The sequence below is a fragment of the Anas acuta genome, chromosome 2 (genome assembly GCF_963932015.1).
Source record: "Anas acuta chromosome 2, bAnaAcu1.1, whole genome shotgun sequence".
Classification (NCBI taxonomy): domain Eukaryota; kingdom Metazoa; phylum Chordata; class Aves; order Anseriformes; family Anatidae; genus Anas; species Anas acuta.
The window spans coordinates 76303317-76364599 of NC_088980.1; the positions used below are offsets into that span (position 1 = coordinate 76303317).

A 61283-nucleotide genomic window follows, 5' to 3' on the forward strand; every position below is an offset into this window, starting at 1 on the left:
AGAATAAACAGAGAATAGTTCAATTAGAAGGAACCTTCAAAGATCATCTAGTCCAGCTGCCTGACCTCTTCAGGGCCAACCAAAAGTTAAAATATGTTAATGAACCTAGGCAGGCATGGAACATGAACCACCTCACCAGGAAGCCTGTTCCAGTGTTTGACCACCGTCACAGTAAAGACATTTTTCCTAAAGACCAATCTGAACCTCCCCTGGTGCACCTTTGTGACATTTTCTTGCATTGATATTGGAGAAAGCAAAAGTACTGAATTTAATTCCTGAACTGGCTTTTTCCTTGCATGTCATCATAGAGCATTTGTTTTGTCTCCTTTGTCTTAATGTCATATTAAATCTTCAGTTAGACTGTTTTTTATTTTACTTTTCTGTGAATAGAATTAAAATCTCTGCTGGAGAGAATCACATGGTACAATTGTTGTGCTTTCCTCCCTATTTAAGTCTGATCTATAAGTAAATCATCTACCACAAGCACCAAACTGTGTATTATAATTATGAAATTGTTTTTGATGCATATTCCAATAAGAGAATAAATGTTAATTATTTCCTTTTACAGCTTCAAAATTGTCAGTTCCATATTCTTTGCGTCATTACTGTAATTAAATATAAGCCCATTTGTATCTGTCTGTCCACCTGGGTATGTGTCTGTACCAAGGTTCCTTTTTCTAGGCTTTGAATTATTGATTTCAACTTGCTATAAATAACTTTTAAAAAGAGCTCTAATTTCACCTTCTAATAACTTGTTATTAAAAAAAAAAAAAAAGTTACTACACGTTTCTTCACCACTCAGCAGTCTGTCTCTTGACAAGAATAGTGGAATAGTAAATGAAACTCAGACATTTACTAGTGGTAGTCTAGATTTATTCCCTAGTAGGAAGAATTATTCTAAATGACTTTAATAGACTATACAGGTTCCTTTGCACACTGGGGAATAAGCTTTAATTTAAAGTACAAACTCCCCTCTTCCCTGTCTTGTCACTTCTCGTATATCTGCAAGCTGAGTGAAATTTCATCAGAGCAAAAGCTGTTTGGCTGTTGGAGGAGGGGAGGTTCCTTCTCCCAAAGACTACATCAGATTTTCTCTTATTTTTCTCTTTATTTTTCCGGTTGTGGATTGCTCTTTTCTGATAAGTTATTGGTAAAAAATGGTGCTGTCATTTTTTTACCTGGTATGTTCCCCATGCATAATCAGAGTCTTATCAGTTTGCATTTTTTTTCACGTTTGTCTTCTTAGCACAGCAGAGACAGCACTGCAAGAATGCTGGAACGGAAAAAATGGGAACCAGTTACCCTCAGGAGTATTGTTACTGACACTTCAGTGGCAACTGTAAATTCTGCTCTTTTTTAGCAGTGATGGAATCTCATGAATCCAGTGAGGCAGCATATTTCTAAACAAAAGGATTGCTGAGTTTGAAAATCTGACACTGGTAAATAAGAATCATCCAGTACAGGTTTATTCTCAGATTGCATTTTGCTTTTCTGGGATTAAGTGATATTTGCCAGATGTAGAAGGGAAGTTTGGTTTGGTCTCAGTTTCCTTCCCTTCCCTTCCCCGATTTTTTTGTTATTTTATTTTTAATGCTATTTCTGTTTAGAAATGAATATTCTGAGCCAAGAATCATTAAACTCCAATGTGCCATTGTTATAAACCTATTTTTTTACAGTTTAAACTCATGTCAGAAAATCCCTGTACTTGCTATGTAAAATTCTTAAGTGGGTGGAATTTTTTACTCCTGAATCTAAAGAGTGATTCTGTTGAATTGGATCATAGAATCATAGAATCATAGAATATCCTGAGTTGGAAGGGACCCTTAAGGATCATCAAGTCCAACTTTTGACACCGCACAGGTCTACCCAAAAGTTCAGACCATGAACTGTTTGAGGAGTTTAAAAACCTAATCTGTGAATCTCGGGGAGAACAAACATACGGAGATTTCTTTGTTAAGATTGTTGGGGTCAAATTGTTTTTATTTTGAACAAACCTTAGGTATTTGGTGCTTCTTGCAATGAACAGCTTTATTAATACAGTCCCTAATTTTCCCATGTCACTTTGATCCAGGATTTTCAAAAACAGCCACTAGTTGCTTGCTTTTATTTTTCTTGGTTAAAATGGACATTTTTTGGTTCATTCCTGATCCTGCTGAATTAAGGAAGCATGATACCCACCTATCTGCATCCCAGAGCTTCACCTTTGTCCCAGCTTTCCCATCTTTGTTAAAGTGTAGGGATTTTTACCTTTTTTTTTTTTTTTTTTTTTTTTTGCCATTGATCTCCTTACAACCAAAATGTAATCATTAAATCATTAGTCTTGTGGATGTTTCATGACACTGAAATGTGGACCAAGATAAATCTTGTTCTTACCCTTTCTAGTAAATTGAATATCTATATTAATGAGACTGATGCATGGGCATACCTATATAGCTATGCTTATCAACTTGCCAAGCAAAAGAGATTTGCTGTTTTCCCATTATATTCCCTTAAGCATTAAATGTATGAAATAAAATCTAGAGATACTAGCTATTACAAAAGAAATCTAAAACTTGCTTTTGTCTCGGGTAACCTACAGAGAGACTTTATTTTATGTTGGTACAGTTTGGTAAACCATGACCAACATCATCATACGCTTTTCTAAAATTCTTTGTACAGTGGTTTGGGATATCTTTCCTAGATGTGGTTTCTGCAGCAGAGATATAAGCACACTTCTATTTACATTCTTCATGTAGGTGTTATTTAGACTGTGTGGTTAAATTCAGTTGTCTAAAACATTTTGTAAGCCCTAGCTTCACTTTGCACATTTTTTAAAAGATAGTAATAAAGAGGAATGACAGAAACTGTGTTACAATGAGCCTGTTATCCAAAGCATGTTAGAAAATGGTGAGCAGAGATAAATCAGAGAAAAGCAATGGGATAAATGTTTTTTCAATACACTACCTACCAACTAAGATTTGAACAACTAAGCTTCATTGAAACTGCTCCATGCATGTGGCTATTATGTGGGGGCAGTTTCTGTCAATACAGCTGAAAACATATATTAGCAACAGCATTCATGTAGACTGCAGATCAAGCCATGGCCATTCAAATTCAAAAGATTTGTCTCTTTCTTAGAGTTGAAGGGTGGTGAAGAGAGGCAAGAGTGAAATCCATGAAATACAATCATACACAGTATGCTTACTTTATTAGAGAACGTTAAATGCACTCCCATGTGTAACTTCTAAATTACAGTTCTAAAAAGAAGGCCATATTTTTCGGCTATTTTAAAATATGCACAAGTCAACTATGTTTTATGCTGCTTCTGAGCATTTATTGTCAGCAAACCAGGTCTTTGCAGTTAGCATAGTACAACTAAGTCTGCAGAATGAAACTAAGGAGAAACAGCTAGTGACTGCTGTGCTGGTTATTGAAAGAGTATATTCCACATGACATAAAAGTATAGAGTGAGGCTGTTGTAGGATGGTATACCCTCAGCTGTGTTATGTTTTGTGCATTGCTTTTCTTCCCTTTGTTTAGGTTTTATGTCTTAGATTCTACACAAGAATTAATATTATCTTGACTAGATGTCTGAAGAATACCTATTTTATGTGATGCTTTTATTCAATTGACTCCTAATTTGTGAAATGTAATGTCTGACAGTCATTAATTATGAAAAGAAGGCTATGTTCCTTTTTCATTTAGGATGTTTTCTTGATGTCCAATTCACTGGAAGCATTATCAAATGCATATTTTGTTTTCAAGATGTAGCTCTTGCATAAAAAAGGAACTTTAAAATAGAAGCATTAGCATTTTACTTTTCATCTTTTGAATAATTGTTAGTAAATAGCTATCAAACACTGTTGGACAATGCATGCCCAGTTTTGGTTTCCTTGACAAAACACTGTTCATATAAATACCACTTTGTAGACTACAGATTTACTATTGCCTTATCAGAGTGCATGCAGTATGAGAATCAGCTCTGACAGTTCTAGTGTAGAAGTACACTTTTTCCTTCAATTTTTCTTTCCAAATAAAGGACAAGTGATGATTTCATTTCACATGTGAGAACCTTTGAAATAGCCAAACAGCAATGGATAGGCAACAGAGGAAGAATTACATTTTAAATCATAGTAACAGGCTGGAAAAGTGACCCTGTAAAATGTCACCTACATGTTCCACATTATTTATTTCCCATCAAAGATTTTTATTATTATTGTTATTATATATATATATATATATATATATATATATTTTTTTTTTTTTAACTGAAAGGTTTCAGCTAATAAGGCAAGCAAATTTGTGTTAGAACAAGATCAGTCTGCTCTACCTTGAAGTCTCATGGAATACATATTCTTTCTACAGAAAGAACTGCTGAGGAATTTTTTTGTTTGTTTGTTTGTATATCATGAGCTGAATAAATATGGCAGTGACTACTGCCTGTTGTAAATAGTCTTATTTTCATATTTTAATATTTGTAATCTGAGGTGCAAGGAAGATATATAAAAAAGAGAGTTGTGTTGTAAAATGAAACAAGATTCCTACTGAGATATGTTCCACTGCATCTAAGCTAAGCAATACTTTTAGACCAAATTTTAAAATGACAATTGCAAGTGTTTCAGTTAAATTAATGCCTTCAAGGATACGCCATTATTTTTATTTGCCAGGCTCATAGGTTTATTTCCATACAGCATCTATCTTTATATGATTTCATCTGGCACTTGCAAAACCTCTTAAAATTAAGAAAAATGTCATCATGGCATCTCCATGACAGCCCTAGGGCAATTCATTCTTAATTTACCTGCTGACAGATTTTATATGGAGCTCATGGCAAACTAGTGGCATTCCTGGTGAGTTCTCTATTGCAGAAAGTCTCTGACTGAGGATTAGATTGGTGTTTGAGAAAGAGAGATAAGCATCCAAGGATATCCCTGTACTTTCAGCACTATATTCTGTTGCTTCTTTGTGTAACAGTTTTTGAGGTAGATCAGTGTATTTTATAGAACTGATACTGTCAACATTTTAATGTTTTTTGGCTTTGTACTTTGTCTTTCAGACCCAACTTTAAAAGGACAGTTATCAGCATGGAAGGATATTAATGAGGGTTATCTAATGCAGAGTCAAAACAAGCAAAATTGATGTAGGTTTGAGAGAAACAACTAAATTAACCAGTGCTATGTGTGCAATGTTTATGGTTACTTTTTAATGTCAGTTTCTAGGTCACCAGCTATTTTTTTGATACCTAGAAGGCAATTGCTAATATCCAAGGCACATATCAATAATATATATACTTCTGTTTTCCTCCAGATATGGCTGGTTCTGGAACAACTGTGAGATGGCAGCTTTTCCAATAACCAAGAATATCCACTTAGCAAACTAATATATTTACAGGCATAGCTCTGGTAGTTTTGGGGCCCAAGAAGAACTGGTGTTATAACCTTTTTCCTCAGAACAGATAAACATAGTGCAAGTAAAGAGCAACTCTGACACACCTTTTCTAGTGAAGAGATAGTTCAGGCATAACTGGACAGAGCCTCAGGTCTCAATGCAGAAGATAGTCTCTGAAGAAATTGATTTGCAAACTGGATTGCCCTTTGTCACTCTTAACTATGAGGGATGAAAGTCTATTTTATTAGACTGCTTCTTTGCCACAGCCACTTCAGAGAGCTGCATTTTGTGTCCCTGCTTCCTTTGGGCAATGTCCTGGTTTCAGTTAGAACAGAGTTGATTTTCTTCCTAGTAGCTGGTGGAATGCTGTGTTTTGGCTTAGGATGAGAAGAGTGCTGATAACACCCCGATGTTTTAATTGTTGCAGAGCAGTGCTTACACCAAGCCAAGGACATCTCAGCTTCTTGCTCTGTCCTGTCAACAGGCAGGCTGGGGGTGCAGCAAGAGCTGGGAGAGGACAGACCCAGGACAGGTGACCCAAACTAGCCAAAGGGGTATTCCATACCATCTGACGTCATGCTAAACAACATATAGGGGTGGCTAGCTGGGGGAGGGGGCCGGACTGCTCGGGGTTAGGCTGGGCGTTGGTCAGCGGGTGGTGAGCAATTGCATTGTGCATCACTTGTTTGTACACATTATGAGTAGTAGTACTATTATCATCATTGTATTATTATTATTATTATTATTATTATTATTATTATTATTATTATTATTATTATTATTATTATTATTATTATTATTATTATTATTATTTTCCTGTCTTAATAAACTGTCTTTATCTCAACTCACGGGCTTCACTTTCCATTTCTCTCCCCCGTCCCAGAGAGGGAGTGGGGAGGGTGAGCGAACAGCTGCGTGGTGTTTAGCTGCCGGCCGGGTTAAACCACGACAGGCAATTTGCAACAATCTGCTAATCATTACATTAGAAAATTCAAGATTTTTTTTTTTTTTGGCTAGTCATAAGCACGTATATATTAAAGATCTGTGGGTTTTTGTTGTTGTTGTTTGTTTGTTTGTTTGTTTTGTTCTGTTTTGTTTTCTTTTCATACAGGTACTTCTTTAGAATAACTATAGTGATCCTTCAGTTAACCACGGCACTGCCAAATAGTCTCAGACATGCAGAGCACTAAATCATGCTGTATGGGAGCAGCGTTAAGGAATACAAATATCAGCTCTAGGTGGTCCTGTCAGGCTCTTTCCCCCTCCCCCCAAAAAAAACAACAATCCATTTAATTTATACTCTGTACTTTTAGCCGAAACTTTCTTTCATGTCATGATTTTTTTCATTAAAGCAAAAGGTATCCGTATCATCATGAGAGTTCAGTAGGCCAAGAAAAATGGAAGAAGCCCATTTATAATCTACAGCAGATAGCTGCATATTTCACAGAGTACCAGAATGACAAGTACCCAGCAGTCGCTGCTTACAATTGCAGTAGAAACTAAGTTCCCCTTTAAGATATAACACATAAGCAACATGCTGAAAAATTCGTATATACACTAGTAGGGAAAAAGTGTATGTAGTTTCATTTTAGCCTTTGATTTAGTGTGAGCTTTGGGCCAATACAGATGAGTCATGTATCTTAAAACATTCCCATTTATTGCCTTGTTTGACATCTCAAACCTCTTCACAAACAGTTTTTGAATGTAAAATTTTCAAATATATATATATTTTCTATATGTATGGCTTAAATCTGTATCTGTAGGGGAGGATCAAACTGGGAGGTGTAACAAATGCAGCTTTCAGATGACTTCCGAATGCTACACTCCCTGCTCCTTTCCAAAGAAAAAAATGGGGAAAGGTATTTAAATAATTTATTTTCCAGTTGTATAGTTGAGTGTGTATTGATAGTTATAATTAGGGAAACATTTTTCCACATAGCTGCAACTAAAATTCCTTTTGACTGGAAGGATCTGATTTTTTTGAAACACGCATTAGCTAGAAATTTGAAAAGCTCCTGTTACAAATTTGTCCAGCCTCAGAAGAGTGCTGTGTTGGGGTTGCTTTTTGGTTTATTGTGGGTGATATTTGCTCTTCCTTCTGCTGAGGAGAGACACAGCTTAGGCAAGGGTGACACATCCTGGTCTGATGGTGGAACAGTAAGTTTTCTAGCACGGTCTGGTTTGGTTGATCCAGTTTAAGTGGCCATGCACATAGTCTGACAGATGTGAGGAGACGGGACCATCTTTTGTGGTGGTGTGCTTATACTGAAGGAAGGAATATGATGAAGACTTGTTTATGGTAGTACACTTTCTTATTTGGCTCGATTGCAACAAGGACAATATGTGAGACCACAGCATAAATAATACATAAACCAAAGCTTGTCAAGCTTTCCTCCCATATTAGGAAAATAAAAGACCTTTACAACAGTGTCATCATTATACTTATACATCATTAAGACCTAGATAGTATGGAAGACTTAGGTAGTATGGAAGTATGGATGGTCTTTGTGGCTCATCTGTTTACTGACCTCTTCTCTGGCCTCCTCACACACACCCAAATACATGTGTGTAAGAGAGGAAATGGAGAGATGAATGAAATGAAAAATTCATTTCATGTTGTTTGTTTGTTTCATACATTGGTATAATCTGTGAAGTTGATATGTTGACTTAGAGATTTTTTTGGGGGGGAGGAATCTTCTTTTTTTTTGTTGTTGTTTCCCTAGTGAATGTAACAGAGATTTATCAGCTGTTGCAAGATTTGAAAGCCAATCTTTTGGAACAATGGACATGTCTATTTGTTCCCCTCTTGCTGGTTCTTGAAATCTGTTCTTCAGAAGACAGCATAAGCAGGAGCTGCACAGAGCTTGTTCTGGTGTTTTGTATTAGGCTGAATTTCACCACAGGAGATTTTTATCAATGCAAGAAGATTAAAGAAGAAGAGGAAAAAAATGTTACAGAGGAAAGGGGAAGAGCCTTACCTAGTCACTATTAGTCTACAGTCATGCTGTCATATGTTAGATAGAAAAGGTGATTACAAACCTAGCTTTCTGATTTTCAATTAGTTAGGAAAAAAATCACTAATGTTTTTTACAGAAGAGACATCATCTTGACTGAAATCATCTAATAAGAAGTTAGCAATGTTAAATCCTGCAAAACACCAGAACAGTTAGTGACTTTTCTTCCAACAGTCAGAAGAAACAAGGAAAAAGATCTGAAGATGTGACACATAAGCAGCACTTTACCACAGTGGGCATTCAACTTCCATGACTCCAGACTTAAATCCATAGAATTAAATGGTAAGCAGTGCACATACTTGAATGTAAGAGCAATGTCAGATCAACAAAAAATATGTATCTGGGCTATTAATTTTATTTTAAAGTATATTTGCAGTCATAGCATTGTTAAATATCTATTAGAGAGAAGGAAGACTGCTGAGAAGTAAAAAATGCAAAATAAAGTGGAAGATTAACTGCCAAGCATTGGCTTTATACCATTGCAGGAGATAACACTACAGGTTGGGATTTGCAGATTTACCTTATTAAAGAAGGTATATTAAATAAAAATGTTTTATTTAATCCATCATATCCAGTTTTACAAACTGCACCATGTAATTCCAAAAGTCCTGCTTCCTTTTCCCCTCATGCTACATCTGTTATTAAATTCATCGTGGGAAAATGGATGGAACAAGATAAATGTGGAGATGATAAACCCTAGGAATTGTGACTTCTTTCCATATCTTTTGCACGGGACTCCAGACCAAACTGAAAACATAAGATAATAGTCAGCTGTCTCTTCTGTTAGCACTCCAGGAAGCAACCATCTCACCCTGTTTTTATCCAAGTTAATAGCAGGACCTATTAGGTTGTCAGTCTTAGCATGGGAAGAGAGGAATATGGCAAGAGCGAAGGGCTGCTGGTCCCTAAATGGAATTTGCCTTTCAGTTGACCAGTCGTGCTGCTTTCTAGGAGGGAGAAAGCAAGGCTGCTGTCAGTGGAAAAGAAAGGAGACTGCTTCCCTCAGATATAGGGATAATAATGGGCGCAGAAAATGTTGTTTTCCTTCCATGTGGTACAAAAATCATCCCCTTTCTATCGCAGGAGAATATTTTTCTGCTTTTCCTAGGGTGCTCCAGCACTTCGCAGCTGACAATGTGTTATGTTTTGGTAAGAGAAGGAATAAAGGAAAGGAGTGAAGACTGGTGTGAGTTGAGGGGGGCTGTGGTTGCACCCAGCCTCATTCAAAACTCCTCAAACCTCCCTGTAGTACTGATAGGAGGTGACTGTGAATTATGGTTTATTGTTTTTTTCTAAAAGACAGCAAGCAAAGTCAGAGAAGAATAATTTCTCACTGCAGATGTTGACTATGTATATTTTATTGAATTTTTGCATTACAGTAACATCTTTAGGATTTAGCTGAAATGGGAGAGATGAGCATCTTATTGTTCTGAGTACTCAAAAAGCATAGAGCAACAGATAATGATTTCTCCATAGAGCTATGAATTTAAACAGAGAAGATATATAAAAAAAAAAAAAAAAAAGAAATGCAATTTCTATTTTAAAGGCAAGGCTTGAGGCATGGTGAATTAATTAATTTGCTGATGGTCACTCAAAAAGTCAGTGGCAAAGCTTGGAAAGGAAATTAACTCTCCTCTCAGGTTCTAGTTCCCTGTTAAGAAGAGTATTTATTTTTTTATTTACTTAAAGCTGTATTAAAAGATAGCTATCACTAGAAAGGCACAATATAAGGAAGGGTTCAGGAAATGACCTAGGTAAATTAATATTAATGGCTTTCCTGAAGAACTGAAGTGCCAAGAGTGTCAGAATGCTTATGATTATAGAAATATCTGATGCTATTAAGTCTTTCTTTTTAAGCCCTTTGCTGTTATTAAAAATTTGTCTACAGGGAAGTTTGCTAAACATAGAAGATACATGCCAGGCCAAGATCTGCTTCCATTAACTACCAGCCACATGCCAATGTCTCCCTTGTTCATCAGAATGACATCACAAAGATGGGAAGTGAACAAGTTCAATCACTTGCACATCATTAGTTCAGTAACAGTTTCCTTTAAAGGTGCCTTTAAGAAGCACTTAGTTTAATGTCATATCAAGCACGATCCATCAGTGTGTCCTTGATCACATGAAAAATTGGATTTCTTGCATACAGTGCACCAAACAAAGGCAGTCCAGATTTCACATTTAAAAATGAGTAGTGTGACAGCAGTAATCATTATCTCGTACACATTGATCTGTATTCTGGCAAGGGCTTCCTATTAAGTCCTAAAGAGAGGCTGGTAGCTTCTATGGTACGAAGCTCCCTGAGTGGGGCAATGAAGTAAGCTAAAAACTTGTTCTAAAAAATGAAATGGTCCCTTGAAACCCTGTAGGGTTTTGTTGCTTGCTCAGGACAGAGTGTATTATGCTAGCAATCCGTGCACGTCCTCCTTGCACTGCACAGAGAGATGACAGCAGCATTGAAATAGAGGCTATAAAGAATTGAAAACACTACCAATCCAATTATTAATATTTTTATCTTCAGACCAGATTTGAACTATATATCTGCACAGTACATTACTAATGAAATGCAGCCTCCTCTGGGATGGAGCCTCTTAGTTAGCTGATGTTCACAGCATGCTGCCGGAAAGAAAGGGGAGAGAAAATGTAGTTTTAGTACATCATGGAAAGCCCCTGCTGCTGAGGAAAGTGCAATGGCATCTTTAGGAGACAAGCTGCTCTCAAAGTAGGGTAAATTGGGAGTAACTATCAGAAATTCAATGGAATAATGATACTGGTGAGAGAAAATAATCAGGCAACTATGTCCATCAAGAGCAGACAAGGCTTCTTCTCCCTGCTGCCTTTTCCTACTCTCAGTTCTCATTTGCTAACAACAACAAAGGAGTCCTTTCCAGACTACAAGGTTATTATTGTATGCCCACAACAAGCAATGGAGCACAATGCAAAGATGCTTAATCCACATAGAGAACAAAATTGTTAAATCTCATACAATACAATGCAAATGTCCTAGCTTGGGTTGGAAAGAAATATAATTTTGCTGAATCAGTGCTGTGAGCAAGTTAATAAGCACTGAGCCTGCATTGGGCTTATTAGTTTGTACTGTACTGCACCTAGACTCAAGCTGGTTCACATTTACCTGTCTTAGGTGTCTTAGGTGTCATACTCTTTCCTCGTGGATTCAGCATTGCAATAAGGAAAGTTTGTACCAGTGTGTATTTCACTTCTCGTGACTAAACATGTCTTTAAATACTTTCAAAACTAGTGCCAGCTCCTGCTGTGAAATGATGTGTTAACACTAGGAATTTCTAATTTAATTAAGAAACTGGTAGACTCATCTTAGTGTGAATTGGAAATCTTTCTTGATAGACCTACATTTAATTTAAAAAAAATAAAAATCTAATGAAAAAAAAATAAATAGCCTTCTCTTCTCCAGACTGAGCAACCCAACTCCCTCAGCCTGTCTTCATAGAAGAGGTGCTCCAGCTCACAAGGTGCTCCTTGTGACCCTCCTCAGGACTCTCTACAACAGGTCTATGTCCTTGTGCTGGGGGCCCCAGAGCTGAGTGCAGGGCACCAGGTGGGGTCCCACAAGAGCAGAGCAGAGGCGGAGAATCTTCTCCCTCACCCTGCTGGCCCCATGTCTTTTGATGTAGTCAGGATACGGTTGGCTTTCTGGGCTGCAAGCACACATTGCTGGCTCATGTTGAGCTTCTCATCAACCACCACCCCCAGGTCCTTCACCGCAGGGCTGCTCTCAATCCATTCACTAACCAGCCTGTACTTATGCTTGGGATTACCCCAACCCAGGTGCCGGACCTTGCACTTGGCTGTTGCGGACTTCTTGAGGTTCACACAGGCCCACCCCTCAAGCCTGTCCAGGTCCGTCTGGATGGCATCCCTGCCCTCCAGTGTGTTTACCACACCACACGGCTTGGTGTTATCAGCAAACTTGCTGAGGGTGCACTCAATCCCACTGTCCATGTCACTGAGAAAAGTGACTGTCACTGTCACTGTTTCTTTAGATGATGCTGCGTCTTCATAGACAGACACACTTATCACTCACAGAAACAAAACCAGCATCAATGGCCTCATCCTGTTCCACTCTTTCTGATTAGGATGAAGGTCCATTGGTGGAAAATATATGTTATATCCCCATACATATATGTCCAATATGGATCCTTCTGGCAGCTGGACTCAAGCACTGAGACTGCCCATCAGCAAACTCAGGATCCAGATTTTCCCAGTTGCTGGCACCTGGTCATACAATCCCTCTCACAGTCACACACAGACAACTGATTCTCTCAATACTTGTTACTGGATCTTCATTCTTTTCAGGTGCCTCAACCCTAGTGAGATAGGGAGGGAGAGGAACACTCACGCACACACATATACAATCCTAGAGACTCCCAAACCCTCTAGTATCTCCAGCAACTGCTTTGGACTCCTCAGATCTCTCAATAGCCAGCTCCTCCCATGCTCTCACCCATAGAGACACACCTGGACCCTGTTCAGAATGTCTTTATCACAGAATAGTTGAGGTTGGAAAGGACTTTTGCCCTGCTCAAGCAGGGACGCTGACAGCCAGCTGCCCAAGACAGTGTCCCACTGGATTTTGAATGCATTCAGGGATGGAGACTCTACAGCCTTCTGGCATCCTGTGCCAGTGATCTGTGCTCTGTCACCTGCACAGTGAGAAAGTGTTTTCTGATGTTCAGACAGTGCCTCCTGTGTGCCGATTTGTGCCCATTGCCTCTTGTCATGTCACTGGGCACTACTGAGATGAGCCTGGCTCCACCTTCTTTGCAACCTCCCTTCAGGTATTTATGCACATTAATGAGGTCCTCCTGAGTCTTCTTTTCTCCACTCTGAGCAGTACCAGCTCTCCTGGGGTTTCCTCACAGGGGAGATGCTCCTGTTCCTTCATGGTCTTTTGGCCCTTTGTGGACTCTTTCCAATTTGCCCATGCCTTGCACTGGGGAGCCCAGACCTGGATGCAGTACTCCAGGTGTGGCCTCACCAGTGCTGAGTAGAAGGGAAGGATCACCTCCCTCAGCCTGCTGGCAACACTTTGCCTAATGCAGCCCAGGCATTATTTTATTTTATTTTATTTTATTTTATTTTATTTTATTTTATTTTATTTTATTTTATTTTATTTTATTTTATTTTATTTTATTTTATTTTATTTTATTTTATTTTATTTTATTTATTTTCTGCAGGGGCATATTGGTGGTTCATGGTCTCAACTTGGTGTCCACCAGTGGCCTCCAAGGCCACTTACTCACCTACTCATAAGCTGATCTGGATGGTTCTTTGCTAGCACTCGCACACATACTGGGACTCCTGCACTCTCCCAGTGGTGGCACCACAGGTGCACAGCCTCTTAGCCCATGGTCCTACTGCAGTTGCTGGCACTCGTACCCCCATACACACACATGCACACAGGTTGTCTCTTGCCCAGGAAAAAGTTAGGATAATAAGAAGACAGGACTGTCAACACTGATCAGGTCGACATGGGCAGGCAGGTGAACTGACCTGGCAGCTGTTTACCTGTGACTGTTCCCTTTTATCCCCTTTTACCTCTATTTCCCACACTTGTTCCTCCCCAAACCACTTTCATCTCACCTTTCCTCCACATGCCTCCTCTCATAAGCATTTAATCCCTAAATGTTCTTCCTCTGCTTCTCATAATGCATCCCATACCCCTAGGAAGCATCCCCTCCTCCCCCTCCGTTGGCAATGTGCTTCATGGCTGAGTCATGGTGATGGGTTTCACACCTGCACACTGGGGCTGAGACTCTCCTGTAACAGCTCTGGGAGAGGCCTGGACATGGTGTCCCTTCCTCTTTTATTTTTTCTTTGTTTGTTTCTGGAGCATTGCTTGGTTTTTAATCATTTTAGATATTCTTTGATGATTTTTTCAGTAGTTTGGATATTTAAAATGATTTACACTTCATAGGTGAAATTTATCTTTTTATTTTTTTTGTAGAATTAAAACTAATAGAATGTCAGTAGAATTCTTAAGAATAAAAACAAATGGATAGGAAATAATGTGATTTTTTTTTTTCCTTTAAAAGAGAAAATGTAATTAATTAAAGATATACAGAAAGAAGAAAACTTACATTATAATACATGAAGTTTGACTACCTATCATCATCTATTATAGAAGGAGGCAAGGTGATACATATAGCATCTCAGTCAAAATCTCTCTGGGTTTTGCTGTGCAGAATTCAATGCACTTTTAGTGTTAAGGCTGCTCAGCTTCTAATCAAGAGTAGTTATTGTTTTTTTTCTTGTGAGGTTTTTCTCTGGACAAACTTGATTTATGCAAACGGAAAACAGAAAAAGATAAAGTGGCAAAATTCATGTTTTGTTTTGTCTTTGAGAAATTATCAAAACATTATATTTTTACATTTCAAATTCAAAACTATTTTACCTGAGCACAGCATCTTGTGAAACTTTAGCTAATTATCATATAATTAAAACAATTAATATGGAAATAAACAATGTGGAAGATATGAAATTTGCTTGTATGACCTGAGGTATTAATATTTTTCTAGATTGTATAGATTTTGATTTTCTTATTTGAGACAAAATATTTTTTCAATCTCAAAAGAGTTCGCATATATGGAAACACACTTATGCTTAGCTAATGATTAATGGCAATCCCAGAGGGAAAATTAAATGTCATAAGCAAAGCAATTATAATGAAAAAGTTAGAATATACATTTTTTCCTGTTCTTATGAATTCATAAATAGAGACTTATATATCAAATTCAAGCCAGCCAAAGTCAACAGAAAGACTCTAATTAACATTAATATGCTTTGGATCAGATCCTAAATCCTTAAAACATTGATAAAATAGGCCTTAGATGACAATATGTTATCTTGTGAAGCTCCAAGGTATTCACGAGGACAAGAAACATGTTTTTTTCAGATTTTGATTAAGTTTCTTCTTCACTTTCTAAGCTTCCAAAACCAAAGATGATAAATTAAAAGATGATAAATTTTGAAAATACCAGTGAATCCAATCTTCATGAAGATTAATGAAAAGCTTCTTTTCCTTAAGAGCAATTCTTGGTTATTTTAACATGATGAAGTTTAGAATTGGTTTTGGACACACAAAGAATTCTCAAACAACTGTGTTGTTTGTTTTACTTGTAACACCACAAAAGAGGCTTTTTTTTTTTTTTTTTTTTTTTTTTCTAGCTATGGGGAAAATGCAATGGGGAGTTCTCTTTTCTGTGCAATGTGTTTTCAATTGTTATTTGTTGCTTGTCACTTATATATCTTAAAAGAAGATATGTTTTAAAGTGTCATAATTTGTGTTAAACTGTCCTGTGATAATCATGATTTACCTCAAAAAGTAACCTAGTCTCTCTCCTCCTCACCTTTCGAAAAAATTCTAGTAACCCTATTACATTGGTCCAATACTTCAGAGTATGAAATCTCACAACTGTGAGTGGAAAATCAAACTTGTTTTAGCTGAGCCTTATTTCTGAAGTTTCTTTAATGACCTTAGATGGCATAACTATTTGTAGAGTAAATGCATCACAGAAACCAGACGTGGTAGTCCTTAGTAGACTGATACACGTCCAGTCATGGAAAGCATTTCTAGACCCGTTTTTAAATGCAAATTCCATTAAATGAACATAAACTATGTATGCCAACAATTTCACATTGAAGGATATTCTGTTACCCTCACTCATTTTAACTTGTGGCTCCCTTCTCAAATAATCTCAAAATAGTTAATAAAAATTCCTGCTCAGGCCTCATACAGTGCACAGGTCTGTTTTTCTGTGTAGAAGTAGAGTTTAAACAAGGAACTGTATGGATTTTTCTCTTACAATATGAGTGCTATCTAAAATGCAAGTTCAGTTCACAATAACAATGTGAACTGAATACAAGAGTATTGTATTCAATACAAGAGTGTATCATTTTCTGTCTGATCAGATACTCCATCTGTCTGAAATTATCTGCAAAGTAGATGACAGTCCAGACTTTTCCCCAATAAAAAAAATGTATTGTGATTATAGGAGAGTGGCCATAATCTTCCTAGCAACTGTAGAAAAGATGCTAGTGCCTGTGTAATGTTTATTAAGTAGAACAGAGTGGATGACACAGAATCCATCTTTACCAAAAACAGTTCTTTTTCTTTATTTCTTTTTTTTTTGTCAAACAGAAATCAAAGTAATTCTACTGAAATCAAGGTACCCAGTGCTCTACTTTGGGGACACTACTCCAGATATTCCACATGGAAGAAGAAAGCTGTGAGTTTCCCTATGCAGACTGGTATGTATTATTACCTTTTCTTTCTTGAAACGTGTACCTCCCCATCTGCTATAACCAGCTAATGAAGGTATTTAGCCCTGTAGCTCCAGTAAGATGCTTCTGTGCTGAACTCCTACTCTATTAATGCATAACAAATAGTATCACATACAACTGTGTTTTCTGATATAAAAAGTGAATTAACCATGAAAAAAATTAAAAAGTTATTAAAAAACAAAAAACAAAACACATTTATGTGCAAGACTACGAAATGGTACATTTGCAGTTGCTTACTACAGTGTTTTCATACCTTCTTCAATTTTCACGGTGATCAACTTGAAAGACACATTCTACATTTTTTTCAAATACCATTATCTCATTTATATCACAGTAACAACAGAATTAAGGTTTCTTACACAACAGTATAGCTAGTATTTTCTAAGCCTTTATTTTACTGGGGGAAAAACATCTGCCTTTTGAAACATTTGAATCAGAACTTACCTTCATAAAAATACAAAAACAACAGCAAAATGACAAACAAACTAGAATTTAATCTTTTAGTAATGTTTATTTCTGAGTACCTGTTTAGGAAGGGCCCTACTGAATACATTGCAATGGCATGCTCATTCTGACTCAGTTTTGAATGTCCTTTTTCATTACGAGAATAGCCTAACTCAGGGATGCATCAGCTTTACTGGCAGGAAAAAAAAGTTATTTCAAAGTTCAAAGAAATTGTGATTGAGCCTGTACACTAGTATGGTCCTGAATGCATGCCACTTTGGAAGCAAAAACCACAAAGATAAATGTACATCTGTTAGAATTGCCCACTTCTGCATGCAAAATATGGAGAAAAAAAAAAGCCTGCCAGTAACTTCCAGCTTCTTCATCAGTGTTTTCCTCTGAGATGGTCCTTAATTCCAAAAGAAGGGTTATTAGTGTTTATTTCAATCCAAAAAACTTCTGTTCATTTGTAGACATATATCTGAAGGGTTTAAATACTCTCCAGGCTCCCTGCCAGCAGATAACTGTGGGTAGAAAAGGTAGATTGAATCAAAAAGTAAACAATTTTTCAGCCCACTGAGAGAGATGCTTGGAGCTTGATAATAAAGACAGCAGGATTATATCCTGCCTTTTCTTCAGGGAAGGAGTATTGCACAGCTTCCTGTTGATTAATACTCTAAATCTTTTGCTTTCATGTTCACTCTTGCCATAGCCTTTGCTAGCTTCTCCAATGTTCTTTTGAGTGGGAAGTTTGATTCCCAGCAGTACCAAGATTGGGGTTCATACTGATGAATAAAATATTAAGTTCTCTGTTTACAAAAATGCAGAATTTTTGGTCTTTGGTTTGAGAGAAACTCAGAGTCACCTCCTACAGCATGTGTTTATATTCTCTGGTACGAGCCTGCAGAAGAGTAAAAAAATTAATCAAAGAAAGGACATTAAGGTAAAGAGTCCTTACATTCTTGTTCAATAGAAAATCACCATGAAGCAGTGATGTTACTTGATTTTCATAGAGAAATTTTCTTCTTATCCAAGCAGAAATTATTTCAAAATTGTGTGGTTTACAGAGGATTTCAGTAGAATTATTATTGCCTCACTGCATTAAAAATTTACAGGATTATTCACCCTTCATGATGATTTTGTAAGAGAACAGAAATATAAGCAATGGCTGTATTCTGAAGCTATTGTATTTGTTTTGGAAAGGTCACCTGTAGAAATTTAAGTATCCAGTCAATAACTTTGTTAATTTGCCAGTAGGTATGAAAGAGAATATTAGCTATAATAGTAATTTGCTTATTCATCCAAATTTATTTGATTTTAGTTTCCAGACCATTTCACATGCTTTCTCACCATTTCATGTTGTGGTGTCATTCTACTACATATGGAAGTTGGTTCTCATTAACATGGTTTGAACACATTTATATGGAGCGTGATTAAAGAGAGATTCTTCTTTGTTCTAACCTACTTCCAGATTCAGGATCTGGTGAAATATGCAGTGTGATTTACAGCAACCTTTTGCTATGCTGTAATCTGCATTACCAGATAGCCTGAAGGGCTGCCTCCCAGAGCATAACTGCTCTGAGAATGCACACAGAGTCAAGAACATGATACCAAATGACAATACTGCATGTGATATAATTTAATTTGCAGTTGTTCAGGAATATAAACAATAGAAAAATAAAATTTTCAAGAAATGATCAAAGTGATAAATTTCATCAGAATATTGCATAATTCATTTCTGATTTGTTTTCCATGTTGAAATGCTCCAGCTTCTAGATTTATCCATAAATTAAATACATGTATAATGTTATCAAGATTTCACCTTATGTTGTATGGATAATGTAATACAAAATGAAAGCTATTTAATTTCTGTTTTGGAATGAAGGAAGACATCTGTTTTTTAATGCAAATTAGACAAAATCTTTTTTTTTTTTCAATTAAATAATTCTTAGTAACAATGTTTTCTACCTTCACCAATAGATCTATGCTCAATAGCAAAAATAAAATCAGGTACAAAATAAACATGTATATGTATATGTGCTGTTGTAGTTTTACTGTCTTCTATTCAAAGACGTGCTTTCCAGTGATAACAGTTTTTCAAAAATACAACATGGAAAGCTAAATCACTTTGTCCTGTAACCGTGCATTTATTTTTGATCATTTCAAGCAAAGTGTATTATTACAGGTGTGAATTTGTGTAGGCTTAATTTTATTTCCAATGAAAATAGCTTGCTGCCAAACTTGCAACTTTTCACTTTTTGATTATTCAGAGTGTGAAAATTCTAATTTTATGGAAGTTCTTCAGTCAGGAAACTACTCAGAATAAAATAGTAAATGTTATTGTGTGATGTCTTGGGAAAATGAAAAAAACAACCAACATATTTGATTTGTATAAGATGTATGTAGGAAGGAATATTTTTGAAACTGTTAATAGCTGTAAGGTAATGCATGTTCTTTGAACAAATGGTGCTGTAGGAAGCAATATATACATTACTTGTATATATATTTATACATATAAATATTAAAAGATGAGCAGAGCTTAGGAGTATTGATCTCACAATATTTCCTTTTTAAAAATGGGAAATTGTTTATTAGAATGTTTATGACTTCCCAAATCTGCAGTACCTACTTATTACTACAGGCAGACATTTGTCAGATTCTGAGAGAATTACTGTTTCCATAGAATTCTGTTTGTGCATTTTTCCTCTGCCTGATCAATTCTGGAGCAATGTCGTTAGTTGGGAACCAACATTCATGCTGATGGAACGACTGAAAAAAATGACATATTAGGAAGTGATGCTCTGAGTCTTGCATTCAGCACTTCTTCTTTTCCATTTCAAGTTATGTGCAGCGTAGTCTTACAGAATAAGATTAGAAATCAGATATAACATTATTCTCATTTCACATTTACTGGCTAAATCAGAATGCCTTCCATATCTATGAAGGATGACCTACCCCAAGTCATGCAGTGCAGGCATGCTACAGAGAGACAAAGAAGAAAAAAAAAATCTTCAGGCAAATATAAGCTTTAAAAATTGCCAGTTCTCAAAAATGGCAGGCAGAGGCTGTAAAAGATTAGGTTTGTATATTGTAGCATCTTATGCAAGTAAAGTCTGTAATATAACCCATACTGGGTAAACTGATTCAGATTGTGATTGCTAGGAATTTTGGAATCATTTATTTAGACAAAAAGTCGCAATATGACTATCTATATCCGAGTTGCTAGTCTAACCAACATCATGGGTGGTCACTTTGGAATTTTTTGCTTCAATCCAATCTGATCATAATATTTAAAGATATCAGGTAGCTTCACAATACAAAAGCAAGGCTGTTTGTCTGCTTGAACTCAATACTGTGGAGATTTTATATTTCTATGCTACCAGTGTAAAGGTTTCTTTTTTGCGTGTGTGTGTGTATGTGTGTGTGTGAGAGAGAGAAGCTTCTGGAGCAGTAAAATCTATTTTATATTGGTAGAATACACATGGAGAAACTATAAACAGTTGTCAGACTGAATATGGCAGTGATTTCCTGTTGCATCACTTGACATGCTGTGTATTACCTTTTAAGTGTGAAAGTGTTGTCCGTCCACATGGGCGGCCCATTTTAAGGTGAAGATACTTAGAAATGATGTGTACTTGTGAAGGGCAATGAAGGTACATGCTACAAAAATCATTCTGAAGACAGGGGGAAAACATTACATCCAAAAGTCAGCATGTGCCTATATCCAGGAGGAAGCCTTTGTGTTTGCTGGCAGATTTCTATTTGGTCTTTAAATAAAATTGCTTATGAGCTTTGCAGTACTTTAGAATCTTTTCTTTGTGATACAGGTACTTTGATATGGGTAAGTCAAGGTCTAACTATTGTTGTAGATTTTACTGCCCACCTTCTAGTCCCCTCAGCTCAACTGACATCATTCTGGGATAAAAAAAAAAAACTGACTTACTGTCATGTATTCTTGCTGGAGAAGGACATCATTTTGATGATTATTTCTAAAACTGTGCCCCTCTATGATGACTTCTAATGCTATTGCAGATAGTTTGCAGCTGTCCAGTCTGCAAGGAGAGGGAACTGCAGGCTCATAAACATCTGGCAGTGTAGTTTTATGTATGCACCACAATGCGTGGAGTAGTGCAGAGCAGCAAAGGGCTCTTTCACTGGTGCTGTAATTCCTGGCAGGTGTTGTGGGAAGCTGTGGACAGCTAAAAGAGGCAGCCAGCAAGCTCTACTGGGCAGGGCTGGCAGCACACCAAGAGCACACAGCTAGCCGTAAAGGCCAGTTGCCCGTTCACCTTCCTTTTCCCCTTCAAGTTCTGTACCAAGTGGAAGTCAAAGACAATGCTGCTTGAAGGACTGAGTTCTAACAGTCAATGGCATTGAATATAGATAGCTTATACTCTAATAGTTTGATTTCCACCTTGTCCATTTTGTCAGTATGTTACAGTATGTCCTGTATTCTTTAAGTACAACACTAGGAACTATTCTCCCCAATATTTGCACACAAGCACAAAACAGCCATTATTGCAGAAAGGTAAGTCACTGAAGGCATGTAACTGAAGACATAATACTTTCTCCTTCCTAGAACAAAAAATTGAAATGAATTGCATCTTGGCTTCCTGTTTGGGTGTGTTTGCAGGGGTTCAGCACCAGAGTGTGTGCTGGAGCCAGCCAGTCAGCCAGAGAAAGAATCTGAAGTGGAACTGGTGAAATAGTTCTGCATCCTGTCCCGCTATTTTCACCCAATCACGCTACTTTCCAGAGAGAAGCTCTGAAGAGGAAGCATAGCTTGAACGACACTGAGTTGCAATAGCCCTTGGATAGCATTAATGCTCACAGAAAAAAAGTGGATAAAGATTTGATTTGCACTATAACGGTGATTAATTGTAGCAGGTCTCTTTATTATTTAGAAGCAGGAGAAATGCTATGGTCAGGACATGGAGAAAAACTCCAGAAACCGTGTAGCTTTTGGGCAGAGGTTAAGATGTGTCCTGTACTTTGTTATTTCTTAAGTCTTTTAGGCTTTATGGTAGAGGGGGATGTCATGTTTAATGCAATTTAATTCCTTTTTATCTTAGTTTATGTTTATGGTATATAATTCATAAATGTCTACAGATCTGTGTGATTATAGTCAGAGACTCAGTAAAGAGCCTTTTGAAAACATAGTCCTTAGCCTTTCACTTTCACGAGCACTAAAATTCAATCAGAAACTACTTTTAAAGTAAGTAAAAGCTATAGTGGCAAATCTATTAAAATGTGTTTAATCATTAACTTCTTTGATTTAACATCTGTCTAAAGCATAACATCAAAAAATGAATAATTTATCATGTAATTGCATAAAAGCTCAAGTAATGTAAGGCATTAATTAAAAATTTATATGAAATTCAGAAGAAGAAAGCTGAGGAGGAACTATTTGATTACCCACTCAGTAGGTTAGCTGTAGTTACTTTGGAACTGTAATCTGCTGTATTACAAGTCTCAGATTCTTAACTATGAAAAAAACTGTAAACCCTTTGGAATTCTCTGATGGTTTTCTGAAAAGCATTGGCTATAGATTACTTCAAATATTATAGTGAAATGTTTACATATACCCGAGGAATTTCTCTTCTTTCACTCTTTTACAACATACTGGCTTCAATGTGTGTGCAAACTGCTGTGTAAACATGAGAAGTGAGTTTTCAGAACTTTCTGAACCTTGCTTCATAAACACACAGACTTCAGAAACAGATTCGAGATTTTTTTCTCAGGCTCATCTGCAGTCAGCCATAGATGAATACCAGAGGCATAGAATCAACTCTAATATTAAATACATTACAGGGAGGAATAATAAATAGCTATTACATCAACTGTGCTATCTCACTAAATAATCTATTACCTTTTACAATTTAGGCAAACTAGGGAAGTTTTAAGTTCAGCTAATAGTATTTGAAGGAGTAGCCAGTTATTTAAAAACCACCACATGTGCCAAACTGCCTATAGAATTAGAAAAAAAAGAAAAGAAAAAATTGGCTCTGGAAAGAATGTATCCAGATGGATACAAAAATAAGCACAGATTTTAATCCAAACAGGTTTGTCTGTCACAAAAACCAGGCCTGTTTTACAAAGTTCTCTTAACACTCCCACCAAAGCCTATTCTCACAAATCATTCACTGTGATATACGCATGCAAATGAGTATTTATGAAACCTGGCCCTAAGTTTTGCATATATTTAAAGAAAAGTAAAGAACGAATCACCATAGTTGAGGGTACTTTCTGAACAAACATCGAGAAAAATAGGATCTTCCTTCTTATACAGAGCATAGTTATTATTTAGGCCATTATTTATAAATTTCCTGAAATACGGAATTACCTGAGAAGAGGCTTCCTTTTCTCTTCTTCCTCTTCTTTTACACTCCTATTTATTTATTTATTTATAATAAAATTAATTCTTTCTTCTGATTCTGCCTACTGCTGCTTAAGTCTTTTCCTACCTGCTGAGAGGATGGGATATATTTCATCTGCTTTAAGAGTGTTTTATTGTCACTCCATCTCCTTGGGAGAAATTAGTGTTCCCAGTGTTCTCAATTTGACACTGCTAGAGAAGAAAATGATCAGAATTATCACAAACAAAAATAAAATAGAAGACACACTTAAGAAAAATAATATAGAATTGACATGATACTCAGGAACATTAATGACACTTTCAGGTTTGGATAGCTCACAAGAGACTTGAAAAGATTCATTGCTGCTGTTTTGAAAAAGCTCTTAGAAATATGTACATTTGTAATGTCAAAATATTTTATAAACCAGAGAGTGTCCAGACTGCTGATAAGTGACCAGAGTTTTGAAGATACTTTGCAACTTTTAAAAAGCTTGGAGAGCTCTCTCTTAATAGCAGGTAAAATAAAATAAAATAAAATAAAATAAAATAAAATAAAATAAACAAAAAATCTCAGAATGTAATGTTTGAAAGATCCAGACTCAGATCTTGCACTTTAAATTGAAATTATCTGAGATGCCCCAAAGTCTTCTTAGTCTTCTTTACACTTATGTTCTGTCCTTTTGGTTTCTTGTTTTTTTTTTTTTTTTTTGTTGTTGTGTTGTGAGTTTTTGTTTTTGTTTTTGTTTTGAGGTTTTATTTTTGTACCTTTAAAAAAGTACTACATTTGTTTTATAAAAAAGGTGTGGTACTTCTTGGATCTGTATGAATCACAATCATGAAATCTCAAAGTGTTCTTTATCAACCTAATGACTAATATTTTCCTACAAAGGCAGTAGTGTAGCAGGTTGTAGTGAAAGGAGCATCAATCACCTTTGATTCACTTTTAAAGCTCTCAGAGAACAAAACTGAATAGAAAGAGTACATCCATTTTGACAAGGACTTTAAAGTTAATAGAACAGTTCTACATCTATTTGTATGTGACTGTGTACTGCAGTGTAGAAACATAGTTCTGTGCAAGTATGTGGACATATTTACAGACAGGGTACACTTATATGTAGTGAAAGTAAAATTTCAATTTTGTAAGGAAAAGGTTTTATGACTTGAAATGAAATGAATTTATGTTAAAAATTGTAATGAAAAACTAAAAAAAAAAAAAAAAAAATTAATTTCCCACTCAGACAGACCTGGTAGGTTCTTGAGTAGAGAGAGAGAAAGTGAAAGACAGGAAATAAATGTTTTTGTTTTCTTCCTCAGCAGTTGTGCAGGGAAGGGATAAGGCAGGCAAAACAAGAGATTTCTTTTTTGATGGCAATGCCAACTAAATGCACATGAAACTACAGCTTCATTTACCCTCCTGTCTTAGGTAAGTTTAAAACCACAATTTAATATTCTGATGGAATTGTTTTAAATTGAAGATTTATAAGATACTCTGGAATAGTACTTGCAGTATCTGCTGTACCTCCTGTACTGAAATATTAAATGGAAGAAAGATTAGCTCCTATTGCTCCACTTCTCAGAGGAATGTGCTAAACACTGAGATGACAGAGAAAGGCAAAACATTCCCATTGCCGTTCTGATTTTGTGATTCAAGGGAATTTGTTGCACGGACTTATAAAAGGTGCAATTTATGTTCCGGTATCAAATCATTCCACTTCGAAGATAAATAAATAAATAAATAAATGCATGCATAGAGACTTTCTACCCATTAATAGCAGCTCTATGACCCCATTTAATCAGTAACTCTTGGTTATGAGTCTTCTCATGAGCAGACTTAGTCTGGGATTCAACTGCAACTCTTGCAAAAAGGCTGAGATCCATTGCTGGCAGCAGAGAATCAAAGAGCATTTTGTGTAGTCCCATTGTGTGACATCTGTCCACAATCCTGAGATTTCTAGATGTGTGATACAAATTTTAGTACATAAATAATTAATTTATTCTGAATAAAAGGGACAAGCAGGACAGACAGTGATCCATTAAAGGAAAGGACCAGTGATAAAATCAGTAAAAATAACTGTTTAAATAGTAATGAAAACTTGTAAAATCATTAGTTAGGAGGGTTGTGAGAGGAGAGGACTTAGCTATATTGGCTTACCTAAATCCAATGCACTGTTAGTTAGTTCCAAATATCACTAAAGTTTAGGGGACTCCCTTCTTGTTCCATGTTATATTAGTCCAAGATTTAAAAAAAAAAAAAAAAAAAAAAAAAAAAGTCATACAACTATATTTTTAAATTAACAATAAGAATGAAAAAACAATTCCTTCTATGAATACTTCCAGCTTACTTTCTGTGTCAACCAACCAAAAAAAAAAAAAAAAAAAAAAAGCCCAAAGAAATAGAGGAGAGAAGGAGAGTGACATCAGACAGAATGGTTTTTCCTTAAGAAAAACGTTCTAATGGAAGCATTCATTTTGTTTCAATGTGAGGTTTGAAAGAATTTATTTTTTTCTCATAAGTGTTTGTCCTGTAAGCAGTTCAATCTTCTGTATCCCACTTTGCAAAGGAAAAAAAAAATCTGAATCTAGCTTTACTTTAATCCTCTTTCCATCATTTATTTACAGTTCCTTTCTCTAAATATTTGTCAGCAACTATTATAAAAATAACAGATCCCTTCAGACCTTTTGACTAAAGCATAACGTGGCCTTGCACATCTGGTTTCAGAACACTTGTTGTTGCTTAGCAGCTTGACAGAAAGATACATGGGTCTCCCTCTTTTCCCCACAATCTTTTCTTCCAGCATTGGCTAGTTTACCTCTTCCAGCATTAAAGACCTGAGGTTACAGGACCTGACCTGTAACTCAAATGAGCCACTAAATACCTGACAATTCTACAGCCATACAACAGTTTCTGTCCTAGATTTTCTGTCCTAAATCTTCCCATAAGTTATGTTTTCATATATGTCTTTAAGAGATTTAGACCTTAATAAAGAAAGAAAAAAATAGATTTTATATTTTACTTAACATCAGTGTGTTAACCATGTGTATCCTGGTTTTATGCCCACCCAGCTTCTCATTGCCCCTCCTCAAGAAGACACGGAGATAAAGAGAAAAAGCTCATGGATTGAGATAAAGACAGCGAGATTGCTTACCAGTTATGGTCATGGGTAAAACTCAACCTGGAAAAAATTACATTAAAAATTACAGAAAAAAATACAACTAACAGAGTTAATTAACAGAGTTAGATGGAGAGAAACAAGGAGAAAATCTAAAACACCTTCCCCCTGCCTTGCCCACCACCTTCCTCAGCCCAGACACACTGTCCCTGGCCCCTCCACCTCATGCCCCCAGGTGGCACAGGGTCTTGGACATGGGGGGATCTGTCCCTAAGAGCCCCTCTCTGCCTCCCCTTCCTCTTCACACTGTGCTCATTCTCACAGTTTGGTCAAAAAGGTGCAATCTAAAATTATCACTGAAGGATCCATCAGTGACAAAAGTGGAGAAGTTTTCATCTTGCGTGTTGGGCTTTTCACAGAATCACAGAATTTCTAGGTTGGAAGAGACCTCAAATACTTTTCAAAACCAGGGGTGAATTTATTAATTTCAGCTCCTTTACATTTTAAATGCAACAACCTTAAGAAAAACTTAAATATTTTAGTCTTGGATATAAAAGTATGCTGCTATGCTTGTTAGGTGCATATATTGGATATAGTTGAAGTGACAACCTATTTCTGAGACATATGTCATGGTGAAAGACTGATTATATGAAATATATCCAAGCAGGCAAACCATTCTGAGGAGGGTTTATATACATATATATATGAGTGTTGTTTGGGGTATTTTGGCCAGTATAATCAGGGGGCAAGAGGGAGGTGAGGATTGCTTTCTGATTTCTAGCTGTTAATCTATTTGACCTAAAGTAATATTCGACAATGAAACACTGAAAAAAAGGAACATTATATGATATCATTTTGTCTTCTTCTATGTAGTCAGTTCCCAGAATTTCAGGAAAAATTAAATTATTTACATCCAAATATATCTGGTCAATTACAAATCAAGGAAACACATCTGTCCTAACACCTGTAGCTTACTCAGGATGAGCCACCATGAAAACGACAGCAGTATACACCATCCAATTGCCTTTCCTGTATTTTTCCATATCATGTCTAACTTCAGTCTTTGTGTGTTGCTATGCATTTGCCAGGAACTAAGTTAAATAAAAAAATAATTTAAAAACATAAAGTGAAAAAAGTGAGAAGTCCCAACTATTTAGATAGAATATGTTTGCATGGGGATAAAGCACCCTTCAGTCTTCTTTACAGTAAGTTTCATATATTTATTTATCATTTTACAACACGTTCTTGAAACTTTTTCATCAATTGTATTTGACATTTGTCCAGGGCTTTGTTTAAACAGCCACAGAACTGGACACACTGTATCCTACCAATTCTATGTTGATATATATTTATTTTTTTCTCATTTGCTTAAAAGTTTTCTTTGGATATCACATCTTTCTTTGGCAAGAAGACTGTGAAGAATGAAAAAGTGCATTATGTGCATTCATTAATGAAGTATAAAATGACTCATTAATGAAGTCTATACTTTTTATGCCTGAAGCTCATATAGGCTACACATTCTCATTTATTGCTAATCTCTATGGCAACCTTTTGCAGATTGAGTAGTGAAAGAGGAGGAACTGGTACTTCAACAACAACAACAAAAAATTAAAAGTGTATTCCATCTGAATGCATTTACTATGTTGAAAATAAGTACAGCATTTTGATAAATAAATTAGACTTGGAGAGCTCAGTTTTGTCCTCAGGTTTTTCCATACATACTGTGCATGCTGCTGTTCGGTCACATTGTAGAAACTGTTTTTCACACTGAATTCAAAATCCTATCTTCTGGAGATATTCTGAGAATAAATTAATCTTTAAAATAATCACTGGATAATTTTAGGACCTCGGTGGGACTATTCACAAGCTGAAAATTAGGTAGATACCTACATTGCTTGTTGAATTAGAGCTCACATCTCTACAGGTAGAATTTTTGCATACTGATTCACTGAAGCAACAAGACAAGACTTCTAGTGGAGAAGTCTTATAGTGGAGACATGATAATTTTATTCAAGTGGCAAGTAAAATAGCTACAAGTAAAAAACAAAACAAGCTTTGCAGGCACAACTAAGAAAAGTGTTGACAAATAGGGATGGGCAGGGAACAATAGGGTTTGTGCAGAAAAGATCATATTACAGGGGAAAAAAAGTTATGTAAACTAGGTTGCCTCCTTGAATATGCACACTTTTAAATTCTTTCCCAGAATTTGATTTAAAATCCGATACTATAGAATTGTTCAACAAGAAGTTAATATGCACCAAAAAGAAAGGTGATATAGCTATCTGAAAAGACCATCAGTTTGGTCTGAAAGAGAATTAAAAAATAAATAAAATGGGATTAGTAGCTCTTTCTTACTTTTTTTAGAATGAAAATGTTGAAGAAAGAAAATTACTCAGAAACATACATTTTTTTTGTTTTGTTTTAATGCTACTCAGTCATTACATTGTCAAAATAGCATTCAAATATATATAAATTGAAAACTTTGAGATTTTAGCTGTATATAATTTTACTCTATTTATTTCAAGTATTTGTAAGCAATAATGATTTTACATTATGAAAATGTTCCTTAGAGATGGTTGATATGCAGGACTAACGTTTTACTTTGAGCCAAATAGATTTAGGTTCCTGGGCATCTTTGCTCAGCTGAAGCCCTAGCATCACTAGAATATGTAAGGGATCTGGGTCATGACTCATTTAGAGATTTTTCAAGGTTTAGTCACTGTCACTTAATGACAAAGCGGAGTGGTTAGAAAATTGTGACTAGTTTTAGTTATCAAGGCAGAGCCAATCCAGAATGATTTGTTTTGACCTATTTCCTTAGGTAGCACTGAAGAAAATCAGCAGGATCTTGCAAAATGCTTCAATTGCAACAGAACTTTCTTTTCAAACAGCAAACTTCTCTATGAAATTTTTTAGTTGGGCCTACTAGCAGTACCACTGAGAGACCATGTCCTTTCACGCAGACTGCTAGGACTCATCAAACTGAGAATATAATTCTTGCATGAGTTTTACACGTGCATACTCCTACTGACTTCTGTCTCTAATTTACATCAGCATAAGCAAGATCAGACTTGTATTAGTAGCTTTGTTAACATTTTTCATAGGAAATATGTCTGACTGCCACACAAACCAATGCACCAGAGTTATAAACTGTGTAGTGTTTACTCAAGCTGGTTAAAGCATCATCTACAAAGCTGCGTAGCCTAGTGAAATGTCCCCATTTTGGAAGGTGAACCATGAACAAAAATACAGTCTGCCTTATATAAAAGGATAAAAAAGTAGTCTCTCTCAATTGATTTCACAGAGACAATGAAATTAGAGATAGTAATGAAAATTACTGCCATGGAATAATCAATTGATCTCCTTTATGCTGTATCTATTCTCCTTGTACAGGTAGCCCAAGTTTTGAGCAAATGAAAAACTAATTAAAGGATTTAGACAGACAGTGTACAGAGCAGCAGTCCAACATTTCCTCTGAAGATTTCTGAGCAGTTCTTTAGCTCAACTAGTCTCAAAGAGGAATTTCTTTTCAGGCCATTAGCGAGCCAACAAGCATCTAAAATCAGGAACCCATCAAAACTCTGTTCTAAAGAAAGAATGCAAATTTTCCAAGGGCTTGTCAATACTGACTTTATAAGAAAACCTACTAAGAACCCCACTTTTACCTTCAAATAAAAATCAGCACCAGCTAATGAGCCAACTTTTCCCCACAAAAACCCCTATGGGCCTCTCTTGGAATTTGAGCTGGTTCCTCTGAAGTAGCTTTCACTGTGCCCTCTTTAGAGGCCTGTTGCTGTGTTCTGACTTAGTCGACATATCTTTCCACTATACCCTGTACACATATTCAGTAGATTTGCTTTAAAAAGCTTTTTCTGTGTACTAGCCACCTTTGCTACTTTAATTGTTTACAACACTTACTGAATGCTTATGAGAAATATATGCCGTATTTTCTTATTCTCTCTCCTTTCTTCCCCTCAGCATTTAAGGCTTCTGAAATTAACTCCTGCTAAAAGTTTTTAGGATGTGAGCCCTTCCAACCCCAAGAGTGTATATACACCTATTTAAATGTGCATCTATTTTCACTCATATTAGATTTTGTAAGGTGCTGTTCTATCATTATTACTTAAACACATCTACAGCTATTTAGTAAAAAAAAAAAAAAAAAAATCTTTTGAAAATGCAGTTTTCTGAAAACTAAAAATGAGAAAAATAAAAAAACAAGGCCACCAAATTTCAAGTAAAGATTTTTTTTTTTTTTTTTTTTTGATGCTTTTCTAAATATTGCATTCCAAAATGAAGCATATTCAAAATGTGCCTTTGTGGGAAGTTCCAAATGTGTTCCGTTTCTGTACAGATACAAAAAAGTCAAGTTTTAAAATCTGTTAAAAATAGAATCATCATCTGCTGGTTGCTTTTATCTTAACTGCTGAACTCTCTGCTCTTCCTTTATTATGGAAGCACAATAGCTTCTTTGGTACTTGACCTCCCAGCTGCCATTTCCCTTCTTTTCCCCTTCTCCTCTCTCTGCTCTGCACTTTATCTCAATCTCTTAAGACCTCCCCCTTAATTTCTCCATTCTCTCTGGCATTAAATATAACCACTGAAGCTAACTGTGCCAGTCTCTCACTGCTTCTGCTTTTTCCTCATTTCTTTTCTATGTAGCTACTTTGTTATCTTTACTGATTTATTATTATTATTTTTTTTCATTCATTGCCACTTAGATATGAGCTCATTTCATTCCACTTCATTAGACTTCCAGAAGGTCAACATAAAATATTGGAATGGGTATACATATCTGCTTTTGGTAATTTTAATGAGTCTGTCACTGTGGTATTTAGATACAGATTGGTGTACAGTATTACATTAAGCAATGGATTAAATGATCCCCTTAAATGATTCTCAAAAGATTAACTAATCTCCACTTGGAAAAGCCTCGGTTACCCCTTACGCTTCACTCACATGAAAGACAGCTAATCTAGCTTTAAATTCTCTGTGAATTATTCTTTATATTGAAAACAAAGTAAACTGTCAAAGAGGTTTTGAAGCAACACTGTAAGAGCTTGAGAGTTTCACATTAATGAAGATTCACTCCTTTTTTTTTCAGGAAAAAAAAAAAAGTTCAATTAGAAAAAACTATAGCTTTCAATCAGGAGAAAAGACAGGGAAATTGCTGCAATTAAAATCTCATGAATTTTTGTTAATAAGCCAACCTCTGTCTATTCTATGTGATGGCAAATCCTAAAAACTGTGAAGTATTAGCAATGTAATATGACTGACATCAGCATAAGATGGTTAATACATAGAGAAACAACACATTTGCATCAAGCAGTGAAAGACACAAGGTTTTTGAAGCACAGTTGAGACAAAGAATGTTAAAAAATGATTTTAAATTATTCCAGCTCAATGCTAGTAAATGTTTTCAATATATAAACAAGCAGAACAACCCAAATCAGCTGCAGAATTATTCATGACCATAAAACAGCTTCTAATGTGTAGGTGAAACTATGATGGGAGCTAATCCACACTTAATAATAATTAACAACTATTAGTTATAGGTATACATGACTGGATTTATGATTCTAATTATCCAGTTACCAATTTGATGAACGTCTCAGTAATTTGGAAGGCAACTGTCACATTTTCAATTATGATTAATTACAGGTATAAAAATGTTATTAAATGCTAATTTAGTTTATCTCATCAGAATGTTGGTTATGTCCCTCATCTAACTGCACTTGTGTGGTTATAGTTCATTCACTTTGTTCACAACATGGATAACTTACTCAATTCAGCAGTATCTGAAAAGTGAATCAAATGGTGATTAAAGCAGTTGAAGTGCTAATTAAAGTGGTGAGTCTGCCCTCTGTCTTCCACATACTTATACACAACTTAATGATGCATGCAATTCCTTTGATATCAGTAGGGTCATTCAAAGTAGAAAAGGTAAGAGTTGTAAATATTTACAAAACTGAGACCCAGATATGGAAGCCAAATAAAATCTGCATTCTGACAGGAGAGAAATGCAGAGAGGAAGTCAGCTAGAGGAAGCTAGTCAGAGAGGAAGCTAGAATTACAGAACTTAAAAGTCACATCTTCATTCACCATTCCATAAATTGTTGGGATTCAAACTCCAAAATGAGTAAATATGTTTGCCGTGTTAAGGTTTAGGTAGCAAAAAGCACTACTGACTTGTGAAAATCTCTGAAAAATAATAATGATTAAAAATATTTTGGAAAAAAATATGGAAAAATTTTAATGACACCTTCACCCCCCATTACTAATGTTTCTATAGTTCTTGCTTTGGCTTGTGTAAGGGAGTAAAATAATAGCTCCAGAAAAGATGAGTTTAGATAAGGGGAAAAAAAAATTACAGATGAAGTTCAGTCACAGAATCATAGAATGGTTTGGGTTGGAAGAGACCTTAAAGATCATTTAGTTCTACCCATCCTGCCATGGGCAGGGACACCTCCCACTAGATCAGGTTGCCCAAAGCCCCATCCAGCCTGGCCCTGAACACCTCCAGGGATGGGGTATCCATAGCTTTTCTTGGCAACCTGTGCCAGTGCCTCACCACCCTCTGAATGAAGAATTTCCTCCTAACCTCTAATCTAAATCTTCCCTCTTTTAATTGAAAGCCATTATCCCTTGTCCTATCATTATCTGCCCATGTTAAAAAGTCACTCTCTATCTTTTTTTTATAAGCCTCCTTTAAGTATTGAAAGCCTGCAAATGAGGTTTCCCTGGAGCCTTCTCTTCTCCAAGCTGAACATCCCCAGTTCTCTCAGCCATTCTTCATAGGAGAGGTGCTCCAGCCCTCTGATCATCTTTGTGGCCCTGCTCTGGACCTGTTCTAACAGCCCCACATCCTTCTTACTCTGGGACCCCCAGACCTGGATGCAGCACTCCAAGTGGGGCCTGAAGAGGGCAGAGTAGAGGGGGACAATCACCTCCCTTGACCTTCTGGCCACTCTTTTGATGCAGCTCAGGATGCAGTTGGCCTTCTGGGCTGCAAGCATGCACTACTGGCTCATGTTGAGTTTTTTGTCCACCAGAACCCTCAAGTCTTTCTCTGCAGGGATGCTCTCAATGAGTTCATCTCCCAGTCTGTCCTATTTTCTGGGATTGCCCCGACCAAGGTGCAGCACCTTACACTTGGACATGTTGTACCTTATTAGGCTGATATTTTCTTCATAGAGGCTCACACAATTCTGTTTTAGATTTTTAATTAGAAACATCCAAGTGATGATAATGTAGTGATATTTGTAATTGTTACAGAGCAGTGTTTGTGTAGAGCCAAGGCCTTTTCAGCTCCTTATGCTACCCAGCAAGGGGGCTGGGGGTGCACCAGGAGCTGGGAGGAGACGCAGTGATCCAGGATGGCCAAGGAGATATTCCACACCATGTTGCATCATGTTCAGCAATAAAAGCTGAGATGAAGAAGGAAGAAGGGGGTGGGGGATGGGGGGGACACGCATCTGGAGTGATGGCATTTGTCTTTCCAAGAAAGCATTACATGGGAAGAGCCCTGCTTTCCTGGACATTGCTCAACACATGCTTGCCAATAGGAAGTAGCAAACAGATCCCTTGTTTCGTTTTGTTTGCATGCATGGCTTTTATTTACCTAATAAACTGTCTTTGTCTCAAGGTAGATGACATCTGTGATGAGGTTTTCAGAAAAAAAACAAAACAACAACAACAAACAAAAAAAAACACCACAGCCTGCCTGCTTGTTAAATAACACCTTCTTCTTCTTAAACATGCCACAAAAGCAAAAAATTATTTTAATACACAAAATAGGTTATGAATATTTTATATAATGCATCTCATCTCACTGATGACTTGCAATACGGATGCTGAAAAGATTCTAAATATGTTGTATCCCAAGGATTACAGTTGTTCAAAGAATTTGGTTGCATATACGTACATTGTGGAAGAAGACTTTCAGAAGATATCCCTCATTGGTCTTTCAAAAGTGCTTGTGTCCCAAGCACTTTTTTTGGAAGTATTTTTGGAAGAGTTCTATTCATACTTACTCTTCACTTTCTGTCTATTTTGAATAGACTGAACTAAAGGTTCTGTTTGATGACTCAACACTGTATCTGCACAGTTTCCAGCATGAATATCCCCGTCCACTTCATATGAATACTCTGTAAGAGTTACTTAAAAGCCATATCTTCAGTAAATGTTCCTAACAGTAAATGTGATTGCTACAGTGTAGAATGAAAGGAAACAAATGAGCACTACAAGTGTACTCTGATTAAACATTTTAACAAATATTTGGAAATTATTTTGGCTGCCTTCACCACCTAATTATGACACTTCTCTTGCTCTGCAACTTCCCTGTAACAGTGCTTAATTCTGCTTGTGTTGTGCATACAATTTATTTATTTTTTTTTTTAATTTACCATAGAAAACAAAGAACACTTCTTGTGGAGCTAATCATGATTAGTTTAAGGATTAGCTAACCTGGATGTCTGGAGTTCTTGTTAAACATGGGAATAGCTTCATTTTGAGGTAACCTATACTTTCTTGCTTGAAAGGATGATCTGTCAAAGGGTGGAAGAGGGTCACTGGTCTGTGGAAATACGCTAAGACCTCTGAATCTGTGACAGACTGCCTGTCTGTTAGAATGGGTAGTATATGTAGGTAACATCGTTGAGCTGTTATCTATGGAAATGGTTAAATTATTAGGTAATGGTTCCTTTTTTGTAGATGGTTGTGTAAATGTCAATAGGAGGAATGCAGATATACATGCACTTCTATAAAAAGTTAACACTTAAACAATATTAATAGGTGTTAAAGAGGTCAGAGTAATTCCTAGAATGATATTACAAGAAGTGTGAAACTGAGGTTATAATAAATAAACACTTTTTGTTTGTTTGTTTGTTTTAGTTTTGTTTTGTTTTTCATGATTGATAATTCCAGTTGATATAGCCTGGGTGTAAAGGTTTAGGATCTAAAAAATCTTAATTCTAATCAAAGTTTAGATACAGTCCAGATAAAAATGCTTTAAGTGTCAAAGCAAGGAAAATTAAGGAATTGTGACTTTTTTTTTTATGATGATAAACAATAATTAGGATTTGAAGTTCATGTTCATTTGCTTCCTAGATTGTTTTACTCTTGTTTTCAAAGCTCAAAATTCAAATGCCCTATCTAGCTTTAAAGATGTTTTAATGGCCAGAAAACTTGTGAAATCACAGAATCACAGAATTTCTAGGTTGGAAGAGACCTCAAGATCATCGAGTCCAACCTCTAACCTAACACTAACAGTCCCCACTAAACCATATCCCTAAGCTCTACATCTAAACGTCTTTTGAAGACTTCCAGGGATGGTGACTCCACCACCTCCCTGGGCAGCCTGTTCCAGTGCCTAACAACCCTTTCAGTAAAGAAATTCTTCCTAACATCTAACCGAAAACTCCCCTGGCGTAACTTTAGCCCATTCCCCCTCGTCCTGTCACCAGGCACATGGGAGAACAGGCCAACCCCCACCTCGCTACAGCCTCCTTTAATGTACTTATACAGAGCAATAAGGTCACCCCTGAGCCTCCTCTTCTCTAGGCTGAACAAGCCCAGCTCCTTCAGCCGCTCCTCATAGGACTTGCTCTCCAGGCCCCTCACCAGCTTCATCGCCCTTCTTTGGACCCGCTCAAGCACCTCGATGTCCTTCTTGTAGCGAAATAGTAGGAAAAAAGTAATAAAAACTTGTTCAAAGTCTCCTGATCATAGGTCTTTGGGACTTTCGGTGGTGGTGGTGTTTTATTTATTTATTTTTTATTGTTTGTTTGTTTGTTTTGCTGTGCTTTTTTTCTTTCTTTCTTTCCTTTCTTCTTGTCCATGATGGTTGACAGAAGTGAGTTGCTTATTGTTAGGCTTAAAACTTCTTTGCTGCAAATACTTATGTCAGCCCCATAATTAATGTTTTGATGAAACCGTCTCTTAAAAAAAATCATCACGTATATTTTCTGAAATACCTACTAAGAGTGATATTAATAAGGTTAAATACAGCCTACTGAATTTGATCTCCCTGGATTCTCTGGCATCACTACAGAAAAGCTCCTTCAGAATATGACTGCATACAAGGTAAGTTCTCACTACAAATCGCATTCTATCTTTTTATTTAAATATAGGTGGACCAGGTTAGAACAGGATGGAGCAAGATAACTCTTAAATTTCAGACACTCCAAAGTAGTGCTAGCTTTCTTTACTATAGACATTGAAATTATTTGGAAGACAGTATAGTTATCCGTAATATTGTTTGTTAACAGTTAAAACAATTTAAAATTTAATTTCAAAATGAATAGCTTTCAAATTCGTTGAAAGCTTGTGTCCTGAGTTTTCAAACAAAATATAATCCGATATTATTTTTTTTCTCAACTTTTTTTTTTTTTTTTCTCATTAATATAACATTAATATAGCGGTACCTTAAAAAATGTGGATGAAATTATAGATACATAACAGTTTATGCAAGGTTTAACACTGAATTCCCAGTGGCTTAGGAATTTGTTCTGAAGGACCCACATTAGTTAATGCATACTGTGAATTGTATGTGCAGTTTTGTGGTGGGTTGAACTTGTCTGTGTGCCAAATGTCAACCCAGTCACTCCTTCCCTCTCCCTCCTCAAAAGGATAAGAAAAGAAAGTAGAATGAAAAAGCTCATGGGTAAAGAAAAAGACATGGGGATCACTTACCAATTACTATCATGGGTGAAACAGACTCAAGAAAAATTAATTTAATATATTGACAATAAAAAGAAAGCTTAACCCAATGGAAACATGTTGTTCATGGTAGTATGTGCCTGAGATTTCCAGGGCTACATATTTTAAACCTTCATATTCTTTGACTACAGAATGGTTGCAGGCTTACAAAAGGGAAGAAACAATGATTTCTACACCAGGCAGATGAATTACAACATCCCAGATGTTGTAATTCAACAACTCTATCCTATGGGGGAGAGAGACAGAGGGAGGGAGGGAGGAGGAGATAGGTATTAATGCCTAGAGAATAAAAAGAGAGGAAAGAAAAAATAAAATCCTAATTCTGTTGATTGTTGGGACAGTGTGCCTAATGGATGGTGGGTAGGCAATACACAAGACTCAGTATACTTGAGATGAAAAACCTTTTAGTTCTTTCCTGCTAAAACATCATTGACAAACAAGGTAAAATAGGAAGTATGTTGTTGATAAGCTGCAGCTGTAAATCACCAGAAGAATCACAAAGAATTGTATAAACTGTTGTGTTAATTAAATTATTAAATATAAAGTGAAATTATTACTCAAAAATAAAAGGCAAAAGAAAAGAAAAATAACAACAACAACAAATTATGCTGACTACATGATGGCAACAGCTTTATTTCTCTATGTGCCAACAGCCAATTCTTGTTGTTCTTTTTTTCTGCTAGACTCTGGGAGACCTTAGCTCCTACCAAAGATTAAAGAGAGTTAACTTTTCCTGATTCCCATATACTATGGGGAATATCACCAGGCTGTAGATAGCCATAAACAGGGCTTTTGTCAGTAAGAAGTCTGTGAAACACTGATATGTGTGAGTTACAGCTGAAAAAAATCTCAGAGAATAATGGTATCTGATTTCTTCTGAGAACTAAAGGGCCTGGAAATAGATGGTGGTCCTCCTTACCCAAGTTGTAATCAATTCATTAATGTCTTGGGAAATGGAAAACACTCTTAACAGTGCACTGGGAAAGGCTATACGAATGCTGGAGTGCTGTGTGGGAATTGGTAACACTTTTCTTCATTTCTTCCATGATGAAAGGTGCAGAAATCCTGAACTAAGAAAAATAATCAACTGCATAAATGCAAGGTGACAAAAAACTAAGAAGCACAGTAGAAGAAGATTTGGGGTGTTAAAGTGAATCACAAAGACAGTAATAATGCTGTATAAAAAAGACAAATTTCTTCGAAGATACATTGATGTATGTGTTATATGAAAGAAACCAGGCTATGTGTTCTACTTTACTGTTCATATGAGTTACATGGATGCATTTTAGGTTCTATATGCAGTTTACTTACCAAGCTTTCAGAAAGCTAAAGCAAGCGAGAATTATTGGCGTCTTAGAGAACATTACATAGTAAGAAAGTTTAGTTGCTTAATTTACTCAGTTTAAGTTGAGATGTTAGTAGTCCTTACAGAAAAAAATCAGAGGGACAGATCTGATGAAAGATATCTGATGGTCAAAAATGAGCTTGTCTTGAAAAAGACAATTATTTTTTTTTAAAGGTCTGTGCAGGGGGGAAGTGAATTGAAATAAGGATCCTCCCCACTGACTCCCCCCACCCACCCCACAAAAATAGTATTTAAAGAAGAAAACCCAGAGGGTTTATATAGATCATGTCTTTATTAATTTCAACCTATAGAAAAACAGATTAAAACCCCAAGATTCTTAAGACCATATTAAAAATTTTGACTGTTTCAGAAGTTGTCTTCAAGAGTCAGTGCTCTTAACAAACCATTTTTAACAAACCATTACTGTAACTATAGTGTAGATAAATGATTCTTTTTTTTCCCTCTTTGCATTGTCAATTTCAATTGAAAAAAAATATATCAGCCAGCCTGTAGGTTGGCCAACACCAAGACCTCTTACGTGATAGCTCTTAAATCTAATCACTGTCCATGAGCCCACTTGTGTTGGATGGTCTTACTAAACCTTTTATCTTACTGTTATTATTTTATCTTGTTACTTCTAAAGACTTCATAAGGCTTAGGTTACCAGTGAACAAATACTTAAATCCTCCTATGCTATTGGCCAATTACATATGCTTAAATTAAAAGCTCCTTTCTCTTTCTTGTAACAAAGAGAATTCATTTGTGCAGTAAGTACTCTCCTTGGATTATGTGAACTAAGTTCCAGTCCAAAAAGCAAACAATTCTTCAAAAGAAAGATTTGCATTGATCCCACAATGTCTAAACCAGTGTTGTCTAGTTTTATGTGGAGCAATTACTTTGCTTGAATGGAGCACAGGTTACCTGATCATTAAATGTATGTATTTCTACATAGCATGATTGGTTAGCTGTGAAAATGGTTAATAGAACAGGAACTCGGAGTTTATATACCCCAGAGATGATGAGCAGTAGGATGATGAAGATGTAGAGCTAGGAATGTGCAGAATATGGTGTTTAATTCAGTAAAATGACACCCACCCTCTGTATGCAAATACAGGAATAGCGCAGGGAGAAAGTACCTCCATTGTTTCCTGTTGTGTTCAGATCATGTTGCTGCCAAGACATAGAGACCAATGAGAAGTAAGAAGTATATTTATTTATTTGATTTTTACCTCCTTGTTAAAGACATCAGCTTTATAAAAAAAATGTTGCAAGGTACCAGTATTAATAGAAAGACTCCTTTGAATGCTATTCACTTTTGCAAAAAATCTTAGTTAATTGGAAAATTCTAAGATTATTGTTGATTCATTAGTAATTTGTGGAAGATAGCATTGTAAAACTCATCGATTTTGTTCTAATTTTGTATGCTAACGTTCCTGTTGCTGTCTTGACTCCACTGCATTTCTTCAAAGGATTAAAATACATGTATTTCAGACCATAGGCATAAGGTTACAAGTACTAGCATTACTAGCATTTTAAAACCTGCATCTGAGTTTATTTCCAAAAAAAAAAAAAAAAAAAAAAAAGTCCGGAAGGTCTCTTTTTTATTTTCTTTGTCCTTGAGGACCAAGAGGTGAAAGGCTAAGCCTCTGAATTCCTTATTCTAGGCCTTTCAGAAAGTGAGATAAGTGAGGTTTTTGCTCTCAGGTCAGGCAATGTAGTCTCTTCTTTCTTTGGCTTCCCTTGATATGTACATTTACCTGCTGCAGCAACGCAGCAGCTGCAGGAGGTTGTAGTATTGTGCCAATATGTTTGTGTTCTTCCCCAACAACTGTCTGTTGCATTTTCAAAGTGAATCGATCGCTCAGTATCCGTGGATATAATTGCACCCCCTGTGGTCATGCCAGCTTGGGTACTGACAGCACGGGGGTACTGGTGAAGAGAATTCTGGCAGCCAGTTAACTTTCAAGCATTTCCAGATGTCCTGTATAGGTACTAGAAAGCTCAGGTTGCTACAGCATAGTTGGTGGTGGTACCGCAAACAGCTAAGTCTAGACTGATACTGCCTTTACAGGCAGCTATCTCTGTCTAATATTAGCATCCATGATAGCACTATACGCTGGATAACCTGATGAGAATTCAGACTTTCAGAAATATGGGGGCATTGCTTACTAGAGAATCTTGCTTTATTTTTTCTCACTACATCTTTACGAGTTGGAGAAGCACTTCTAAGGAGTAAACATTACAGAGGAAGATGTATGGTACTGAAGCATGAGGAATCATGTTTACCAGGGTTGGCTGGGAAGTTTTTAGTAGAAAAACGTTTCCAGAATCAAAGCAGAAAGCCCTAATCATTGCATTATCCACATTGTTTTTGTTTGTTTGTTTCAGTAAATCATTTCTTATAACTATAATATCAGAATCCTGTAGCTCTGTTTGCTTTTTTTTTTCTTTTTTTTTTTTTTTTTTTTTCATTTACTATTATCACGTGTGACATAAAATCTAATCTCATTTTGGATGAGGAATTTTTTTTTTTTTTTTGTGAGAAGGAACTTTGGGATTCATTCTCATATTTTTAGAGCTAAGCAGCAAAAGGATTTAATAAAGATTTGCCAGATAAACTTGATTGCTTCTTTGATAGAATTATAAAATTAGTGGATGAAAGAGAAGAATAATATGATATGCATTTCCAATTAATTAAGGAAAATATTTGATACTGCGTTCTATAAAACTCTTCTCTCAAAATTAATTTAAATTGTCTTCAATATGAATGTTATCATGTGGATGAAACACTGATTGAAGATAGTAAACAAAGGGAAATGATGAGCAGCAAACTACTGACTTAGGAGGAAATGACTGCTTGGTTACTGCAAGAGAAGGTGGTCAGGTTATATTCTGTTCGTCTTCTAATGGTTTAGAAGAGTTTCCTCTGCTAAACAACACATCAATTAAGTTACAGAGGATACTAACTTGAAAGAAAAAATAAGGGCTAAAGTGCTGTGAAGTGTACTTGTGTACTTTAATACAGGAGATCACCTTGATTTCTAAATGAAAGCTGAAAAATATCAACAGCATATCTTATGTAAAGTTTTCCAAAATCCAACTTTTGTGAGGAAAGCTGCAGTTCAGCAGAATTCTTGTGCAGATTCTAATCTCTCGGTGACTTCAATAAGTATTAATCATAAGATCACATGTTGTATTAAATAATGAAGTATGGGTTTAACATTAAACTTATGCTTAAGTTCTTTGCTGAACTGGAAATGTAATTTCTATAAAGCACAAGTGAAACCTAAAAACAGAAGTATAAGAATGTTAGAAAGATATGCATGGAATCCTACATTAATAAACTTTCTACTGGATGTCCTAGGTTACTCCTGCCTAGAAAAATGACTAAGGAGAATGAAGAAAGAAAACATTATTTAATTTGCCATGATGTGAAAAACAATTAAACTTTTGTGTCCTCAGATATGCTCCTTATGCACTCCCTGCCCTCTTTTTTCTTTAAAATATAATGCACAGAAAGAAATTAAATAGGTGCTTGAGAAAGCAAAGTTATTAGTGCAAGGGAGGACATTTAAGAAGAAATAATACTTTATTGAAATCAGTGGTAAAACTTCCACAGAATATAATGAGAATTATAATTTTAGCAGGAAATGAGGATGGCATATTCCCATGCAGACCTTCACCTCATGCTGTAACATTCGCAACCTCAAAATCAAGATAGTATAGGGTTTTAATTTTGGTCTATCATGAAAAAAAAAAAAAAAAAAAAAAACATAACCAAAAAGAACTTCCCTTTTTGAGTTGGAGAAGGGGTGAGAAGTAAAGTATGAAAATAATTTGAGAGAATATGGGGACTGCTAACTTATGCCTCCACCTTCAAGGTATCTGTTTGAATTAAAAATAAAAATAAATAGTGGAGAAGCCCATGAGGAATATGCGTGTGACCATGTAGCTCTTCTCTCCAGCTTCCACCCAGAAGGCTCCCAGCAAGAACTGAATGGTATCATCCTTCAGTCAGAATGCAGACAGAGAGCACATTTGAAATGCAAACAATTCACAAAAGAACAGCTGTGTGCAGCAAAGCTTGCCTGCTGTGGATCAGCACGTGAAGCTGATATTCGTGTCATGCTCCCGTTTGTGGAACAGGATGAATACTGTGAATCCCTTCCCTGCCTGACACTCCTTACATGCAGCCACAAATCACTTCTTGATTAAAATCATTTTGCAGGAGGGATGCCTCTAGATTAATTTATTATTTGCAGCAAAGTTGGATACAAGGGAGAATACAAACCTGTGAATTAATTATTTTATGGCTGAAAAGGCAGGAAGGCTTCCAACAAATTCAATTTTCAAAATACTTCCAACTTGTCACCCAAGTAAGCCAGTGTGCACTTGGAGACCAATTGAAAAATGGAGGTAGATATCATCACAGAATATATAAACCAGCAGGAATGTGAATGTTAGCCAAAAGAGCTGAGAAACTACAGAACTAGACTTTACGTGAGCAAAATGCCCAGCCAGCTTCAATTTCACACATGTGATGTCCTTGGGATAGGTATTTAACATCTGACAATTGACTGCCTCCTCAGCCATGGCCAGATCTAATCTATTATTAAAGGCAAATGAAACGTCAGGGATTTTACTGACAACAGAACAATTCTTTATCCAACATTATACATTTTCTGCAAAGAGACTATCTGATGCTTTCAGGTCTGCATCAGACCTGAAAAATAGTGTGAACGCAATGCTGGGACATGTGCTTTGGACTCCCAGCAGAAGAACATCAGTGCTAATGGTGCTAGTTGAATCTTAGGGGAACAGCGATGTAACCAAGCACGGGTTCAGAAAAGACGGAGGAAAGAGACATACGCCTCAGCAATTTCTTTCTGGTCTTAGAGGCTCTAGGGAAAAGTTAAGGCACTCGATGTGATGGGAAGAGAATTGAATGGTTTATATATTCTTGCATATTCTGGCCTTTTTTCAGCATGACATAGATGAATTTTAGAAACTGATATGTGAATCTGTGAACAAAGTGCTATGCTTTTGGTTCAGTGCTTCATATCCAGCTTTCTCTGAGCATTCACTGCAGAATCTCAGTGCTGTATTAGTAGGTTCAGGCAGAAACAAGGTATGAAGAACAATACCTGTGAGTGAGTCATGAGGACTGATGCTTGAGCCTGTGTGCTCTCTGTGCTCTCAGAAGGAGGCAAATCTATATTTCAGTGCAAAAGGAACAAGTAGGACAAAAGTAGAATGAACACCTTTTCGTACACCTTGGTTAAATAAATAAATAAATAATGTTTTTGAAGGAGTTACTCATTAGGAGACAGATTTAGAGCACATCCAGGGTGTCTTCCCAGTGCAAGCTGACTGAAAGATGGTATAGGAAAGTGGGGCAGAGGATATTACAGGCGGCTACCAACTTTTCAATATGCTATATTCTGTATGCTCAAGGAATAAATAAATAAATAAATAAATAAATCCAAAAGAATACTCAGTAAACAAAAGTACTGAGAGCTACCAAAAAATATTGATACTGATGTGTAAGCATTCCTCCTGGTGTAAAATTCTCTCATGAAGGATACCTTGGAATAAACTTAGGGAATTGTTACTTATCAGTACGATATAGTAAGGGTGGGGGAAGACACAAAAGGAGTGTTTTACTGTTGCTTTCTGGTGCCAAATACCTAGGACAAGTGTTTTCTTTTATGAGAGGTTCATTTCCCTGTGGTAGAATAGAACTGTGGAAGAGGTATTTGCAAAAGAAGCTACACTAGGGGTGGTTGAGGTTCTTGGTAACAGGTACAGCAGCAGTAAGATGCTGGCAGTGGTTGGACATGTACCATGGCAGTGAATGGCTAGTTGCTCACTAACAGCTGGAAATGGCCAAGAAAGCAGAACCACTTGCTCCATCCAAGTGTATAGTTCCCAAATGGGACAAGGAAATAAAATTCCAGCCTTACTGAACTTCCTCCTTCACATCTTGACCTCCCTGTGGTGGTTTGTAGTAGTAACAACAGCATGCAGCACATCCATGTTCTCTGCTGAGCACCATGTGGGTCTTTGCAGGATTAATATCTAAGAAATCTGTGAAGCAATAACAAATAAAGAAATGTCACGGTTACAATTGCAGCAAACTAACACTGAGTATGCAATGTGATATTGAAGTAAAAATAGATAAAACAATTTGGGGCTAAATTCTCACAGGTGTTTTGCCACAAAGAATATTATTTTCTGTACAGCTGCAGTGTGACTATATTCAGAATACTGTTTTAAATGTAGGGCACCACATTGCCAGAAAAACATTGAAGAGATTTCAGAGAAGAAGATTAAAATCAATTAGGGAGGTGATCATTTAGGAGGAAAAATTAGAAGAGTTAAATGTGCATAACTTGGATGGTTGACAAAAATCTACTAATATGTGAAGGATAAGAAAACACCGGAAGATAGAGATTATTTAGGGTGTTTAGTGGAATAATAGAATATGATATGTCCCAATCTAAGCTCCATTATTTCAAGACACACCATATTTTACTAGACTAAATAATTCCCCTGACAGTGATGTCTATTAGGCTGTCACAAGACTGGCTTGCGCAGCAAGGTTAGCTTATAAATTGCAGTACTTTTCAGAGATGTGACAATACATTTTCTTACAGAGCAGAACTTCAACAACAAATACAAACCACAAGGCTTGTCAGGGGCTGCAGCAGCAGCTTTTGCCCTGCCACTTACTTCTCTTTCACCTTCTTTTAGACATTTTTTTTTTTTTGTTTTGCTGTCTGCTCTTGACAAACTGTTGGCTCCTTTGGTTCTCTGCTTCTCCAACTGGCAAACCTGGAGCAATTATGCTTTGTCTTCCAGGACCAATTGCTATCTCTTCCAACAAGTGGTTGTTTCTCACAAGCATAAATAAGTATTTGGATAACAAAAAGAAACCACAGAGACTGTAGCTATGATCAACCAGATGCAAGACAAGACAAATGTGTGTGCATGTCATTTTTGCATATATTTACTCAATATATAACAGCCCTTTCAATTTGGAGCAGACCATTCTGTGATGTGGGCTTTCAGTTTGTTATATTATTATTATTTTTTTGGAAAATTAACAAGGTACAGATGTGGTAAAAGCCCCATTTCTAAAACTGACTAAAATAAAATCCTTGCAAATGAGCAAGATGATATGTACTGTTTGTACTATTTTGTTCAGTCATTTTATGTCTCTGGTCCTCTTTGTTTTCCTCATTCTCCCAGCAGCTCCTATACTACTCTATTCCATTAGAAGCTGAAAGCTATTTTGCTTTCACATGCTAATTTGTCATGGTTACTCATACCTGCAGATTTGTCTAGTGAGCTGTTTAATGACGCTCAGTAGTATTGCTTGAAAATCATGAAGTTTCAGAGAAAATATTATTCTTCATCTAAGATTTCAATAGCTAAACTCCCTAGCTTTGTGTGTATGTATGTTCCTCACACACATATGATTTGTCCTATCAGATGACATTTGGCTCTTATTGCAGTGCATACTTTGTGAAAATGTAGCGGTGAGCAAATAGATCAATATGAAGCTCTCTAATGGTCTCACAAATGCAGTGTGTGTATTTGAATGTGTGCTTGAGTGCCTTATATCTTAATCAAGTTTTATTTCAGGGCCACCAGACAGAAATGCTTTTTTCTGTAAATGTCTTGGCATATCTTTATGGATACACTGCCCATAAGCAATTTTCATGGGGTTTATATTCTTGTGTCATTTCTAAGTTTGGAAAAACTAGGTAAGAGAAATAAAACTAGACTTTTAAGAGAAAACCATAAAATCAATGGACCTGTATAATCCACTCAAAATAGCAAGAGAATATGGCCCAACTTTTATATCTGTTATACTGAAAAAAATACAACTGACCCCAACAAGCTTCCTAGAGGAGATGTATCAAGGTGTTTGAGGTAAATATTTGGTTACTTTAAACACATGCAACTTCAGTAACTGGGGAAGGGCACAAATCCAAACATTGTACCTGCAAATACTGGAATCCTTTAGATTATACACAGATTTATCTCCACCCAGCATTAGGGAACTTTTTTTCCATCCCCCCATAAGTCTATATACATTTTCCATTATGTGTATATGTGTTGAAAGTACACAGATCTGGGCTTTGATATCTTTCTGGAGATTAAAATAGTTTGAGGGATTATAAGTAAATAAGAGATTTTAAGTTCACTGCTAAAAATAAAATAAAATAAAATAAAATAAAATAAAATAAAATAAAATAAAATAAAATAAAATAAATAAAATGCACACCTCCTCCAGCACAGTCTGCAGTTGCTTTCATAAGAGGGATAACACCTCACCCAGAATATACAGGCATCGTGTGTCTGGTGATGTTGAACTTTACTTGAGCTTTTGCCTTGTCTGTGCTCTAGAAACAATGCAGGTGCCTGCAGTGGTTCTGGCAGCATTTTAACCTGCTTTAGTCCAGAATTACATGTATGAAGGAAAGAAGTTTTGTCTCCCTAATCCTGATCTGATGGGCTCAGGAACAGCCTAGGACTGTTCCTTGTGTCATCAGTTCTGAACAGTCCTTTCCTGAAATATTTCTGGAGCTTTTGTGCTACTACTGGCACTGAGATTACTGAATAACTTCGGTCTTGGCCCAAGTTATTCACCTCAGCATCTGACTTCTGTGATGGAGTTTTCTCATGTCAGCAGATGGTATTTAATGAACTAAATGAGCTAAACTAAATTAAATGAGTTTGTATCCATTGCTATTCTCAAATACATTTTGTTTCCTCTTTCATTTGTTCTCTGTCAAAAGCTAGTAAAAAGTTGTATGCCTTCATATGACCGATTGTACATTTGTACAAGGATCACTTCTTTGTATTATGAAGTGTGGGCTATTGCCAATGCCACCAGGCGTGTGGTGGTCAGTGCCATGATGGTACTGTTATGCTTGAGCCATCCATCTGTGCATTCCCTTTGCTGACCCGAGAAAGCACCTGCTTCACCCTCTGTGGCCTTTGTGACCATGGGAGCAAGTCTGACACTTTTGGTGCAGTAAGAAAAAGAGGTCTCTCTTTGTTCTGCTCCAGTGGCAGTGGTCGTGCCCAAGGCTGCCAACAGATATCTCCAGACAGGATCAGCACATGAGTTGCATGCATTGCTATCCCTTTTTTTGTTTCTTGACATTGATTTTCACCTTCCTGCCTCTTCCTCCCCCCCAGTCTCATTGCAGCTGAGCAACCTGCTGTTTATTCTTTGCCCCATTGTTCCCAGCTTTGCTGCAACTGCACTCATATTTGGTTTTCATGATACAGTTACCTTGGTAATCTCATCCTTGTATGGAAATGCTGCTATGGTTACCTGGGTGCTTCTGGCCTTGCAAGACTGCTCCTCAAAATGTGTTGTCCCCTCCATCTATCTGTGAGGTTGAGCCACTTCTCATCTATCCCTCTCTTTGCCACCTGTGCCACCCAGCTGTCCCTCACAGCAGTACCTGTAACTTTTGTCAGCTTCTCACACGGTTTTCTGTCACGTCCATCAATTTATCATGCCATGCTCTGTAGTCTTCCATGCCCTTGCCAGTTAGCTGAACCTCTCTTAGAGTTGTCAATCGCCAGCAGCCCTAACACATTGGATTCTGTGTTATTAAAGAGTTTAGGTAGTTAAACTTGCATGAACTCAGAGATGCTGGAAGAACTGCATTTATAGTGCAGGAACGTACTATGTATTAGGTAGACAGTTGATGTTGCCACCTGTGTCTCCCAGTGAGCAAACTGTATTTCAAAAGCATGTAATGACATATCAAATACCCAGAACAGTTTTTCGTAAATATGTAAGTTGTAAGATGACACCCTTTGTTAAATTTCTTTTCACAACTAAATGTTAGAGGAACCCCCTGAGACTTCACTGCCTTGTTGGTACCTCTTTTTCCAATAAAGTGGGGTGGGGAGCATCCTGGCATGTAGAGGTTACTGAATGCCTCTAGGTCTAGAAATTGACATGGGGCAGCCGAGTGCCTCCAAGCTGCAGGAGGCATCTGGCAGCATCTCCAGCTGGTGGAAGGATGCCTGTCTTGACAAGCACTAGCCATAGCCAGCCATTAAACAACAGAAAAATGGGAAGAGGGCTGGAAATTCAAGCACCTCTCTGAACATGTGGCAATTATATACAGTCTTAAAAAGAGACTGATGGAATTGCTGTAATCATATGTGACAACTGTGTAACCCCTACCAACTCTTATCCTTCAGAAAACAGAGCCATCTCTTAGTACTGTTATTTATATTTTGACAAAAGAGATTCACTGTTATGAAAACAGCGTGAATGCTTAAAATAGAGTGTAAGAAATGGTGATTTTTGAAACTGTGCAAGAGGTGCAGTGCCCAGAAGCATTTTCTGTTCTCTATTATCAGGCATCATGGTGGTGTCTTTTCCCTTTAGCACAACGCATATCACTTGTTTGCTTTGGTTAAAAGTGAAAGAACTCAAGCCTTCATTATCCTTAGCAGTAGGCTTGCAGAAATATGTCTCTGTGAATTTTTTGTGAATCTAAACTGTAATATAATATGTAATGAAGACAATGCACTTTTCAAGAAGCAGCTACTGCACAAAGCAGTGAGAGTTTTCTCAAATAATGATCCCTAGAAAAGTGTAATTTTAATTGATTCTCACATTGGTCAGAATGTCAAAAGAGGTGACAAAAATGCACATGCGATCACTCACTAGTATAAAAAGACAGCATTATTCAGTGTTTCAGTTTCTAGACAAAACTGGTCTAGAATTATCTGCTCAGAGAATTCTTAGAAGAAAAAGTTGGTTTGCCCCAAAATAAAATTCTATGTGGAACAACATTTGATTTTATTATCAATGGAATTCAAAACAAAGAACTGAACTTCAAATTATCGTAACTAAATCATTATTGTTTTAATTATGCAGATGCATTCATTTTGACTGTATTTAATAAAACATTAAACTGGATTTCCCTATCTCTTTTTTACAGGTTTTGCAGCTTTGCCCTTCACCTATTCTTTCCACTACACAGGGATACCTGGAAAACCACTTCAGACACAAATATTGTGTCTTCTGTCTGGCTCAGCTGCACAGAGCCTCACAAGAGTAACAGGACTGTTGGTGAGTTCTGGGAAGTAAAGTTGTTTCATAAATCTTTTTAAAGAAAATCAGATCTAGGAGTCTTCAGTCCTGGGAAGTCCTAGGGATTTCTATAGGATGGCCTGAACCATCTAGGAATTCCTTAGGCCAAAGACTCATCACAAGAAAATGGATCTGACTGAAACGACACCCCTCTACCCTCCAATAAATAAAAAGGGAAGAAGAAAATGAAATGAGATGATCATGAGTATTCAATATATAAAATAACCAACATAACATGGGATTATCTGGCATGATCTAAGTCCATCTTGCCCAATGTCTTATCTCTAGCATTGGTTAACAATTGATGCTCTTGGAAGCAAATGAAATTGGGGCAAGTATATACAGACATTGTAAACACCTAGCTGACACAATCCGTCATGCAGAGACTTCCTAACGAAAAACTATTCTTTTATGTTTACTAGTCTTTGATATTTTAGTTTCCATTAACTGTTTAGTCACAATGTGAGTCTACATTTCAGCATATGTAAAATCCTGGTGCAGTAGTTTCCATAGTTTAACCACGCATTGCTCAAAGAAATGTCCTAGTCTGCTTTCTTTTAACCCATCTCTGAGTGTTTCTTTTAGTTCTTAATTGTATATATGAAACTGAGCAGCAATCCCTTCTTTGGATTTTCCATGCCATTCATGATTTTATAGCTATCTGTCATGATTCAATTCAGCAGTCTCTTTCTAGGCATAATCAGTGAAGACTTGTACAGTAGCATGAGTACATTATTTTTTTCTCCATTCTTTCAGACGTTTGTTTTTTTTTTTTCCTGTTTACAAACTGCATTGCTTTTGTAAATGCCTGATCACCTAATGTTAAGAGACACTTCTGCAGCTCTTCATAATCAGCTTTAACTTTTAATACTGTGAAAAAGTAAGTAATAGCAATTAAAAATAAAACATGTTTACATTCCAAAACTTTTTACTTTTACCTTTTTCTGGGGAAAAAAAATGATTTTGGAAAGACATTTTGCCATTTTTTTTTTCACAGAAAGGAAATTATGAAACTTTCTTAGCTATTATAACTAAGAAACAAGGATTATGAGATATTTTATAATATATATATGTATGTACAAGGTATAAATATTCTATATATAAATATAGAAGGCAGGAACCAAATGTTGAAGGATGACAAGAGCTATGAGGTCTGTCTGCACTATTATTTTATTGTGAACATATGCATTAACTAAAACTATCTATGAATCAAGTTAATAATGAGTAATTCTTATCTAAAAATAGTGGATTGGAGTTGTTTTTGTTTTTGTTTTTAGTATTTTGTTGTTAGTGTTTTTAGTAGGGACAAATTTAATAAATCAGAATCAGTATTTGGATATTACTTTAACTAATCATTTTGTCACATTAAAATATTAACAAATTATAAACAAAAAAAAAACTCAGATTAGAAATAGTTTAAATCTGTGGGTACAGATGTCAGGATATATAATTTAAAACTCATGTTTTTTCCTGACTATCTTGGTTAAATTTAGCTATTTAGGATTACGTAGAGATTTCCTGAGGTTCATTTCAGAAAGAGATAGCATCTAAGAGTGTATGTTTTAGTAATAGAAGATTTACAGTCACTGGAGGACTGACATAGAACTTGGTGACTTTTTATTAATTGAAAAATAATTTCAGGAGGATCTAATCAGGAGATTCAAGAGGTCAGATGCATCTTTGGTTTGGTACTATAAGAAAGAATAGAAAGTACTGAAAATGTAAAAGCATTATACTTTGAATTATTATAACAGAATAATTTATTTTAGAATGTTTTAAAGTATTTCATTTTTTAAACAATTCATTGTTCATTTTGAGAAAGAATTTATTATTTATATTAGTATTTTCTTATAAAGATAAAGAGACAGTTTGCTAGTCACATTTCAGATCACATAAATCATTTTGTTTTAACCTTAAAAGTTTTAAAAACACTTTTAAAACAATATTTTAGCTTTTAATTTCTTTTCTGCAGTTTAAGTTGCCCATCAAACTTAAAAATCCACTTTTCTCCAAACTTGTGTTGCAGTGCTAGCTCAGAGCTAGCATCTGATGAGTTTTAAAATAATATCTTCAGCATAAGTTTAAACATAGGTTCAGAGGAGATTTTAAATATTTGATTATAGATTTTATGCAATTTTCATGCTCTGAAGCCATGGTACAGATTTCTGTTTTCACATATTCTTTCTTTCATGCATCAGACATATCCATCCTGTCTTGTCATCAGTACTTTTCACAGATTCTTAGAATCTTTATTGATAATCACATTCAGATGCAGAAAGTTTATAGCAGAAAGTGCAGAAACTGACAGACTGCATACTGTACTTCTCTAGATGGATAGCATATGCTGTTTGTCATTAACCAAAATAGCTGTGTTCCTTGACACCTGATGAACCACAAAGATGTAGAGCTCTTCCTATATTTCATAGTCAAAAAATACCATCTTTAACATGAACCACCTTTCATTTTTATCTTTGAATAACAATTTGCCAAAAAGTATAACAATTAGCAGCTGGCTAGAATACTGCTACATGCAAGTAGAATACGAACACACAAAATTAAAATAAAATTTTAAAAAGTATAAAGTTGCTTGAGCTAAACTTCTGACAGTGTTCAGGTACATGGTAGTATTTATATCTTTCTTTTATTTCTTTCTGCAAGACCTAAAGAGGTCTATTTTAATTGCATAGAAGTACATTCTCAGAATTTTAAGAACTGTAAAACAAAGCTTATAAGTAACAGAAAAGGGGATTTGAATGTGAAATCTTCAAAGAACATATATATATTTTTTTTTATTACCTCCAAAGCTATATATTAATAATGGATTCTAGAGACAAAGATCATATCAGTAGTAAAGTCTTTAACTACTTGAGTTGCAACTCAAGTAGTTGAAGTAGTTAAATCAAGTAGATTTCCCTAAAATGTGTCCAAGTTTCCCATGTATTTATTAGTGTATCATCCAACTTCAGCCCTTGAATTTCCACTCCATTTCTATCACAGACTTTATGCTAAAGAAAAATTAAACAACCATAGCATGTAGAAGTCAAGGCTTTAAAGGAGGGGTGGGTATAGACACTACAAGAGCAAGACCACAATTACCAACTACGTAAGAATTACATAGATGGATTTAGTTTGTAGATTTGGATTGGAAAATAGATACTAAATAACTAAAATTTTCCACAGAATGAATGACATTTAGCTTGGCTGCAGAGAGATGGGACTTCAAACACTTCGAACCTTTCAAAACATCTGCCTCAAATTGTAAGGTAAATTCAGATTCTGCCTTATAGCCTGGAGGTTTCTGCAATTCCTAAAGGAATTGCAGAAGTGATGTCCTTCTTTTCTTCCTCATTAGTTCCTGTCTGTCCATGACCCAGATTGAGAAGCTAGATTAGAGCCATTACAGCCAAACGCTGTAAGGTGCTTTTGCTCACCTGGTAGCTGAAGTTCACTGGCTGCCATCAACATTCTAAAGCAGACTTTGCAGGTTTGAACTGGATTCCCCAAAGGGGAGATGCCATATCCCTGTAAATATCTTCAATCATCAGATGACAGTAACAAAATCTGAAATTTTAATTAAATTATAATTGAGCAAAAAGTTTGTTATATACCTTTATTAATCCAAAGACATTTTTAGAAGTATTGATTTGCAAGAATGCTTGGGTAAATATCAAAAATATATTTTTCTCCTTGTTTCTTGAAAGTATATTGCCTTTTTTTCTTTCCAATTTGTGAGGCTCTGAACTTAAAGCTGAATTAGGTATTGCATTATTATCTTTTCCTCTGGTATTTTTGAAAATGTAATGGTGTGCATGGGCATTATTCTTCATGGAAATTGATTAGGTTTTTCTCTTAAACATATTTACCCAGTAAAAATATGTATTTTTCCTTAAGGGTCCCTTCCAACTCAGGAGATTCTATGATTCTATGATTCTATGATTTTATATTAAAATGAAATATCGCTATTGTATCTATATATTTCAGATCATTAACTCTGTCTTACTTCACTGTTTCAAAATATGCTTTTATATTCTTTTCTTTTCCCATGTCTTTGTTTATCCAAGCAAGCAGTTTCTGCTCTTAAGTAACCAAAATTCTTTTGACTTAACTTGAGAGATGTACAGTTAAAGAATATATAAGTAAATGTTTTAGGGACAAAATATTCTCTCTTTTTATAATGATATGAAAATCTCCCTTTTTTTCCTTAAGACAAGATGGTAGCTATATGAGTACCAAAGCTACAAATCTGGTGGTACTGCAGGTACAGATGTATGGAGTACAGAGTGCTTGTCTAATCTATAAATTCTTCACCAACCATTTAGTTCCTGACTGTTCACTCAAATCTATGCATTTTGCTGCCACTGCACTCTGGGATACGAAACATTTAACCAAGAGTTAAAACGGTCTGAAAATCTCCTCTCAGAATCTCTAGCACTGTAATAAGTAGATAAATAAATAAATAAATACCTACATAACCTGCAAAGAATGTTACATTTATTTATTTATTTATTTTTTAATTTTCCCACTGACATTTTTCTCCATGGAAGGGTTTAAAACCAAATCCTCTACAGATTAGCAGTTTTTCTGCTGTTGATGTCTTTTTTTTTTTTTTTTTTTTCCTGTATTTTAAACCATTTAATGATGGTATATTACAATGGAACTTATCTGTTTCCTCATTCCCTAGTGTTGCATAATTGCTCATTTGTAAATTATTAGCTAACTATGCATGCAATCTGGTACATGGTAAGAAACAAGCATAACTATATTCTGTTAATGGTAATTATGTGTTTAATTTAATTTCTTACTGGCATTTCTTTTAACTGTGTATTCTATTTTTAAATATGTTGGAATGAAGTCCAAAAAAAAAAAAAGCTATGGATTTGGGAATGTTGTTTATTAAGGGTACTAATATCCTACACTAATTACTGTGGAATGAATGGTATTAACTATTGTCATTCTATAAGATCTGGATTCTTTGTGAATTTTGTTAATAGATGAGCCTGTAGGGACAGTTCATGTGATGAGGCCCTCAGGATGCTGATGCAGAAGATCAACTTCCGTATTCTGTGAAGTCCTGTAAGTGCTAGCAGAGAGGAAAGTTAAGTACATGTTTAGGTCCTTTGCTGGACTGAGATCAAAGTACTTTGTTCCCGATGTGTTGTAGAGGTCAAGGAAGACCATTTAGAACTGTGTGGCTGTACATTTACCTCCATTTCATTGAATACATTATCTAGTCCTCAAGTCCTCAATAATAATTAGAATCCTAAAAACAAAAACAAACCAACCAAACAACAACAACGAAAAAAAAACAAACAAACAAACAAAAAAAAACAAGCAAACAAAAACTTGAAAACCAAACCAAACCAACCCTCTTCCCCCATGGCCCCAAAACCAACCAATCTCCAACCTAGCTTCTGACCTAGTTCATTACTGTTGTCAACACTTCATCACAGAGATCAGTAGAATGGCAATGATACCATATCCTTACAGGCAGGCTTGTGGAGCTTATGATAGAATCAGTGCTATTATCCTGCTTAACAGCAGTGTAAATAAGAACCCTATAGAAAAAAATAGCATGTTGACTAGGTTCCCTATAAAATCAGTAGTGTGCTAACTAAAAATTATAGTCAGATTTCTTGGAATGTTTGAATCAAGGAACAGATTATATAGGTTTCAATACCTTCAATTATTACTGCAACAGAAAATTGCCAGGGCTTGTTACTGACTGGATAACAACACTGATATCTTTTCAAGTGACGGGATATTTTTTACTATGAGCCAATATTTGCATCATTAAGCACATGAAAGGCTTTTATTAATTAATAAGGAAGCAATAATGTACTTTACTTGACATTGGTGAAGGAATATGTAGGAGACTGTCATTAAAATATTGGTCCAGCTGATTTTAACCTCCAGAGCATTCTCATTTAAATGAAATCAGTGTTTACTCCTAAGCCAATGATGAATTTAAGTGCTATGAGATTCATTTAGGATTTGTGCTTAAATATCTTTTTGGAATAAGGATTAGAAAAGTTTACAAAGCTTAAATAATATAATGATTTGAAAGAGTAGTTGTTTAGGCTAATAATGCTTAAGGAACATTATTTAAAATAACTCTATTATGACTATTATTATTAAGTACTATTATTTTAAAGTCTAAATACTTTTTGCAAAGAATTTAGACTATCTAGCCCATATACCAAAATCAGGACAATATCCTCACACACCTTTCATGTCTTCATAAAATTAATCAGCTAAAATCAAAACCAGACAAATAATAACAATAATAATAATGATAGCAGTGATAATAACAACATATTAATTTTACAATCCATAAAGTATCTTTTTCAGCAGTACACTTTGAAACCACAATGTGGTTAAAAACATCATGTCATCTGTCATCTTTCCTATTTTAGAAATAAATGTTTCTATAATGCCAAATATTTCTAATTAGAGAATAAATTAACAACTGAATGCCTTTATTAAAATGGCATAATATGTTTGAGTAAGAAGAGCCTGTCTGAAAAACATGAACTTGCTTACTCTTAGGAGACATTTTCCCACCAAAAAACAATGAGGCTGCAAAATTCAACTAACTTGACAAATTAGATTGGTCTTTGTGAAGAATGTTTTCCCTGGATGCTTTAGATGTACTGTCAGAGTCCATTTTCTACTACAGAAATGAACAAATAGGAAAAAAATAATAGGAAAAAAAAAAAAAAGAAAAAAAAAAGATAACCTGATTTTTTTTTTGTGCATGTGACGGAAAAGTAAAAAGAAAAAAGTCCATAAAGAAGCTGATCAAATTGTGTTATGATTTCAGACTGTAATAAAAAGGCAGGGCTGACACAACAAAAATAATTTAGATTAACAGGTATGTTTGCAAAGAATCTTTGCCTTTCTTCCAAGCAGAAAGATATCTCTCAAATTCTGAAGGGACTATGCATATAGGCATGTTGACATTAGTAATTGGGTCAGTAGATACAAATATCTTTGCCCGGAATGGAAAGAGAAAATTGTGAGGCCAGTGGTCAGATACCAATATAGTGTTTAATTTCTATCCAAATAAGCTAATTTGCTGAAATTCTGTAATACAATATGGTTAACTTGGGGTACAAAGAGAAGAATATAGCATGAGTGCTTGTTAAAATGATATATGTAAATGTAATGATGTATTTATCTAAACATTGCTCGAAAGAGAGAAATTTGATGGCTAGAATATGCTATTGTGTGTGTGGATGGAGTCATATGTCCCAAAGCAGCTGGCACTCAGGATTAGCTGTTCCTTAAACCTATATTTTAAATCAGTTTAGGTGTAGTCAGTTGAGATGGCCAGATGAATCTGACACACCACCAGTGACAGTGGAGGAAACAGACCCATTCTGCCCTCACTTTCCCTCTTCTCCCAGCACTCCTGGGCAGGTGCTGGAAATCATAACCTAAACTCAGACTAGTCAGTTCATTCCACCAGCAGCAAATAACCCTACAAAGAGATTTTGTTTTGTTTTGTTTTGTTTTTTGTTAAGCAGATTGACAGGATTCAGTATAGGGTCATCCGTACACCAGAAGTGTTGCAAAGGAGGTGTCAGAAGTATGTGGTTTGGGATTAAGCAGAACTGGAAATCCTTTGCACAGAGGCTATGGGTCCTGGTGACTCTGGATCAGTCATGAAGCTATGGTAGGCAGATGTGAAAAGAAGTGTGTTTGTTTTTTTTTTGCAAATCTAGTCAAATTCCATTTGGTTTGTTCAGATATTCATGACCTGTATCACCATCTTATTACTTTGAGGATAGAATAGTTTTGTTTTTTTTTTTTTTAGCTGTTATTTTAGGGTAATTAACCCCCCAAAATTAAAAAAAAAAAAAAGTTTCCACATTTGCCCAGGACTCAGTATAATTCAGTATCTTGTGCATTACTGAGTAGAAGATTTGAGACAAGTTCTATCTCTCACTGAGAGTATTTCAATATGTATATAGAGAGATAGATATAAATTATATAGAGATATAGATAGATAGATATAGATACATCTTTTTAAGAGAGTGTTTTAAACACCCAGCTGTCAGATGTGCAGAGTTTGTATGAGAGAAATCTCTATAATTGAAGCCCTTGATGACTGTTTTAAAAAATAACTTTATATACGCGAATATTCTTCCAGTCTAAGTTGAATTGCTTTCATGTTTTACTCTTAGTTTTTGTTGTTATGTCTGAGTGATTGTTGTGGGATTTTTTGTGTGTGTTCTTTCAAAGATAAAAATGCAGTATGACTCTTTCTTATTATTCCTTAACCTAAGGATTTTTTTTTTGTAGGATTCTTCTCTGATCTCCATCAGGTACTTTCAGACTACAGTGGAACATCTCACATCCCTGATAGCCTTTACTTTGTGGTCTGTTGGCAAATGTCAAGACAGCTTGAAGGAATCAATCCCTGGCAGTGGGGATATCTGGGCCTCTTGGCAAATCACAGTGCTGTGCCTGCAATGCCATTAGCATGGAACTGTTGCAGTGGGAAGGGACCTTTGGAGGTTTATGGTCCAGCCTCCTTTTCAAAGCTGGATCAAGACTGAATTCATGCCAAGTTTCTAAGGGCTTCAGCTAGTCAGTCTTTGAAAGTCTCTAAGGATGGAGACTGTACAGCCTCACTGGGAAACCTGTTCCAAGATTTGAATATTTTAACTATAGAGAAAAGTTTTCCCTTTTCAGAACTTTCCTTTGTTCAACTTCAGCCTGCTGTGCCTTGGCCTTCCACTGTGCACCACACTGGTAGACCAGCTCTGTGGTGTTGCTTGGTAGGGGCAGGCTTCCATCAGGTCCCCTCAAAGTCATCTCTAGGCCAAACAAGGCCTGGTCCATCAGCATCTTCTCACAGGCAAAGTACTCCAGCTCTGAACATTTTCCAGTTCATTAATGCATGTCCTCTACTGGGGGTCCAAAACTGGATGCAGTATCTAGACGTGGTCCCAAAAGTGTTTAACAGAGAGGTTTATTCCCTGTCCTCAATTTCCTGACCATGTTTCTGTTGACATCTACTGGTATGTTGATACTCCGTTTGAACAGAAGTCTGAAATACTCTATAAGACATCTTACAATGTCTTATTTTGTATTTTTTTTCTATATCTGTGTGCTATCCGGTTCATTTGTATGTGTTTGTTGTTGTTGTTGTTGTTGCTATTGTCCATTTGTTTTGTTTTTATCGTAAACCAAAATAGCATGCTATTATTTTGCCATTAATCCAAACCACAACTTTAAATCAAACCATACTCTTGAAAAAAAACAGTTGATCTCACCCTCTTCTGAGGTAAAAGACATCCTGTAGTTCAGTTTAACATACGCAGCCATTGTCTGATCAGAAGGTGATGCTATTACAGATAGCTTATGGGAATAACATAGAAAGAAGAGCTCATACAACAGTGTGATAACTTTGTATGATATATTTCACCCCTAAGCATCTCAAAGAGCTTTACAAATTGATTTATATTCTACACACAAGGATAATTTATTTCATCCATACATTTTTATTAGCTGTGCAGCAACATCTCAGGTTAGGACAGGAATTAAAGGCCATATCAAATCCAAAATGCAAGGTGAACATACTTATAAAGAATCCCTCACAGAGTTCACTTCAAACTGTTTTCTTTCAATGCTGCACCACCAGTAAGGCATAATTCCTGAAATATTAGGCTATTGAAGGATTTACTGTCCAGATGTGAAATTGAGAGATTTAGTGTGTTCACAAAAATAGTTGTAGCTAGTATACTTATGCAAAGAGTGAATCGGGATACTTTTTTGCGGCTTATAATTGCAATCATTTTAGAATATATGTTTCTGTTTCTGTAGTTTTCCTGGTCAGCTTTCATTTCCTGTTAATTTTAACAATGTTGTGATGTGATTGAAATGACTTACATGAGAGCATACATCAGTTAAAAATTGTATTTTTCCAGGGGGATTCATTTTGATGACTTTAGAGTAGTTATCTATCTTGATGAATGATTCCAGGAAATAATCATTCAAATATTTATCCAGTTTCAACACCAAATTTATTCAAAATCTAATTCCACCAACCATTCTTCTTACTCTATATTTCTGTTAACATGCTGTTTTTATTTATTTTGAATAAAATAAATGTTGAGTGTTTTGGTATAAATACATAAATAGGGTATTATTTTGTTTGTTGTTGTTGTTTTTGATTCATAATTCAGCGTCCTCTCAGATTTACACCCATATAAGAAATGTAAGAACTCTCCAGCTTTTCTCACAAATACATGTGTGGTGATTTTTGTGTGTGTGTATATGTTGTTTGTTTATTTGTTTGTTTGTTTTCTAAAATAGATGCCAGACATATGTCATATTTCAAGGAATTTGCATTGTTTAAATCCAAAACAAGTGACTTTTTCCTAATATCCAGCAGATAGGCTCTACTATATAGAAGACACTGTGTCCCCAATCTTTTGAATAAAAATACAGCCAGGAAGCTTTATTTTGGAGACATAAACATACAGACTATATCCGTCATTAGACTGTCATTATTTTAATGTAATTTTTTTTCTGATACTCAAAGGTCAAACAGTAGTAGGAAGCAGAGAGAACCTGCTATCTGAGGACTGATAGCAGGAGAGAATAGGGGAAAGGATGCTCTGTTAGATTTTTGTCTTTACATGAGTTGAATTCTCTTGTAGGAATATACAGGAAACTACAGAAAAGAAGTCTATAGTGAATTTCTGTTGACAAGTCTATAGAGAAAAGAATTTTAAAGGCAAAATTTTTAATTTGCTGTCAGATCACCATCTAGATATTTATATGAGTTTTCCTGCAACATTAAGAAATTTAATAATCCTCAATTTAAGAGTTTTTTGGGGAGTTGGGGTCAGAAAATTGTGAGAAATGTGAATTTTTTTTAGAAAATGTGAAATTTTTTTAGAAGTCAAAGATGCTGTTCAGATATTATCACATATCTTTATGTACTGTCATCTTACAACTGAGATCAGAATGCTTGAACCTGAAATGAGAACAGTATCTGTGAAGTTTTTCATAAATATTTCATTAACATTTTCTTACTATAAAGAAGAAAATCAATTTTTGATGTTAGAAGAAACATGCTGATAAATTGGCAAAAATGTTATAAACAACCAATGCAGTTCTTGAATAATTATTCAATTTGTTGTCTGCAGGGAAAGAACTTCTAAAATAAATTCAAACTGGAAGGAGAAAACAAATACATCTGAAATGCAGTTTAGGAAATCACAATTTCTGTCTGCCTATTTTTTTTGATGAAGTAAGCAAATTAATGTTTTAAAGTCTCTCACTGGAAAGCACTGCCAATACTCCTTTACTCTAATTTCTGTGTTCTTTCCACCTTCGTTAAAAATACAGAAACTGTATGTGGCATATACCCTATGCAGAGAAATGATTATCTCCTAATTTCTATCCAGTACTCCATTGTTCATATATATAATATATATATGTTCATATATATAAT

General features: G+C 35.8%; 1 long non-coding RNA gene across 1 annotated transcript; it reads left to right on the forward strand.

Moving 5' to 3' along the window:
• The first annotated feature begins 16557 nt into the window (after positions 1 to 16557).
• LOC137851750 (uncharacterized) lies at positions 16558 to 60562 on the forward strand. Its single transcript, XR_011093429.1, has 4 exons — positions 16558 to 16667; positions 49662 to 49792; positions 52994 to 53076; positions 58118 to 60562. It is a non-coding gene; the product is annotated as an uncharacterized lncRNA (long non-coding RNA).
• Positions 60563 to 61283: the final 721 nt, after the last annotated feature.